This window comes from Arachis hypogaea, chromosome 17 (genome assembly GCF_003086295.3).
Source record: "Arachis hypogaea cultivar Tifrunner chromosome 17, arahy.Tifrunner.gnm2.J5K5, whole genome shotgun sequence".
NCBI lineage: Eukaryota > Viridiplantae > Streptophyta > Magnoliopsida > Fabales > Fabaceae > Arachis > Arachis hypogaea.
This window is the reverse complement of record NC_092052.1, coordinates 14,685,851-14,757,939: the sequence shown is the minus strand read 5'-3', so window position 1 is coordinate 14,757,939 and position 72,089 is coordinate 14,685,851. Positions and strand designations below refer to the sequence as shown.

The 72,089-nt window shown below is 32.1% G+C and overlaps 3 protein-coding genes across 6 annotated transcripts; 2 read left to right on the top strand and 1 right to left on the bottom strand.

Annotated features, from left to right (window-relative positions):
* The first annotated feature begins 43,012 nt into the window (after positions 1–43,012).
* Positions 43,013–46,283, top strand: LOC112766923 (methylecgonone reductase). 2 transcript variants are annotated; one of them, XR_003184626.2, is made up of 5 exons: positions 43,013–43,179; positions 43,648–43,969; positions 44,442–44,688; positions 44,903–45,158; positions 45,494–46,283. XR_003184626.2 is itself a non-coding variant. In XM_025812817.2 (5 exons), the coding sequence occupies exons 2-5, from the start codon at positions 43,653–43,655 to the stop codon at positions 45,514–45,516; spliced, it is 765 nt and encodes a 254-aa protein (XP_025668602.1). In that variant the 5' UTR covers positions 43,013–43,179; positions 43,648–43,652; the 3' UTR covers positions 45,517–46,283. The 2 variants fall into 2 exon arrangements, 1 of the variants encoding a protein (XP_025668602.1); XM_025812817.2 differs by having other exon boundaries at positions 44,981–45,158.
* Positions 46,284–47,193: 910 nt separating this feature from the next.
* LOC112766236 (protein DCL homolog, chloroplastic) lies at positions 47,194–51,247 on the top strand. Of its 3 annotated transcripts, none has more exons than XM_025812135.3 (4): positions 47,194–47,772; positions 47,842–47,956; positions 49,123–49,339; positions 50,797–51,247. In XM_025812135.3, the coding sequence occupies exons 1-3, from the start codon at positions 47,384–47,386 to the stop codon at positions 49,291–49,293; spliced, it is 675 nt and encodes a 224-aa protein (XP_025667920.1). In that variant the 5' UTR covers positions 47,194–47,383; the 3' UTR covers positions 49,294–49,339; positions 50,797–51,247. The 3 variants fall into 3 exon arrangements, with proteins under 3 accessions (XP_025667920.1, XP_072078577.1, XP_025667919.1); XM_072222476.1 differs by lacking the exon at positions 50,797–51,247 and adding an exon at positions 48,752–48,800 and having other exon boundaries at positions 49,123–49,409; XM_025812134.3 differs by lacking the exon at positions 50,797–51,247 and having other exon boundaries at positions 49,123–49,409.
* A 6,955-nt stretch (positions 51,248–58,202) lies between these two features.
* Positions 58,203–59,360, bottom strand: LOC112767066 (F-box protein At2g26160-like). Its single transcript, XM_025812948.3, has one exon. It carries the CDS (start codon positions 59,358–59,360, stop codon positions 58,203–58,205), a length of 1,158 nt encoding a protein of 385 aa, XP_025668733.1.
* Between the last annotated feature and the right edge of the window lie 12,729 nt (positions 59,361–72,089).

Sequence of the window (72,089 nt, the reverse complement as noted above, 5' to 3'; positions counted from 1 at the left end):
CTAAATTGTAATGATAGGTTTTCATGAATAAAATAATAGTGCATTTTCTTAGCCTGAAGTCAAAATGAAATTTAGAGCCTGCTGAAACTGATATTTCAAACATTACTATATATTAAACAATAAAACACTTCTTTCTTTTTGACACAGATATAATGAGGACTGCAAAATGATATTCAACGATTTTCGTTTCGGATTAAAAATAATAAATTGGTTTTAAACAATTTAATATATATATTAAATTGACAACCATTTTGTTTATATAAAAATTATTAAAAATTTAAATGTTCATAATTTTAATTTTTATAGATGAATTTAAATTTATTTTTAATTAAGAGAGTGATATTACCCTCCCAAATTTAATATTGTAATATTGTTACTCATGTTATCCTCATTATTTTATTTACGTAGATAAAGAAAAATTTATTGTAAAAATAATTTAAAAATAACATATAATATAAAAGTGTGATATTATCAATTAGAGAAATTAAAAGAGACAACGTCTATGGTAATAAATTGTAATTTTATAAATAATAAAAACCTGTATACTTTTTTAGTAATTAATTTTAGAACATTAATGCTTATTTTTAATAGTATCGCAAAATTCTTATATACAATGTAAATAAATAATTTTAATATACATTAATCAATATTTTTAAATTAAGAGATAAGAAAATATGCGTGTGAATAGTGATATTTAATTTTCTTTTTCTTGTTGAATGGTAAAGATGTGATGTAATCGCTCTATCCGAAATAACTATTATAATATTGATTAACTTTTGATAAGATCTTTGTTTTTCTTTTTAAAATTCTACAATTGGATTAAAATTTTATATATTATAAATTATTTTTATAAAATTTTATGTCAATTAAAATTACTGAAAACACTTTTAATATATATATATATATATGTAAATCTTGGATAAGATTTTAAGGTTTTTTTTTTATTGGACAATTTTCTAAAAGTTCTGATGAGGTGTTACCCTGACTAAATTTTTATAGTGGTGAGATTGACGTCGTGCACTAAAATTGTTTTTGAGATTTCAATTGCATTAATTATGTCTTTGAGATTAGAAAAATTGCATCATATTAGTTCCTAATCCATTTTTGGTTAACGACGCGCTAACGTGGCTTGATGACGTAAATTTTTGGTGACACGTGTCACTTCATGATTTGGTCACGTATAACGGTATAATGACATGTCGGTCAATGACACGTAGACATGCTGGCATGGATGATTATGCCATGTGTCACAATGCTATTTTGCTACATGTCAGATTATGTCATGTGTTACAATGCTATTTATCCATGTGTCATCCTCTACGTCATCGTTACATGTGCATCAAATTGGTCCCTTACTTTGCATTAAACGACGTGTACCAAATTAGTCCCTTCATAAGTTTTGTTCATTTTTTTTATAAATTTAAAATTCTCATTGTATATTTGAATACACTAATTTTAATTTTATTTTTTCACAAGTTATTTAAATACAAGTGTTTTTATAAAATATTTTTTAAATTTTAGTTTTAATTATACAATTTTTTTACAATATTTTATTAAAAGAATTATGTGAGATATTGATTTAGTAAAGAGTGTAAATTAAGAGTATAATAATATTCTTTAATACAATTTTTTTAATATTTAACACTTTAATAAATATTTTAAGAATGAGTCAAGCTGATTTGGGGTTCATCAAGGATCGAACTCTTAACTTTTCGGATCTAGAGCTCTGATACCATGTCATGATATCACTCATCCCATAAGCTTACGCTAATGTGAAAGATAACACTAATGATTATATTTCTAATACTCCCTAAACCTCTATTGTACAAATATTTCATTGGCTCCCCATACTTTCCTTTAAGAATACTTGATAAGGCACTTGTTAACTCATATAAGTTCGTTATTCCCATTCATTTTAAGAATGTCCGATTTCTCATATAGTTGACTTCTTACTAAATTAATAAGATAGATTTATACTGTCAATTATAATAATTCATTTTATCTATAATTTAGTTAGGCGACTTTTTCATATATTACACTATTAATCAATATAAGTACTTATTATAACCATGACTTGAACAGTATTAAAATAGATACAAGTAAACCCAAGAGGCAATAATAAAATTTTAGTTTTAGTTAACATGTGCTCTAATGATACAAATTAAAATTATTAATTAAAAAATCTATTATAAAAATTTGTATAATAAAAAATATAATTAAAATTAGTGTATAAAAAAATATTGAGAATTTTAAATTTATAAAAAAATGAGAAAAAAACTGATGAAGGGATTAATTTAGTGCACGACATTCAATTTCAGGGACTAAAATGAGTTATTTGATGCAAAGTAAGGGATCAATTTGGTGCACATGTAACGATGACATAGTAGATAACACGTGGACAAATAGCATTGTGACACGTGGCATAACCATCCATGTTAGCATGCCATGTGTCGTTGACCGACATGTCATCATACTGTTATACGTGGCTAAACCATAAGGTGACACGTGTCACCAAATATCCACGTTATCAAGTTACGTTAGCGCATCGTTAACGAAAAACGAATCAAGAACTAATCTGATATAATTTTTTCAATCTTTGGAACGTAATTAGTACAATTAAAATCTCAAAAACAATTTTGGTGTATGACGTCAATCTGAATGACCACTATAAAAATTTAGTCGTGTTATTAACTAATATGACATCAACGATAATAAAAACTGATAGTAGTAAAAAAAGTCAAAGATGAGAGAGAACTCACAAAACATCTACCCACGGCGGCACATGAGGGGACAGTGGCGGTGAACAATGACCGTGGCCACGATAGATATTATTGGTAACAACAATAGAGGCTGATGAAAATTACAGAGAAAAATGCAAAAAAAAAAGTGAGAATTTTAATTTTAATTTTTTTTATTTGACTTGAAAATGTATTTAAAATTTTGAAAATTGAACTTTAGTTTATGGGATTGATGATTTTGGCTCTCAGTTAAAAAATCTAATTAATAAATGAATTTTATAAATCTCACATATTAAAATTAATATTAGTTTTTTATATTTTGTATTTTAGTGTATATATATATAATCAAAATATTAAAAACTTAAATTTTATATATTTTCTATTAATCCGTAAATGCATATTAGCTAAACCACTGATAAATTAATCTAATTTTGAAAAACTAAATTGCAATGGTAGGTTTTCATGAATAAAATAGTGCATTTCTTTAGCCTGAAACAAAAAAAAAAAAAAATTGGGAGCCTTGTTGAAAATGATATTCCAAACATTACTGTATATTAAATAACAAAACACTTATCAATAAATTATAATTCAAATGTTATAATTTTTTTTTATATTTATTTAAAAATTGTGCATTCGAATTTCGCTCCTAATGTTATAAAAAAAACTACTTCTTTTTGACACACATGATGAGTGCTGCAAAATGATCTTCAATAATTTTTGTTTCGGACTAAAAATATTAAATTGATTTTTAACAATTTAATATATATATCTATATAAAAATATAAATTGACGCCCATTTTGTTTATATAAAAATTATTACAAATTTAAATGTTCATCTAATTTTAATTTTTATAGATGAATTTATATTTATTTTTAAGAGAGTGATATTGCCCTCCCAAATTTAATATCGTAATAATCTTGTTACTCATGTTATCCTCATTAATTTATTTACGTTGATAATGAAAAATTTATTGTAAAAATAATTTAGAATATATATATAACTTTTCAACTTTGTTGCGTATATATAAACATTAGCCATCAAACAATTTTTCATATAAAATATATAATTGAAACATAAAATATACGTTAAAAATAAATTAAATAATATATATTTATAATTTTATATATAAATATATAATGTTTAATTTAATAATTTATTTTTTATATGTACATACTATTTTATAATTCTTTAGACAACTATTAATTATGAGTACAAGTCATATTTATAAAATGTAAAGTGTCCATATTATGGTAATAAATTGTAATTTTATAAATAATAAAATCATATATAAATTAAATAATTATAAGAATAATTTGTCATTTTTTTTATTAATGGACTAATTAGTCATTGAAATTTGTCATTTGAAGATATCCTCTTAACAAGAGATTAGAGTATCTAAATTCATATTCCAATGCAATGTTGAGTTGGAATGATCCATATTATTATTCAACTTTGTTTAGTCCATAAACTATGAATTAGACATACTTATAGAGGAATTATGGGTGGCCAGTACCTTTTTTTCCATGCTTATAATTGGGTGATGTTAATTATTTAACCATTTAAAAAGAAATATATAATAAAAAAAGTTTAAATTCTTCTCGCTGGAAAAGAAAAAAGAGAAAAATGTGTTGTGACGAGGATGAATAAAAATGGATGTCTATTTTTGAGCAACTCAACTTTTTTATGTTGAGAAGAATAAGTTTTTATGATAAAACAAAACTAATGACGTTTGAAAAGTAAATTTTGTACGCCTATAAAAGCATGAATTGAGGCAAAGGATTACATAAACAATAAAACAAAAATATTCTTCTTTCTTATACATATATAAACTCTCTTTTTTCTCTTTTTTTGAGTATGTGTTACTACATATATAATATTAGTAAATATATAAATTACTTCTATTATAGTGAGATAATAGTATTGTTAAACATTAATACTAGAGTCTTATATTTATATTTCTCTATTTTATATTTATTTCTCTTCCTTTATTTATTTTACAATACGTTATCAGTACGAGACTCTAATAAAATTTTAAGAAGACTCAGGTAACAAATTTTTATTATGTTGAAACTCTCTCATCTTGAATTTAATGCTCTTGATATATCTGGAAACAACTATTTATCATGGATACTAGATACTGAAATCTATCTTGATTCAATGGATCTTGGAGATATATACCATTAAGGTTGAAAATAATACATCCCAGAAGGATAAAATCAAAGCCATGATTTTCCTTCGTCATCATCTTGACGAAAGATTGAAAAATGAATATCTCACATTAAAAGATCCTGCAAATCTGTGAAAAGACCTTGAAGAAAGGTATAATCATCAAAAGACAGTGATACTTCCTCAAACCCGATATGAATGGACGCACTTGCGTCTACAGGATTTTAAATCCATAAGTGAATATAATTCAATAATATTTCGAATCACCTCACGAATGAAATTATGTGGGAAAAAGATAACTGATAATGACATGTTAGAGGAAACTTTCTCAACCTTCCATACCTCGAATGTGCTCCTACAGCAATAGTATTGAGAAACAAGATTTAAAAAATATTCTGAGCTAATTTCTTGCCTTCTTATTGTTGAACGTAACAATGAGTTGCTCTTAAAAAACCATGAAACGGGTCCAGCTGGTGCTACCCCATTTCCTGAAGCAAATGCGGCAAATCGTTACCCTAGAAGAGGTAAATGGTAAGGTTTTAGTAAAAAAAAATTATGGAAGGAAGAAGAATTATGTTCACAAGAAAGGATCTCACCAAAAGTGGGATAAAGAAAGAAACAATGGGAAAAATAAATCAACAGAGGATAAATGTTTCCGTTGTGGAGGAAAGGGCCATTGGTCGCGTACCTTTCGTACACCAAGGCACCTAGTCGATCTTTATCAAGCATCTTTTGTAACACCCTACCACACAGAGTCTTATGCTTAAGTCATAAAACAGAGGTGGCGAGGTATTACGACCTCTAAAAATAAAATTCAGTACATATAGTAGTGTGAAAAATGCTTATAGCTAGGAGCCTTTGAAGAAAAAGGAGTAAATCAAAACCGTCAAATTGAAAAGCGCAACACTCTGATCGATAACGTAAACAAAACAGATAAAGGATAAGCTAACACGAGAAGATATATAAGAGAGTGCCAAAAATACAGATATCAAGACTCAGAACTCGGTTTGCGAAGATAACCGGTCTGAGCATAGAAGTATACATACATATATAAGGGAACTACCCAAAAGACAATATAGAGGACCTGTTTCTCCAAAATAACCTCCAAGAGGAGTCAATACAGTATATATATAAACAGTGGAGAATATAAGTATCTAAGCAAATACATAAAATCAAAATAAAGCCCCGAGAGCTAAGGATCTTTGCCAAAACAGAAGCCTCCAGCACGCCTCAGCGAGGAGCCTCACGTCCTGCATCTGAAAACCACAAAATCCGCATGGGTGAGAACCGGAGGTTTTTAGCATGGTAACAGTACCCAAATATCTAACATGTAATGTCCTGGGAAAGCCAAAGGCAATCCTAGAACTCCAAGTTATAATCAAAGTGTATAAATATAACTAAACCATGAGAAAGTGGAAATAGGCAACTAACTAAGGATCTTTAGTCTAACTAAATATCCTCTTTCTAAATCCTTCGAACCTCCCAACCGCCAACAGTAATGATATGCAAACACAAGTATATCACACAAGAAAATGCACAAGTAGAAAAAAGATATGGCAGTTAGACAATTAGCAAGTAATGATGCAACCAACTAGGCATTCCAAACAATTCACATAAGATGCATATGATGTATGTCTGTCCTAGTGGTTGATGAGTCTCATCTGTCGGTTATAAAGCCAACCCGACAAGTCCTGGTAGCTAACCATTGGACTGTCCCTCTGTCACGCATCCCCAACTCGGGTTATCCACAAACATAATCATAATTCATATCCAACACCCTCACTGGTGTATATTCACGGGGGCGAGCTCATCCAGAACTTTCACAGTGTCCGGTGACACTTGCGACATAGGGTCAGCAGAGTATCGAGTCTCCACCTGGAGCACGTGGTGGCTAGCCACTGCTTTCACCCAGAAAAACTCGTATCTCAAATAGGTGGAGTGCAACAATTACAATATCAATAATTCAACATATATGCATTCATTCTCAGTCATACATTAACATTTATCTCAGCCATCCGCCTAAAAATCATAATTCATAACCAGCCACAAACCATCATTTCACACTGCCATTTGGCTCATCTCATACGCAGCCATTCGGCTCATATCATACACCACACTCCACCGTCCTCCTCAACAACTCCTAACATCATCATCAGTCGTAACTCCTCATTATATCCCCTTTCTTCATCCACAAGTTATCCCCTTCCCTAGCTATCTCTCATTCACTAGGTATTTTACATTGATTTAAGATTTAAAGGATAAAAATGGGGGTTTATAATCTTGAAGTTGCGCACGCACAACTTGCAAAAACCTTATTGATCGTGTGCACGCACAGGGCGTGCTAGCGCTTCCAACAGCAGCCACTTCCCTGTGTGTGCGTACGCACAAGTGTGTGCATGCGCACAGGGCTGTGCGTGCACACACAAACCAGAAATCACAAATTCTGTAGAATTTGCAGAATTCAGATTTCAGGCCCAAACTTTCAACAATTATATCTCCTTCCCCAAAATTCAGATTTCTACCAAATTTAAACCATTTTAAAGCTTATGAAATTATCTTTCATTTGATATAAAAATCATCAAATTCCAAAAACAATAGCTCAAGATGTGATCTGTTGAAGTTCATCAAAATTTTATTTTTACCAAAGCTCATAAATTTCCAATTTCTAAAACATACACTTCCAAATTCATTCAAAACCAACCAAAACTCAACCCACCAATTCTTCTATATTTAACCAAATCTCAATTCAATAAATTCAAGTCATAATCAACATTTCATATCTCAATTTCCAAACAAATACTCAATTTTACCAACCACTACACATACACATATACATGTCCATACCACATGCCAAATCATGCTCACCAACAAGAGCCTCAATTTTACCAACAATTAAGCATATCAAGCTACCTCACTTACAACATTACATACTTTACCAACAATTAACACCACTCACAATCATTCAACCATTATTCATATATTCAACCCAATCCAAATCATCCAACAACTACATCAACATTTCAAAATCCTATCCTACGGTCACTAACCTACGTTTTCACAACCACATTATATTTTAGATTAAGAAAACCAAAACCATACGTTGGGCGATTCCCGTTCAACCCGGAACACTTCCAAATTCAACCTTCAAGGTCCCAAAACTTCACCAACAGATTTTTAAGCTTATTGCTCCACTCCAAAGCTTTCCAAAATCATCAATCAAGCCCCAATACACACATATATATACTACCTAAACCACAATTATCACATCCAAACACAATAACTCAATACCCAATTACCTTAACTCAGAATTTTCACTAGGGTTTGAGATCTCTTACCTTACCCAAGGACTAAGGAGGCAAGAACAAGTCTTCTCTTCAAATTAATTGGATCCTATAATATCAAAACTCAAAATCTCAACACTTTACCCACCAAACTTTCAAAATTAAGGGCTGAGGAAACCGAATTGAAATCATGGCTTACCTCAAGAATAAATGTGTGGGTTTTGTAGAGCTTAACTCCGCGGTCGCGTGACTGCAAACGATGCGTCAATCGGAGCTCCAGATCAAAAGTTATGATCAATGGAAGTTTGAAATGATTTGGAACAAGGGTTTCATGTTTCCCCCTCCCTTTTAGCGTGTGTGTGTTGTTTGAGAGGAGAGAGAGTGCTGAGCTCTCTAATTAAAAGAGGGTTTGGCTGGGCCTTGGCCCAATATGGGTCCGGTTGGCCCGGTTTGGCCCGTTCGGCTCAATCTTGGGCCGATTTCTTTAAAATTTGTGTCAAAATTCTCATTTTAATTTTTTCTATTACATTAAACCATAAAGATCTCATTTCTTACTTTCTGGAATATATTCTAATTTATGGGTTAATTAGTCATTAATTAACCGGGTTTTACATATTTGAAAAAGGACGACAAAGGAAAGGAAATAAATTTTGTTTTAAATGATGTTGCTGAAAATTCCACCACTCATTATGATGTATCTGATTTTTTTGAGGATCTTAAAGGAAATATTGGTCATTTGATCAATGATGAAACAGTTTAATATGGGGAATGGATCCTTTCAATTGTTAAAAAAAATTGAGTGTAAAGTGTGATCTCTAACCCTTCATTGCTCTCTCTCTCTCATATTTATTCTTGATCCTACTTATAAAATTAATGGTAAAAAATCACATTTTGCTCTCTCAATTATTAAAAAAAATTGAGAGGATGCATTCCTTTTAATATGTGAGTTTGTTAAATACTCATGTAAATAAATAATGTAAGAAACTTTTTATTAAATTTTATTTTCTATGCATTTGAATTTCAAATACAATGAATATAAATAATGTTTATGAATTTTAAAATTACTGAATGTACCAAGATAATAATAATAAAATTTTTAATATATACTATACTTCTTAGAAAAATATTTTCAATCAAGAAAAATAATTTTATGCGCATATACTTCTACTCATTTTATTATTATTATTATTTGTCTTTGAAAATGTTTGCCTTGCGGATAGTGCAAGTTCGCATACTATTCTCAAAAGTAATATATATTGTACCCATCTTGTGCCAAAAGAAGAATATGTTAATACTATTATTGACTTAAGCAATGTGATAGAAGGCTCCAGAAGAGCTATAATTTTATTTTCCAGAGGAATAAAATTCATAATAAATAATGCACTATTGTCTACTAAGTCTCTAAGGAACTTACTAAGTTTTAAAGATATTCGCCGAAATGGATATCATATTGAAATAATGAATAAGGAAAATCATGAGTACTTATGTATCACAACTTACTTATGTATCACAACTCATGATTTAAATAAAAATGTTATATTAGAAAAGTTACCCTCACTTTCATATGGGTTATATTATAGCAAAATTAGTGCAATTGAATCACATGCCATTGTAAACCAAAAGTTTACTAACCCAAATGAATTCATAACTTGGCATGATCGACTGGGTCATCCGAGAATAACCATGATGCAGAAAATTATTGAAAACTCCCATGGACATTTACTAAAGAACCAGAAGATTCTTAAATCTAGTAAATTTTGTTGTGCTGCATGTTCTCAAGGAAAGCTAATTTTAAGGCCATCACCAATAAATATTGGATTTGAGTTCTCTGAATTCTTAGAAAGGATTCAAGGCGATATATGTGGACCTATTCATCCACCATGTGGATCTTTTAGATATTTTATGCTCCTAATAGATGCATCTTCAAGATGGTCACATGTGTGCTTATTGTCTTCTCGCAACCTGACGTTTGCGAGATTACTTGCTCAAATTATTCGATTAAAAGCACATTTGCCAGAAAATCCAATCAAAGCAATTCGTCTCGATAATGCTGGTGAATTTACTTTCCAAGCTTTTGATGCTTATTGTATGGATAACGGAATAAGTGTTGAATATCCAGTAGCTCATGTCACACACAAAATGGGTTAGCAGAATCACTTATTAAATGCCTCCAATTAATTACTAGACCCTTACTTATGAGAACAAATATCCCAACCTCGACTTGGGGGCATGCTATTTTACATGCCGCAACACTTATTCGTTTGAGGCTAATAAGTTATCATCAGTTCTCTCCTATGTAATTAGCTTTTGGCCAGCAGCCAAATATTTTTCATTAAGAATATTTGGGTGTGCAATATATATTCCCATTACACGACCTTCTCGCACCAAAATGGGACCCTAAAGAAAATTGGGATATATATTGGATATGATTCTCCCTCTATAGTGAGGTATCTTGAAATACAAACTGAGATGTATTTAAAGCCTGATTTGCGGATTGTCATTTTGATAAATCAAAATTTCCAACATTAGAGGGAGAGAATAAGCTTCCTGAAAAGGAACTTAACTGGAATGCACCATCCTTGATACATTTAGATCCTCGATCAGGGCAATGTGATAGCAAATGAATTTCCTAATGTATTTTTCGATACAAAGAGGATAACTAAATCTTGTATACCAGCGAAAAATACCCTAATTCGAATTGATGTCCCAGTTGGACAAGTGGCCACTGAAACAAATTCACGCCAGAAGCGTGCTAGACTTGTTAGTTCCAAAGACAAAAATCCTCAGAAAAAAAGAGGTAAATACTATTCCTGTTGAAAAAGATAAAGTAAAGACACCTGCAGTTGTCTAAAATTCTGATATAATTTTGACGTCAGAAGACGTTCAGGTACCTGAAAATTGTAAAAATGACAAGATCTCGATAAATTATGTCTTTACAGGAGAAAAATGGGACCAAGATAAGACAATTGTCAATAAAATATTTGCCTATAATGTGGCATTAAATATCATGCATGAAAGTAAGGATCTTGAGCCAAGAACAGTCGACAAAGAAATGATTGGCCAAAATGGAAAGAAGCTATGAAGGCTGAACTAGACTCACTTGTAAAACATGAAGTCTTTGGACCTATAGTCCGTACACCAGAAGATGTAAAACCTGTTGGATACAGATGGGTATTTTTGAGAAAACAAAATGAGAAAAATAAAGTTGTGTGCTACAAAGCTCGACTTATGGCACAAGGTTTTTCACAAAGGCCCTGTATAGATTATGAAAAAACATTGATGACATGTCACCATGTCATATTTTTCTATGCTTATTCATACAAGAAATTGATGATTTGTGCTTGAATAATGAATACTTTTGTACTTAAATGGTATATTTCCTTGATCTTTTGATTTTATAAATTTTATAGGAAATAAGAAGAAAAAGAAGCAAAAGAGTACAAAATAAACTAAAAAGAAGAAAAGAAGAATTTTGGGACATGCTTTAAAGTTTGAGCACGCTTTGGAACCTTAGGCCACACTTTTAAAAGCGTGGCCCATTACCATAAAGTCATGGCATAATATATATGCCTTATGCATGCATTCAAACCAATGAATCATGGCATTACATGAATGAACGCTCAAGTTCATTAATTAGCATTGCTAATAAAAATTAATGCATGTATAAAGCATTTGACCATTAAAGAATGAATGCTACGTTAATGCATTGGAATTAATTGATAAAGCCAATAAAAGCATGCATTGGCTAAAGAACATATCAGGCCCTTTCAACGTTAATGCAATTGGCTTTATTAATTAAAACATTATACATGCATGCATGATTGATAAATAAAAGAGTGCTTTACGGTAAAGCATGCATGTATTAGGCAAGCTTTACTAGAGAGCACTAAGGGGAATTGGGATTGAGAGTTGAGTTCTCTCGGCCTTGTTCTTGCTTTTGTATTTTTTACTTTTTGTTTTGAATCTTGGATTAAGAATTGAAGAAATTCTGTTTCAATCTTGATCTAAGATCTCTCTTGTTACTTTCTGCATTATTTCAAGGAATTGTGATTTGGATCTAAATTGTCTTTACCACTTTCTTCTCTATTTTCTTCTGCAATTTGTTCTTCTGCTTCTTTTGCAATTGTTCTTTGTTGGATCAAGGAAGGACTTGAGATCTACACTTATTTTCTAGTCTCCTCCACCCCTGAGATCTTCAACTTTTCCTTTAGCTATTGCAATTAAACTGCATTTTACTTTCTGTTTCATTCCTCTTCAATTTCCTTTCTGTTTTGATCTTGAGAGCAAGTGAGCTCTTGGCTTCCTTTCTGTTTTTACTATTTCATTGAAATTGTTAGTTTCTCTTTGAGAATTAAAAATTGATCTAAGTCTTCTTGCTGATTTTTTCTTCTGCTACGTTTACTTTTCTGTAATTTCCTTTCCTGCATTCTGCACTTTCACATTTCTGTTCACATTGAGCTTGATTTAATTTCCTGCACATTTACATTTTCTGCAATTTAAATTTCCAGTTGCTTGATCTATTGCTTTCTTTAATTTTCAGCACCCAACCCCCTTTACTTTTGATGCAATTTACATTTCTTACAATTTAAGTTTCAACTATTTTACTTTCTTGTTCTTTAAGTTACTTGCAATTTTACTTTCTGCATCTTTTAAATTCCTTGCAATTTACTTTCTGTTGATCAACTTCACACAATTCACTCAATGTTAGCTTGACTAAACTAATCACCCACTAAAGTTGCTTGATCCATCAATCCCTGTGGGATCGACCTCACTCTAAGTGAGTTTTACTACTTGATGCGACCCGGTATACTTGCCGGTGAGTTTTAGGTGATTGGAATTCGTTTTCCAAAATATCCATCAAGTTTAGGTGTTGGAATTTTGGTTCCAACCCATCAAGTTTTTGGCGCCGTTGTCGGGGATTGATTTAGATCAACAATGATTAAGTGGGTGAGAAGTCTAGATTTAACATTTTTTTTGGTTTTGTTCTTGAAACCAAGGTGTTTGAGCTATTGCCTCACTAAGAAATTCTTTCTCTGTGACATGAATTTCAATTTTCATTGATATTTACAAAATAAAAATAGAGTATAACTCATCTTATGGTCAAACAAAATTTTATGGGATATTACCCACCATCATCAATCTCTAATGGTGGCTGGGAATATCACCAAGAAAATATAAATTCTGAGAACTCCAATCCATGGAGATTTGCTTCAAAGACACAAGATGAGCAAAAAAATCATATGGGATATTTTCCTCCACCACAAAATGATGCAAGTCATGATTCTAATGGTGGCTTGGAAGGGAATTCTAATGCTCCATATGATATTCATCCAAAGATATCATCACTTGACCATGCTTCAACAGAAAGCCCCTTTCAAAATTCACCACCCACACAAACTTCCATGAACCACTCAAGGTTCTCAAAACTTGAGTCCATGCTCAAAAGATATGAGGAAAAGACAACGAAAGTTTGGAAAGAAAACTCCCTCAAAAACATGGAAGTGCAGCTAGCTCAATTGGTGAGTGCAACGAAGAAGGAGGAAAAACAAGAGGAAGAGGCTACTAAGTCAAGTGAATTTTTAGTGAAGAAAAAAGAAGTGGTGGAAACATTTGAACCTGAACTTGTATATTCACAGAAGCCACTTGAGATGACAAGGGAACATGAAAACTCACAACTCTCTCAAACTTCCCTGAAACAAAACGGCTCAACAATTGAATCCATGATTGAAAGATATGAAGAGGAGATGAAGAAATGTTGGGAAGATCAACAAACCTCCTCAATGAAAAAGCTATTAAGTCAAATGTTGAGTGCAAGGGAGGAAGTGGAAGAGCAAGAAAGTGAGAAAGACAACCAAAGAATTCCAAACTCAAGTGAAGCAGAGAAGTACATAGAGGAAAAGCTCATGGAACCACCAATTTAAAAGGATCTGGATGAATACAAAACTCCAATAATCACACAGCAACCATGTCTTGAAATCAAAGAAGTGAAGGCAACTAGTAAGAGCACAAATCCTGTCCCTGATCCAGCAAGTAAGATCAATCAAGCCATTTGCAAAAGAAAGCTTGCTGAGGAAAGGCCAAGACAAGGGACAGTAGCTGAATATTCTCCCCCCTTAAGGTCATTCCTCTTAACAAACTGGAAGAAGAGGAAGAAAGTGAAGAACAACATACCAACAGTAGGTATAATTTCTCTTCTCTGCTTTGTTTTCTTTCTTTGCTTTATTTAAATTCAATAAATTGGCCTATGGTTACATTCTAAGTTTGGTGTTGCCATGCAACACTTTGTTTTCAATTCCTCTGGATGATTGCATCAATTTTAAAGTGTCACACTAAGATTATAAGTTTAGTGTGCCACTTAATTTTCTATGCAAGTCATCTAGCAGCACCACTTGTTTGCATAATCATAATGCCTCTGTAGTTTTATTTTTCTCTTTTGATTTAACACTTTTTCATTCTACTTGCTTTAGTCATTTTTCTGTTTTTAAAATATTTTCCTCTAGTTGCTTATTAACTGTCTTTGTTAGTACATCACCAAGAGATCCTTATTCATGACAGATTCTTGGCTTGGTGATTATACTTAACAAATAACAGTTTCATTTGCTTAGTTTTAATTCAAATAAATTGACATATGATTGCATTCTAAGTTTGGTGTTGCTATGCAACAAAATTTGGTTCCCATATATACTAGATACTTGCATCAATTCCAAGTGAAAGTGTCACACTAAGTTTGGAGTGCCACTTGTCTTTTATGCAATGTATTGTGCACACCTTCTTATCTATGCAATCAAAATGTCTATGTCTCTTGTGCCTTGATTGTTATTTTTAATTTTGCTTGCTTGAAATACATGTGCTACTAATGTTTTATTGTGTAAGACATTCATGATCCTTGATAGCCCTATAGCCATTGTTCTAATTGTTGCTTGAGGATGAGCAAGCATTCTGAGTTTGGCAAGGGAAATGGAAGAATAGAGGAAAAAGGACAACAATAATGAAGATGAACAACAAGGTTGTAGAGTTCCTTTTCTTCTCATTTGTTTCCAGCACTTAAATTACATGATTGTCTTCATCTTTTCTGTTTACATGTGTGTATGAATAAAGCATAGCTTGAATTTTGATTTGCAACATGTTGCTGTGACATTATGACTATCAACTTGAGTTTTGTAAGTTCAAAAGCAATAAAGCATCATGATCATAAACAAACAAGGAATTAAAGAAGAGTTTAGCATGTGCATACAAGTATTGGAAAGCTAGTATGATTAATTGTTGCTCAATTGCATTGAATTTTATTTAATTGAAGTTTTCGTCTAGGACATTTTGTGAAATCTTTCATAATTATGAAAACCTTGAAGGAGCAAATACAAATTAAGGCAAAAAAAAAAGAAAAAGGGAAAGAATGAGAAAGCTGAAGGCTCTGAGTACCAATGGCAATTTATTTGCTAAGTACTTGTGGTGTTTATGTATCAAGCAAAAAGCTTGAAAACAAAACACTTAGAAGTCAAGGTTAGGCTCAAAGTGCAAAAAGCACTCCCTCAAAGCTCAAGGCTCTGAGCATTAATGATTAGAGAGTCAAGAAAAGAAACAAATGAGCTTAATGAAGTCCTCTAATTAAATGCTTGTGGTGCTTATGTATCAAGTGGTAATACTTGAAAACAAAGCATTTAGAAGTCGTAGCTTTGTTATCAACTCATGGGGCAAAGCACCCAAAAGGAGAAGTTAATAAGAAAATCAAAAGCTTGTTTCAAGGAAGAAATATAAGAGAAAGATTTCATAAATTGAGCTAGATAGAAGCATCAATCATTTACATCTCTTTTGTGATTGTAGCATGCTTAGAAAACTAGCTTACCATGAACATTGAGTTGCTATTCTTCTTACCTTTGATTGTCAATCTTTATTGCATGATTCTTTTCTTGCTTGGGGACAAGCAAGGTTTAAGTTTGGTGTTGTGATGACATGTCACCATATCATGTTTTTCTATGCTTATTCATACAAGAAATTGATGATTTGTGCTTGAATAATGAATGCTTTTGTACTTAAATGGTATATTTCCTTGATCTTTTGATTTTATAAATTTTGTAGGAAATAAAAAGAAAAAGAAGCAAAAGAGTACAAAATAAGCTAAAAAGAAGAAAAGAGAAATTTTGGGGTATGCTTTAAAGTTTGAGCACGCTTTGGAACCTTAGGCCACGCTTTTAAAAGCGTGGCCCATTACCATAAAGTCATAGCATGATATATATGCCTTATGCATGCATTCAAACCAATGAATCATGGCATTACATGAATGAACGCTCAAGTTCATTAATTAGCATTGCTAATAAAAATTAATGCATGTATAAAGCATTTGACCATTAAAGAATGAATGCTACGTTAATACATTGGAATTAATTGATAAAGCCAATAAAAGCATGCATTCGCTAAAGAACATATCAGGCCCTTTTAACGTTAATGCAATTGGCTTTACTAATTTAAACATTATACATGCATGCATGATTGATAAATAAAAGAGTGCTTTACGGTAAAGCATGCATGCATTAGGCAAGCTTTACTAGAGAGCACTAAGGGGAATTGAGATTGAGAGCTGAGTTCTCTCCGCCTTGTTCTTGTTTTTGTATTTTTTATTTTTTGTTTTGAATTTTGGCTTAAGAATTGAAGAAATTCTGTTTCAATCTTGATCTAAGATCTCTCTTGTTACTTTCTGCATTATTTCAAGGAATTGTGATTTGGATCTAAATTGTCTTTACCACTTTCTTCTCTATTTTCTTCTGCAATTTGTTCTTCTGCTTCTTTTGCAATTGTTCTTTGTTGGATCAAGGAAGGACTTGAGATCTACACTTATTTTCTAGTCTCCTCCACCCCTGAGATCTTCAACTTTTCCTTTAGCTATTGCAATTAAACTGCATTTTACTTTCTGTTTCATTCCTCTTCAATTTCCTTTCTGTTTTGATCTTGAGAGCAAGTGAGCTCTTGGCTTCCTTTCTGTTTTTACTATTTCATTGAAATTGTTAGTTTCTCTTTGAGAATTAAAAATTGATCTAAGTCTTCTTGCTGATTTTTTCTTCTGCTACGTTTACTTTTCTGTAATTTCCTTTCCTGCATTCTGCACTTTCACATTTCTGTTCACATTGAGCTTGATTTAATTTCCTGCACATTTACATTTTCTGCAATTTAAATTTCCAGTTGCTTGATCTATTGCTTTCTTTAATTTTCAGCACCCAACCCCCTTTACTTTTGATGCAATTTACATTTCTTGTCATTTAAGATTCTTGCAATTTACATTTCTTGCTCTTTAAGTTTCTGTCCAATTTACTTTCTGCACTTTAAATTTTCTTGTCATTTACTTTCTGCTGCATCAATTATCACTCACAAATGTTAGCTTGACTAAACTAATCACCCACTAAAGTTGCTTGATCCATCAATTCCTGTGGGATTGACCTCACTCTAATTGAGTTTTACTACTTGATGCGACCCGGTATACTTGCCGGTGAGATTTGTGTGTTTGGAAATTCGTTTTTCCAAAAAAACACCATCAAACATATTCCCCTGTAGTGGATGCAATAACATTGCGTTATTTGGTCAGTTTATCCGCATATCATAAACTACATATGTATTTAATGGATGTGGTAACAACCTATTTGTACATATCATTAGATCGTGATATTTATATGAAAGTCCCTGAAGGACTAAAGATGTCTAAACCATCCAATGAATATTCGCAGGGGTTATGCTCACTTAAATTGCAAAGATCTTTATATGGTCTAAAGCAATCTAGACGAATGTGGTATAATCGCCTTACTGAGTATCTGGCCAGAAACGGATTTAAGAATGATGATATCTGCCCATGTATTTTCATAAAGAAATCTGCATTTGGATTCGTTATAATTGCTTTGTACGTTGATGATTTAAATCATTGGAACCCCATAAGAGATTTGAACAACTATAAAGCTCTAAAAGAAGAGTTTGAGATGAAAAATCTTGGAAAGACTAAATTTTGTCTCGGCCTGTAGATCGAGCATACAAAAAATGGAATCTTTATTCATCAAACAACAGACACAGGAAAGATCTTGAAGATATTTTATATGGATAAGTCACATCCATTAAGTTCCCCAATGATCGAAAATGTCTTTGGATGCAAAAAAGGATCAATTCATTCCTAAAGAAAAATGAAGATATATTTGGTTCTAAAGTACCATATCTTAGTGTCATTGGAGTGCTAATGTATCTTGCTAATAATACACGACCTGACATATCATTTGCGGTAAATTTACTAGCAAGGTATAGTTCCTCTCCAACCAGAAGATATTGGAATGGAATCAAACAAACTTTTCGATATCTGCATGGAACGATTTGATTTGGGATTGTTTTATCCCTATGGATCCAAGTCACAACTAGTTGGCTCTGCAAATGCAGGATACTTGTCTGATCCACATAAAGGGAGATCTCAAACAGAATACTTGTTCACATATGGTGGTACAGCTATATCATGGAGGTTCACGAAACAGACTATTGCAACATCCTCTAATCATGTTGAAATACTAGTGATACATGAAGCAAGTCACGAGTGTTTTTTACTCAAGAGTTTGATCCAATATATTCTGTCATCATGTGGACTAATTGATCATAAGATAGCTCTAACTGTCCTGTTTGAAGATAATTCAGCATGCATTGCTCAACTTAAGGGTGGATACATCAAAGGTGATAGAACAAAATATATTTTTCCCAAATTTTTTTCACTCATGATCTTCAAAATCAATGGACAATTGATGTCCGACAGATCTGCTCAAGTATTAATCTGGTAGATTTATTTACAAAGTTACCCCAAAAATCCTCATTTAAAAGATTGGTATATCAGATTGGGATACGCCGATTTCAAGATATTAAATAATGTCGACAAGAGGAGGAGACTGTACTCTTTTTCCCTTTATCAGGTTTTTTTCCATTGAATTTTTTTGACAAGGTTTTTAATGAGACAGTCCCATCACAAAAGATATTGTACTCTTTTTTCTTCACTAAAATTTTTTTCCATTAAAGTTTTAACGAGGCATAATCCTAAATGGACATTTAAGGAGGATAAGAGTGTTGTGACAAGGATGAATAAGAATGAATACGTATTTATGAGCAACTCAATTTTTCTATGTTGAGAGGAACAAATTTTTATGGTAAAATAAAATTAATAAAATTTGAAAAGTAAACTTTGTATGTTTATAAAAACATGAATTGAGACAAAGAATTACATAAGTAATAAAATAAAAATACTCTTCTCTCTCATATATATATATATATATATATATATATATATATATATATATATATATATATATATATATATATATATATATATATATATATATAAACTCCCATTCTTTTCTCTTTCTAAATATACATTACTACATATTAGTAAATATATAAATTATTTCTATTATAGTAAGATAATAATATTGGTAAATATTAATATTAGAATTTTATATTTATATTTATTTATTTTATATTTATTTTTTTTTTTTTTATTTATTTTATAAAAGAAAATGTAATTTTTTTCTCATAATGATTGATTTTTTTTTTGTTTTATCAAATTAATGAACATTTCATGAGAAATTTGTAAGTGATTATTATTATTTCTTCTTTCGATGGACTTCTAAGTTGTAGTCAAAATTTGCTTCTCTGATTTAGTACTTACTTTACTACTTAAAGGGTAGTATTGCAGACAGAAGTACAGAACGGACTAGACGAATATGTTGAATGTTGAAAAATTGACACTCTAGAAAGACCGACGTGTAGTCCCCATTCGCAAGCCATACCATTATTAATTTATTGGTCCATTTTAGATAAACAATTTAATTAAATTTTTTTTTAATAAAATAATTTAAATAATAAATAATTATATTAGAAGTAATTTATAAATAAATTATTTTATATTTAGATTTTTAGTTCTAAAAATATTTATTTTATAAAAATATAAAAAAAAATAATAGTATTATAAGAGAAGTAATTTTTTAATTTCTCTATAAACTTTTAAATAGTTTTTTAGAAAGTTACAATTTAGTTTTAAAAATTGTACCAAACATTAATACTACTATTTTTTATAAATCAAAAACTCAAAAAAATTACTTTTAAAATTTCTCAAACGGATTCTTAATATGATTGGATGTTTGAATTATGATTTGTTTATAGAAATTGGAGTAAATTATTAAAATGATATTGAAAGTTTATTCCGTCAGATAAAAATAATTTTAAAAAATATTAATAATAAATAAGTTTTTAAAAAAATTAAAAATATAATAAAAAATACTAAATATAAAATATATATATTAAAAAAATTATTTTAGAAATAAACTTTTAATATAATTTTTATAAGTATTATTAAAAAATAAGATTTTTTTTTCATTTTTAAAATTTGTTAATTATATGTTAAGTAAGTTTTTAATTTTTTTAATGTAAATGACTCAATTTTTTTGAAAAACATAAAAAAATCTAAAAATTAAATTTGATTCTAAATTTTTTTGTATCTTTTAAATATTTATTCAAATATTATCACAAAAATTTGAATGAAATAAATAAATTATTTACTAAATATAAAATTTTAATTATTTATTAATTATTAATTATTTGATTATATTTTTAAATTATTTTAAGATTATTTTGTTGATAATATTTTTTAAAATTTATTATCAGTGCCTAAATTTTGGGAGTATCAAAATTGACAGTTAAATCTAAAAAGATATAAATGTTGGAATAAATTAATTTCAATAACTCAGATCATCCATATTGAATCACCAAATATAATATAATGTAAAAGCGTACTTTTACTCATAAGAGTCAGAAATTGATGAAAGGATTTGGATCTTGTGGTTCTTTCGATCTTTCTCAACCAAAGCCTTCTTTATTCTTAGGCGGCTAAATTGCAACTCTTTTGATGGGGAAAGAGCAACAAAGGTGGCTTTGGTATATTGGGGACCGAAACCCTGAAGGCTTATTTATATTTGAGCATGGCACCCATTAAATCCTAAAACCCAAATTAAATAAAATAGTATCTAAATCCCAAAAGATAATATATCTAAAATCTAAAAAAATAATTATCTAAGGAACAAAAATAATATCTGGTTTTATTCTCATTTAATTCCAAATCAAAAGTAATAATGACTTATTCAATTTAGCATTTATAACAATAAATGAGATCACCATTATATAAGTCATTTAATTTGAAATAGCATAATTTGTGATTATAATTAATATATGCATTGCCCACAAACAAATTAGGAAATTAAAATAATTTCCTAACAATCTCCCACTTGGACTATACATATATTCTTTCTTGACATAATCACATCTTATAAACTTTATGCGCGCATCTGAATGCTATTTCTCTCATTACTTTAACAATATGGTCAGTCTCATACATTAGATATGGAACTACCGCAGCTTTTATCACATTAATGTCGTGACTAAACCACGATAATCACCATCCTAATATACTTAACGACATAGATCAAATTTGGATGAGTAATATGAAAATTACATGCCAAGTGATCTCATGCATGTCTATTTCCAGCTGGTCTAACTTTAAAATTTTATTGAGATTAAATACAATACAAATATTGCAAAATGAACATTTCACATAACATGAAATAAACCATCAATTTAATTCTGCAGAAAAATAATTCAATATCTGTCATAGAACATATAGCATAAAATAAACTCCCACTAAACCAAGGTATCACAAATATTGACACCCATTCGAGCAGTGTGCTCATGAAAGACTTTAGGGATCAATCCCTTGATTAATGGGTCTGCTAGCATATATTCTGTTCCTATATGTCCTATGAAAATGTGTTTTTTTTTTCTTCTTAACAACTAAGAACTTGATATCTGTATGCTTCGATTTTGTCAAGCTCTTACTATTGCTGGAGTATAGTACTGCTGACTTATTGTCACAAAATATCTTTAATGACATTTCAATGTCATATACTATACGAAGCTCAGTGACAAAGTTTCGCAACCATATACCATGAAATCGGAATCAGAGTACTCAATGATCTCCAAATTTTCTGATCTCCGATAAGTAATCATGTAATCCTTTATTCTCTTTAGATAACGCATTATGCATTTAACAGCTATCTAATGATCTTTTTCTGGATTGCTCAAGTATCTACCTAACATTCTCACTATAAATGATATATCAGAATGTGTGCAGACTTGAGCATACATTAAATTCCCTAGTGCTGATGCATAAGGTTTATCATGCATTGCTGTCTTCTTAAGATCATTTTAGGGCATTGCTTGAGACTAAACTTGTCTCCTTTAGCTACGGGTGTGTCCATTGGTCTACAACTTTCTATGACATATCTACTTAAAATCTTTTTGATATAGTTCTTTTGTGACAATCCAAGAATACCTTGAGAGCAATCTCTTAGTATCTCGATTCCTAAAACAAAAGAGGCATCACCAAGATCTTTCATTTCGAATTTGTTCGATAGAAATTTTTTAGTTTCATGCAACAAACCTATATCGTTACTGGCAAGTAGAATGTCATCAACATATAAGACAAAAAAAAATGTATTTACTCCCACTGAACTTGCGGTATACACACTCATCTATGATATTTACCTCAAAACCATATGAGGTAATGACTTGATAAAACTTGTGATACCATTGACAGGAAACTTGTTTGAGACCATAGATGGATTTTTTTTTCTTTCTCTATTGGATCTCCTTAATGACACTTCTTGAGGTTGTTGAGCTTGCTGTATGGATTGGGATTGATGAGGATTCTCATTATTTTTCTGTGTTGTAACAGTATCTTGAGCAACAATGATATTCTCATTGTTCTCTTGTACTGTAACTGGATCTACAGTAGGATTCTCATTGTGCTCTTGTACTATAACTGTGTCTTGAACAATAATATGTACAAAGACCTGATCATTGTCAGTTACAGAATCCTCATTAAAAGCAACATTCCTAATATTTCCTTCCCCCAAACTCAACACCCTCAAGAAATATCGCATTTCTCGTTTCAAAAAATAGACCTTGATGCAGGATTGTAAAACTTGTACCCCCGTGAACGCTTAGCGTAACCAACAAAGTAGCAACTAATTGTCCTTGAATCCAATTTTCTTTCATGCGACCTATAAGGTCGCGCCTCAGCTGGACATCCCCAAATATGCAAATGCTTTATACTGGGCCTTTTTCCAGTCCAAATTTCATATGGGATTTTGTTAACTGCTTTGCTTGGCACCTTATTAAGGATGTATACTGCGGTCTTTAAGGCTTCTCCCCAGAGTGATTCAGGCAAAAGAAGAATGACTAATCATACTTCTCACCATGTCCTTAAGAGTTCGGTTCCTTCGCTCTGTAACACCATTCATGCTAGGTTTGCCTGGCATGGTGTATTGCGGAACAATACCACACTCCTCTAGAAAAAGAGCAAAAGGCCCGGGAAGTTACTCACCTGAACCGTCATATCTTCCGTAGTATTCACCACCACGATCATATTTGATAGCTTTAATTTTCTTTCCAAGTTGAAGTTCAACTTCAGCTTTGAAATACTTGAAAACATCCAAGACTTGGGACTTGTCATGAATTAAATATAGATACCCGTAACGAGAGTAATCATCTATGAACGTAATAAAGTACCGTTGTCCATTTCAAGAGACAGTAGAGAATGGGCCACATATATCGGTATGTATCAGTTCTAAGACATCTTTAACTCTTTCGGCACCTAATTTTCTTTCGTTTGTCCTTTTCCCCTTTATGCACTCAATGCAGATTTCAAAGTCCACCAAATTTAGGGGTCCAAGAATTTCATTCGACACGAGCCTCTGAATTCTCTGTTTAGAGATGTGACCTAGGCATTTGTGCCATAATGATGCCGAATTCTCATTTAGTGTTTTGTTTTGTGCCCATTTGCAGTATTTCATTATTATAGGAATTTAAGTCAAGCCTATATAGATTATCCACCAAATGACCAGAGCAAATATTATTCAAATTATTAAAGAGACTGACTTTATTATTTTCGAATGAACAAAAATAACCTAATTTGTCCAAACGAGAAATAGAAACCAAATTTCGTCTAAATGACGATACATAAAATGTCTCTAATAAATCCAAGTAAAATTCACTCATGGAACATAATCTAAAGGTTCCTATAACTTCGACTGCAACTATATTGCCGTCTGCCACATAGATGTATCTTTCGGCATCACTTAACAGTCGGCTCCACAGGCAACTCTGCATAGTAATACTTACAAGAGTAGTAGCAGCAGAATCTACCCACCAAGTATCAACATGTGCATAACTTAAACTAGCCTCAGAACAAACAAAAGTAAGAATTATACCCTTCTTTACATGCCAGGTGGCATATTTGGTACAATCCTTCATGTGTCCCACCTTCTTATAGAAGAAACAGGTTAAAACTTGATCCTGTTTCTTAGGTTTTTTCTGCTGAGAAGGCACATCCGCAGTAGTATCACGCTTCTTTTATACTGAGAAGATGAAGTCATGTGAGCACTTTCAGTTTTATCTTACTGTACCTCTCTTCTTCTTGCACACAATGAGATATAAGCTCATTTAAGGACCAAGTGTCCTTCAGAGTGTTATAACTCACTTTGAATTGTCCAAAGTGTGCAGGAAGGGAAATCAAAATGAAATGCATGAGTAAATCTTCAGACAACTCTAACTTTAGTGCTTTCAATTTTGAAGCAAGATGAGACATTTCCATAATGTACTCCCTTAGGTTCCCTTTACTTTATACCTCATGAAGACAAGTTTGCTCAAAAGACTACTTGCCTATGCCTTTTCATTCTTAGTAAAAAAATTTTCAACATCCTTTAGGAACTGTTTGACATTTTATCCTCAGTAATTGAGTCCCGAAACGCCTCAGGAATTGAGCGTTTCATGATCATAATGCTCATTCGATTGGATCTCTCCCACTTCTCTATTTTAACCTCATTGAGGTTTTCCGGAGTGGAAGTGGGTTTCTCCTCTCGAAGAGCTATATCTAGATCCATACAATCGAGGACAATCTCTACGGTATCCTTCCAAACTTTAAAGTTTGAACCATTCAGCATAGAAATACTGCTAATTTGTGCAGAAACATTAGTAGCTAAAGTCATAGTTTCTGAATTAGAACAAATAAACGTGCAGTAAACATTAGTTAAATAATGAGAAAAAAATCCATATTGAGATATCTAGAACAATATTAATTTTCAATCTTTGGATAGAAAAATTAACTGTAAGTGATACTCTCATTGCAGTAATCAAATATTGTCAAAATTCCTGTCACACATTAAGCCTTTTTTTGGACCGACTTAATGCGCACATGGAAACTTAAACTTCGCAACCTATTTATTACCGCATATATTTTCTATTAATTGGCTAAATAATAATCTTCCTTTGGGCCGATTATTGACCGCATAATTAATAGAAAATAAACAAAAGTGTGCAATGCTTATTATTTGGCCAAACAATAAATTTTTTTTGAGCGGATTATTGTTCGGATAAATAATAAGCATTACTTTATTCTTAATTAGTTACCCAAATATGTATTTACCATTAATATGTGTATGTAATTTAGCCAAATACAGACCTTTCTTTGGGCCGATCAATATTCGTATGAATTACATATCACCATATTCCTAATGTGTTAAATAAATCAATTTTCACAAAAGTGGCTACTTTGGCAGCATAATGTTCAATCAATTTATTCCAAAACCAAATCTTTATAAAATAGATAGGTATAATAATTCAAATTGTTATTAGTTTCTTTATGTAACAATTAATTATTTTTTTTATTATTAATATGTACATATAACTTGGCCAAATATAAATCTTCTTTTAGATAAACTAATATTTACATAAGTGACATATACATATTAATCCTTATATTCCAAAAAGATAACCAATTAATTTTATTTATCAAAATAATTTTATAAGCATCATCTCAAAAAGAAAAGAAATAACCAGACACAAGACGTATCCATCACCAACACACAGCAATGTGTATAGCCGAAAAACAACATAATTATGTCTCCAAATTTACATACATAATACTATAAAGAGAACTAACCCATAATGGCATATATATATATATGATGTTTGTTACGGTACGATCATAAATTCATACGTATTTATATAATTAAAATATGGACAAATTAAAACACGACACATGAATTATATTTTTCACATCAATAATTAATTTTTTTTTAAATATATATCATATCAATTATTTTACTAAATTATCTTTATACTTTAATAAAAATAAAAAATATTTTTTTATTTAATATTACAAAAGACTAAAATATCCTTTTTTATATTAAACAAAAATTATTTTAATTTTTTTAATTTGATCAAAATTTAATTAACTTTAATTTTATAATTTTAAATTAAAATTAATTTAAAAATCAAAATCAAAATACATTTCATTATTCATATACATTGAAAAATTAATTTATTGATCATGAACCCTAATCTAATCTTTCTCACCCCAGTTCATACCAAAAAGAACACATCTAAACAATTTTTCTTCATCATTGAATATCAATTTATCAATTTTTCTTTATCATTTTAGGGATGAAGTTGTATTTTATCGGTAGATTGATATTCAATGATAAAAAAAATTTTAGGCTCCATCCTCCGCCGCAAACGCATAGCCACAGGAGTTGATGAAGGAAAAAACGGCGTTGTAGCTGTCAGCACCACTACTATAAGATCCAATACCAATATCCGATAGGCCATTTGCCGGTATTGGGCTCTGGCAACAACCGAAGCCAGTGCAGATCCCGCTAGTTGTTTCATTAACACTGAGGCACACTGAAAAGCACCCAGTGGCATAATTTCTTCTCTCTATAACATTATACTCTACTACTTCTCCAATTGTGTTGCAACCAACCACTGTGAGCTTGTTTTTACTCGATGAGAAGCTGAAGTGTGTCAAGTTGAAGATCTTATCGTAACTGGTTTCGTTGATTCGCGTGCCGTTGACGTTGTATTTTATTGGTAGATTATTATTCAATGATGAAGGAAAATTGTTTAGATGTATTTTTTTTGTATGAATTGGGATGAGAGAGATTAGATTAGGGTTTATGATCAATGAATTAATTTTTCAATGTATATAAATAATGAGATGTATTTTGATTTTAATTTTTAAATTAATTTTAATTTAAAATTATAAAATTAAAGTTAATTAAATTTTGATTAAATTAAAAAAATTAAAATAATTTTTGTTTAATGTAAAAAAGGATATTTTAGTCTTTTTGTAATATTAAATAAAAAAATATTTTTTTTATTAAAGTATAAGGATAGTTTAGTAAAATAATTGATATGATATATATTTAAAAAAAAAAATTAATTATTAATGTGGAAAATATAATCCACGTGTCGTGTTTTAGTTTGTCCACATTTTAATTATATCGATACGTATGAATTTATAATCGTACCGTAGCAAACACACATATATATATATATAATGCAGGCACATAATAAATTATATATATGCAGTAGCAATAAAGCGAACCACGTAAGGATGTTTAAAAAATATATATGTATATAATTTTACAGTATAAAAAATTTTAAATGTATACGACGTACGCATATACATATATTAATTCAAAAGGAATAACAAACTGAATATTTTGATGATTAAATTATGGATGACTTTGATATTATTTGTTAGAATAAATTAATTTCAATAATTCAGATCATCCATATTAAATCACCAAATATAACATAATGCGAAAGCATACCTTTATTCATAAGAGTCAGAAATTGATGGAAGGATTTAGATTTTGTGGTTCTTTCGATCTTCCTCGACCAAAACTTTTATTTCTAGATGGCTGAATTGTAACTTTTTTGACGAGGAAAGAGCAACAAAGGTGGCTTTGGTATATTGGAGACCGAAACTCTGAAGGTCTATTTATATTTGAGCATGACACCCATTAAACTCTAAAACCCAAATAAAATAATATTTAAATCCCAAAAGATAATATATCTAAAATTCAAAAAGATAATTATCTAAAGAACAAAAGATAATATATGATTTTATTCTCATTTAATTCCAAATTAAAAATAATAATGACTTATTCAATTTAGCATTTATAATAATAAATAAAATCACCATTATATAAATTATTTAATTTAAAATAGTATAATTTATTATTATAATTAATATATATATTACCTACAAACAAATTAAAAAATTAAAATAATTTCCTAACAATAAAAACATGATTTGTGCGCAAACCATGGTTTAAGAGTTACCAATAGATCCAAACATGCAAATTTGGCCTACTTTCTGTTGGTTCAAGTATATATTAGTGCTCAACCGATGATTTTTAATAACTTATATGTTTTTGGTGGAATTATGGTATATGCATAAATATAAAAATTTTGTACACTGTATTAACTCATACTTTATCTTTAATGTGAATGATAAAAAATTAAAAATTCAATTTAGTGAGATTTATATAACCTTTTATACTATAGCAATATACATAGATATGGGATCTCATACATATATACATTAATTATTCAATTGAATATAAAATTGGCTTCTAAACCAGTTCAACCATATCGAACTTTTTCCATTCAAATTAATAAGACGAACCAGCTTTAAATTGGACTAGTTCCCTTGGTTAGCTGACCCTTTTTTTTACCAAATTTTTTTTTTAATTTTTCCAAAATTTTTTTTAGATATTTAATATCATATTGTTTTAAAAAGTATCTTAAGAAGATAAGTATGAGACTTGTATGGTATATTGATATTTATAATAATTTTAAGAGTAAATAAATGGCCAAATTGGTAGAAATGTACAAGCTTTTTTGAGTGATATCACAAAATAGGCTTTTTTGTGGTTTTTCAAAAATATGGGGATTAAAAAAATGTATCGGACAAATTGTCATTTTTTTATATTTAAAGTGAAATTGCTGTGGCAAATTATATTTTTTATTTTAAATTTTTTAAAAAGTAATTTGTTGGAATCGTAATTTTTTTTAATTTTTTAAAATCAAATTTATTGAGAGCGAATTTTAGCTTTTATTATAAAAAGAATTTTTTGATAAAGGAATTTGTCGAGACAAATTATACTTTTTCTAAAAAAATTATAATAGAATACAGTGGGGCTAATTGTGAAAAGTGAAAAGTGAATACCTTGAAGGTGAATTTCAAACATGACCATATCTACATGTATAATTCACATATTTATAGTAAAAATCAGATAATTCAAAATCATATCAAAATTAAAAAGCAATATATTTAACCTCCAATTTATTTGTCTCCTTATAACGCTAGCTTGAGGAAACAAGTGTTGAACATAAGAATTATTAAAAAATCAGCAAAATTTATTATTTTTATCAGCCAATAATATTTAAAAATATATGCTAAAAATACATTATTAAATTATTAGACTAATACCTATATATTAATGAATCAAACAACAGGTAGCATTAGGCTTTGGCCTCGCCACTAACAGTACAATGCAGAATAAAACGAAGCCTTCCAAAACTAAGTGATTTGTTTAACCTTTTCCAATCAAAAATTCCCTTATGATGTGTCTTTGATGGAGATTCATTTGGGGATGCCTGGTTTTTGCACAGCACAAAGTTTCTTGCTCCATAATACCCTATGGGTTTCAACGGCTCTAGATCTGTTAAAAGTGGCAAAGACAATCATCGGCTTTTGCTCCTAGCATATACTGTAAAATGTAAATCGTATCGAGATAATGTACATTTTGATTTTTAAAGTTTGTACGATAAATGAGTTTAGTTCTTGAATTTCTTTAAAATAATTAAGCTCTCCATATTAATGTAGTTTGCTGCGAGCAATTAAATGGTATGCATAATGGTTAATTTACGTGAACATTATTTAATTCTAATCAATATGGTATGCTATATTAGTTTTTTTTTTGGTGACTTATGCGATATTAGTTTATGTGATTTAATTGATGTCTATTAATTTTAATTTAATTAAATTTTATAAACTATTTTCTGACATCGTATTGATCTAAGTATAAAGAGGTTAACGTCAATAGAAAAGCTCTGCATACAAGTCATTAGGGCTTGTATGCTTTACAAATTAATTAACGAATAAATCTCAAAAACGCAATGTAAGGTATATGTTCTTCTTCTTCTTCCTCTTCCTCTTCTTCTTCTTCTTTTCTTTCGTTTCTTGCCTTCTCTTTCTCCTCCTTCTTCTTCTTGCTGCACGTTCTTCTTCCTCTTCCTCTTCTTCTTCTTCTTCTTCTTCTTTTCTTTTGTTTCTTGCTTTCTCTTTCTCGTTCTTCTTCTTCTTGCACGTTCTTCTTCCTCTTCCTCTTCTTCTTCTTTTCTTTCGTTTCTTACCTTCTCTTTCTCCTTCTTCTTCTTCTTCTTCTTCTTCTTCTTCTTCTTGCTGCACGTTCTTCTTCCTCTTTCTGTTCTTCTTCTTCATTTATGTGCTTTTCTCTCTGTTTTTTTCTTCATTATTCTCAATTTCCATTGTTTTTTGATATCAAGCTCTGAAATCGTTTTTGAAGAAGAAGAAGCAGCAGAAGATGAGGAGGAGAAAGAGAAAGAGTTCTGAAATATACATAAGATGTACTTCAACGAATTTTGGGTGTATTTCTGAAATCCTTTGGGTGTATTTTTGTAATCCTTTGGATATATTTCTGTAATCCTTTGGGTGTATTTCTATAATCGTTTGGGTGAATTCCTGTAACCGTTTGGGTGTATTTTTGTAATCCTTTGGGTGTATTTCTGTAATCGTTGGGGTGTATTTCTGTAATCGTTTGGGTGTATTTCTAAAGTTCCATTATCTTCAAATTTGGCAAGAAAATTGTTTTCATGGAGGAAGAAGAAGAAGAGTCGTTCATAATGTATGGTGAGTAGCGTGCTTTGGAAACAGGAAGTTGTTGAATAACGTGCGTTTTATTTACTCTTAAATGTGGAAGTGTGTAATACGTTAATTAAGTGTAATGCATGTATTTTATTAGACTTGTAAGACTTGGTAAGCAAAAAAAACTTGTATGTGTAGCAGGCCTCTATCGTCAAACTGGCAAAGAATCGTTACAGACTTACACTATGTGTGTGATATTCATTTGTCTAAATCAACATTGTACTATCCAATCTTTCCAATGTGATGATAAGTTTGGAAAGAGTGAAAGGCTGAAAGACAAATAAAAATCATATTTTCAGAAATTAGAGATTTAATTGGTTGCTTTAAAATGTCAAAGACGAAATTGACATATCAAACTAATTTCAGGTACTAAAATAAACAGTATCTCTGCATGCATGATAATTCATGCGCCGAATCCAAAGAGTAGTATACAGTAAAAGATAACAAAATATTCAATAGGAAATTAAAGCATCTTTTTGCTAACAAGTGTAAATGATAAATTTTCAACTTTTTTTTATATAGAAAATACAAAGTATAGGTGTAAAATTTGACTAATTTATGTGTGTAATTTTGTAAAAATATAGGTATAAAATATATTAATTTATGTATGTAAAATTCTAATAAATATAAGTATAAATTATATGTTTATTGACTGTGTGTAAAATATTTATAATATGAGTACAAATTATTACTGAATAAAAATAATAATGATTAATTTATACGTATCAATACGATAAATAAAATAAATAAAAAAACAATTATCACTTAGATTATATTTTTTTAGTCATTATTTATTTTTTTATTTTTTAAAAAAATATTATATATATATATATATATCACAATATCCTTATAAATAATTATAAATAAACATATGTGTTTTTATGATTAATTTTGTTAAAAAATTAAATATTTTTTTATTATTGTGACCAAACTACTCTCTTATAATAAAAAAATTAAAATTAAATCTTAATCTAATAATCTCAACAGAAAAATAAAACAAAACCAATTTTTCAAAAACCAAATTAAAAATTTGTTCATCTTTTCTTTCGGTGACCGATGACGGGCAGGAGCCCAGGGCTTATATGTGAGTTTGGACGGTGTCAATGGAAAACATTGCCATGTGTTTCACGCAGCCGACAATCATGAACTGCTAAAAGTGGGGGCCATCGTTTGCTGCAGCGACGGCTATTATACGACAGCTGAGATTCTCAGGTGGGTGGAAGTCCTTCCAGAAATTGGGGTTCTTTTGAAATTTGGTGGCTGCGTCTATGACTATGAATTTGGGAAACTTATTTTCTTTGACAATTTAGGGTTTAAGTTAGAGAGAGAAAATAAAATTAAAAATACAAAAAAAAAAAGCTATTCAATTAGGTTTTAATTTGAATCCAAATTGGTATATGAAAAATTGAATTTTTTAAGGGGGTTTATTTGGGGTGTTGTTATTGGGCGTGAGGTTTGAATTTGATTATTGCTTTGTTGTTGTGTTTCTATGAACGATTAAGATAGGGTTAATTTTATTACTATGGATGGTGATAATGGTGATGCTGAACTTGCAGAGTTTGTGACGTGTGAGCTTGATGCAGGTCTTGAAGAAGTGAAGAACGGAAGGTGAAATTGAAAATTGATAGATTGAGTAAACTACCATTTGTACCCAGAAAATTTGAAAACGCTGACATATCTATCCATAAAAGAAGGAAATTACCATTTGTACCAATGAAATATGGATTCCGCACAACAAAATTATCCAAATACTAACAAATCACCTAAAATTCTTAAATTACCCTTATCTTCACCACCACTTTTCTAATCTCAAATCCCACTACTACTTAAACTCTTCTTCACCACCATTACCACCGTCACTACCACCGCCATCACCACCTCTACTACTCCCGGACCGGTTCCCAACCTTCATCTATAAGCTCAAAACTTCACCCCATCATGAAACACCCAGTTCAGCCAATTTAAGCACATGCCAGAGTTTGAATACACAAAACCCAGGGACCAGAGTTAGAATTCACAACCTCAATTGGTGTAACAATGGTGGAGATATCCAATTTTCTATTAAACCCAAAGCCCGCAGAAGAAGAAACTCTGCAATCTCAGATGCAGAAATTTATTCCCAACCCTAAAACCGTACGAACAACTAAACTCAACTTCAAGTGCCTCATTCTCAACCTCACAGTTCTCTTTTCATTCATTCTAGGTTTTTCTGTTCCTATGAAAATCTATCGAAATCTACCGCGCTCCACTCCCCTTCGACCGAATTGAATTCTTCTCCTTGCAACTGGGGTCCAATCCCTTACTTCCCCTACTGATTTTGAGCCATATTCGTCGGCGTCAAGACTTGGTCGGATCCTGTGGCGGCGAACATGGGAGCAAACAGCAAAGTGGCAGAGAGAACCCCACGCGGCAGAGAGGGTAGCTTGTGTGGGAACGAAGCCAAGCATCGATGCAATCAACATGGAAGATTTGTGAGCAAAGAGGCAAGGTTTGAACATAATCATCTTCTTCGAATTCGAAGCAGCAAATGGCACCGTCGCAGCGTAAAGATGAACGGCGAGAAATGTCGTTGAGTTCGCTGGTGTATAGGACAACATAAAAGGAGAAAGGGATGGTTTTGATGGTGATAACGTTAGTGGTGGTGGTGGTTGGGGATGAGAGTGGCGGTGAGGGAGGATTTGGGTGAGAATGGTACTGTGGAGTAAAAAGAAAAGTTAGAGTAGTTAGGTTATATTAGAGGGGATTTAGGGGATTTCAAATAATTTTTTAGGATTCGGGTAGTTTTGTTAGCAAAAGTCCATCTTTCATGGGTAGAAATGGTAGTTTTGCTTATTCGTGGGTAGATTTATCAGCGTTCTGAACTTTCAGGGGTAGAAATGATAGCTTACTCTTAATAGATTAATGCATGCTTAGACTTTTTCTTTTTTTGATATTATTAGATTAATATTTAATTTTAATTTTTTTATTATAAGAGGGTATTTTGCAAGGTTCTAAAAATCGGTTTGGACCGACCGGTTGAACTGATTGAACTGTGAACCGCTGAGGAAAACAACTCGGGCAAATGCTAAAACCGCAGATTTCAAAAACCGGAATTGAACCGGTGAACTGGCCAGAAATCGGTCGGTCAAACCAAACTGTGACCCGACCGGTTTTTTGAATGGGGAATGAAATGTCACCGTTTCAGTTACTGCACTTAGCCCTAACTCCATCCTCGATGCCCAGATCCACATTCCACTTCAGAACGCCTCTGCCTCACTCACACTCGATCTCTATCCTGCACTTAGCCCTAGCTCCTAGTCGTCCCTCACCTCCGTCCAGCCACCGTTTTGTGCCGCCGCCGTCGTCGTTCCTTCGAATAGCCACCGCCTCGTGCTCGCTCACTTCCCCTCCATTGCCCAACAGCCAGCGCAACCTTCGAAGCCTCCGTCGCGCAACCTTCGATGCCTCCATCGCGCAGCAGCCATCGCGACCTTCGAAGCCACCGTCTGCTCCACCACTCTTGCATGCTCTGTCTCCATCGGTGTCTCTCAGTGTCTTTGTCTCCCTTGGTCGCTCGGTGTCTCTGTCTCTCGGTGTCTCTGTCCCCTTCCACAACCACTGTCTCTTGCGTGTTCTCTAGGTAATTTTTTTTATTAACTATGAATTTATGATTGAATAATTGCTTGATTTTATGAAGTTCTGTGAACTCTGATATAGACATATAGTGATATCTGATATGTGGTTTACTGATATAGTGAAATTTTGTGAACTCTGATTCAAGTCATTTAACTTGGAACTGATATGGTAATATAGTGATTGAATAATTGTTTTTCTGTGAACTGTGAAGTGTGAACTGATATAATGATTGAATAATTGATTGAATAATTGTTTGCCTATTTCAACTAATGTTTCAACTGAATAATTGAAATTGAAATTGAAATTCTGCAACTAATTGATAGGTAGGTTTTGTTTGTTTATTTCTCTTGAATTGAAATTGAAATTTTGCAACTAATTTTCTGATTTGAGTAAGAGTCAGCTTTTTCTGCTGTTTAACTTCATGTTGTTTTATGGGAGTACAGCTTGATGGAGCTGTTAAGGAAGCTTTTGATGTGGCATACAACAATATATATGCATTCCATGTTGCTCAGAAGACACCTGAGAGAATTGTTGAGAACATGAAAGTATGTATGTCATTCTAATTCTTATTCTTACTTTGGATCATCCATGTTTTATTAAGTCAATTTTTTTAAACAGTTGAAAATAAATTATTTAAAGATATGTTAAGTGGTGTCCTTTTATGATAATTGTTACTTGCAATATTATTTAGAAAAGGCTAAATATTTCTAGAAAGATTAAATACAAAATACAAAATACGTGGAAGATTTATTTTGGTTCTAGTCAGATGTGCATTACTGTCCCTGATTTGTGGATTTTCACCATTATGTTTGTGCCAAGTTCTTTGATTTTGTAATTATGCTTATGTGTTTGTTCATTCTTGGGGTATTACACCAATATTTTTGTTTTGAGTCTTCTGAAAATACCAGGAAATTCAATGCAAGCGAGTTGCAAGAAGTATCAATTCTGTGGGTCTTTATATTCCAGGAGGAACTGCTGTATTACCATCAACAACTTTGATGCTTTTTGTTGTAAGTGAAAATTTTTATCAAACTTGAATCAGTTGGATGTTGGTATGTTTATGTTTGATTGGTTGTTTTTGCTATTTGACTTTTGAGTTTGTATTTGAATGAGATCATAATATTATTGTTTATGTAGTACTTTTAATTTGGATTATATTTTAAAATTTATATTAGACTATAACTATGTTTTAATGTGTTTATTTATATTTTATTTATTATTTTATTATAAAACGATTTTTTCGGTTCAACCATAGTTGAACCTATGAACCAATGAATCAGTAACTAGAGCGGTTCGATGATCGGTTCGGTTTTCAGAACCTTAGTATTTTGGTCACAATAATAAAAAAATTATTTAATTTTTTAACAAAATTAATCAAAGGACATATATGTCTATTTATAATTATTTATAAGGGTATTTTAGTATATATATTGATATAGAATCTTTTAAAAAATAAATAAAAAATAAGGTGGAAACTCAGATACAGTCGACTTTACGTGAAGTTGCTGATACTTGAGAGCCGTTAAATGATTTGACTGATTTGACTAAATTTTCATCTAACGCTCTTAGGTATCGTGAAGTCGACTTCACGTGAAGTCGACTTCACCTTCACCTGAGTTTTTACCAAAAAATAAATAATGACCAAAAAAATATAATCCACATAGTAATTATTTATTTGTTTATTTTATTTATCGTATATAAATTAGTCATCCTATTAATGCAAATATCTTAAAAAATGACAAATTTAAAACTTTTCATATAAAAAAAATAATTGATATATCTATTTATTTTATGATGAGAGATAAAAATATCCTAATAAAAAAATAGTGAGAAGAGAATTTATCATTTTTGAACCTTAAAAGTTAAAACTAATATTTTTTTAAATAATTTTTGTTGCTACAAATTTATGAATTTAAAAATGAACTATTGACATTTTTTTTAAATCCATTAAAAAATCATTATTTAATTGATTGGTATCTAATAAGAAACTATCACTACTGTTACTCATTTACTCTTGATGTTAAAAAATGAATGTGTCGCACAACCTTCAAGGTGCCATAGAAGCTCAAATAAATTTTTTTCAGGATTTGAAATAACACAAGGTGATCGAGAACGTTTTTTTTTTTTTTTTTTGTGATCGAGAACGTTTGTTATAATACATTATTATTTAATTTATTTCACAATTTAAATAATAATTTAATTAATATAATATTTTAATTTTTTTTAATCACATATTGTATAAATTTAGTTCGTTTTTTTATTAGATTTATCTGTATTTCAAATTCAAATTTTTTTCTTATGTCACCTTAAAAGATTATAAGTTATATTGACGTTTTCAATTTTAATATAATATTTTCTTAGATGTTAATAAATAAAAAGATTAATTTTTTAATAAATTTTAAAGAATTGCCAATCTCTCTTTTTTTAATTCATAAATTTATAAAAATATATTTTTTCATAATTTAAATTAAAGCACAAGTATTTTATTTTAATTTTTTATTAATATTTTTTACTTTTAAATTAAATGCCAATTAATTTTGAAGAGTAAAATTTGTACAATATAATTAATTTGTTCATATTTTGCCGGTACTATAAAGATGCTTGTTACTTATGCTTTCTTTTTTCCTCTAAATTTTTCGGTAAAGAAAAATTTGAACTCCAGCAGAATTGATTGCTTTTAGTCAGCCGTTAAATATCAATATTTAAAAATATGAGTTAAAAATATATTGTTAAATTATTTAAATTAAAAAAAATTAAGTTAATGATTAAAAATAATGGTTAAAAACAATAAACTCTACTAATCCTTAAACATTTTTCTTCTTGGTATGTGCCCGCGAAATACTTCTATAAAATTAACATATAATAAAAACGTAAATATATTTTTATTTAAATAAAAATTGGCTGGACAGGCTTACCATGGAAGGCGGCATCTGGACAATAGAGAAAGAAGTTGGTAGCATCAAATCCCAACAGAGGAAGGCGCTCTTCGTTAGCATAGGATTTCAGTGTTGTCTCAATAACACGTGAAACAAGATCTGTTTCATTAACTACCAACCTTATTGGCCCCGAACTCCCTAAGATATTGATTGTTACCAAGATCTTGTTACTCTTGTGATCCTCCTCCTTGCCCCAGCTCTTGGTCTTCTGCATCAACACCTTCTTCTCAAACCCACCATTCTTCATCACCATGATGATTATCTCTTGTTTTTCGCTTCCAATAATGAAGGGAAAAACTGAAGATTTTTTAGGGGTTGGGGTTTGTAGCAGGAAGATAATGGTGCCAAATGCAGCACAACTTAGACAAGAGGCATTGGGCAGTGAGACATGAAAATTGAAGGGAAAAGATGATGTATATTTATAGGAATATGCAGCATGCACCTCATGAACGTTACAATTTTGGTTTTTTCTATATTCATGCAGGTATATAATATGTTTTAAAAATGTCATTTGCACGCTAAAATCTGTCACAATATATTTGTATATAAATATAAATGTAGTTTAACTAATTTTTAGTATATATTTTATTTATGTATATTTTATACTCATAATTGATTTTAATGATTGATTTTGGTATAAATCTAACATAGTTAAATCTGTTTTATATGGCTATTCTATTAATTAATTTTTCTTTTTGATAAATGGAAATTTATTTATGTGTAGATTTTGAAGGGGAGAAACAAATCTGTACTTTTGATATGTGTAATAATGTTTTGGAGGTTAATTAATTAGTTTTGGGAATATACTTAATTAAAAGCCTAAATAAGTTTTTGACTTTTGTTCCATTTAAATATTTGTTTTTTTAGTTCCGATGGAAGATATAATTTTCTTTGTTTAGGTCCTATAAAATTTAAAAATTATTTATTTTAGTTACTTTTATGATTTATTCATTTTAGTTTTTATTTGTGACTACAATTTTGACAATGCTTAAAAGATGAATGTTAGAAAACTATTAAAATTTATTATTTTTAACCATCAATTAGTCATCAATGTTTAAAAATATAAAATAAAATATATTGTTAGATTACTAGACTAATAAATAAATTAAATTATGACTAAATAATGGTTAAAAATAATAAATTAAATTGTAATGACTCTCTAGCATTTCTATACTTAAAAAGTATTATCAAAATTAGGTCATATATTTGTATATTTTTGCAACTGTTTTTTATTTTTAAATTAAAAAATATTTTTGAATATTTAAAAAATGTTAATATTTTTTAAATACTATTAAAGTTTTATAGTTATAGTAATCACCAAAATGATAACCTTGTGCTCCATAACATATTGGTGATTTAGCCATAGTTAAAAATGTGGCTAAATTTTGATGAAACCATGAGTAACATACATTAGCCACAAAAGAAGAACCATGGGCATTAAGGATGACGCATTCTTATTTTAACACAGTTTTAAGGCTATTAGCCACATTTTTCTAACATAGATCTTTAAATAGTCATGATTTAGACATCATGGTCCACACTTGTGACTGTGGCTAAATGATATTAAGCAAAGTGAAAAGAGTTATTTTACCATACTTCATCCGTTAATATATACTTCAACCATATTGTTCTAGATTTTGATAGATTGTGATCGCTCTTTTCTTACTGTGTATGTGGATTATTACTTCTTGTATCTTGATCACTGTCCCTAACTATGTCGACAGCCTCCTCATCCGTATTATCTTCTTGTATTGCATTTTCAACTCGATATGGTTCTCCGTAACCTGCACCATCAGACATTATGCTAGAAAAATCAGTCATCGCAACTGCTAGCTTGCAAAAGGAATGATTGTCTCTTACAATATAGACATCTTCATCCTCGTGGTTCAAATCAACCGAAGAAGGAGGAGGATGCAATCAATGGAAAGGCCGGTGTAACTATAAGCATCGAACTAGAAGTTCCCCTAATGCAGTCGAATGAGATTCGAAATTGATGCTCCAGAACTGTCGATAACATCTTCCAATTTTGCATACAACTTATGTGTTCTCAACTCTAAAAAACTTAAGTGATAATGAAACAGAACCAGCATATATTCATTGGATCCTATCACAAACATATCATACTTTACACCGGTTGACACAATAGTAATTGAGATCTTGTAAAATAACTTCTCCATCATTTATCCACACATTCCAACCTTTTGCAATATACTAATTTGTAGGTCCGAAAACTATTCGATAAACGAATAAAAACATTCAAAGGCTCTTTGTCAGTAAATTTTAGTCCTTCTCTTTTGCTTTTATAAATTTTCCGTGTGTATAGTGCATAAGCGTTATTGTCACTCTACTTTATAAGGTGAATTTTATGGTGTAGAAAGAAAAAAATTTCTACATCTATAAAATACTTGTGGCATAATATAGGAAGGATATGTGGACATTTGTAACTGATTGATGGTTCAGCAATAACAGGAATGATAGACAGATTATAATTTGTTGCAGTAATTTGTAGTGTATTACTAAAAAATTAACAATTTGATAAAATGTAATTACAGTTTTTAATTTATTTTTTATGGGCCAGGTGAGTTAGTTGAGAGAGTTTTGTTTGACCAATAATCATGAAGCACAAGACGAATAAAAAATATTTGGGTGGGATGCAGTGTTTTTTCATAAATCTAGTGAAAAAAAAAGGATCAAAATTTTAAACTGCTGCCCCCCAAAAAAAGAGCTGAACCACATTTTTAATATTTATCTATTTAGTAGATTTTGATAAATATGCTAATTTTAAAATTGGGAGACCATAATTTGGTGTTTGGATAAGTTATATAAATTAAAATATTTTTTTCATAAGATATTATATTATAAAGTAATTTTACTATAAAAGTTAACATCCAATATTTTAAAAAAAGTTGTCGAAAAATAATTTATTGACTTAATATCATAAATTTAAAATGAAATGAATGATAGTAAACAATAAAAAAGCAACGTAATTATGCTATAAGACAATAACATCACCTTTGAAAAATAAATATAAATGAATATGCAGAGTAGCAAAAAATTGGGTGAATAACTTTTTTTGTATTTTAATATTTAGCGTAAAATTATTAAAGACTGCAATTTACAAAAAGTTGTATATTTTTTGCTTTTTAAATATAATGTTGGTTTAGTAAAATTTTTAACTTTTAAAAGTAACTTATTAAAATTAGTTTTTAAAAGATAACTTTTTAAAATTTGTAGCATATAAGTTTGATAAATCAAATTAAAAATAAATTTTCAATAAATATAAACAACAATAATTATATTTAGTAAAATAATTTTAAAATTTAAAATATCATAATAGATATAAATATAAAAATAAATATTTATATTTTTTAATATACAAAGTTATTTTAGATTTTTTTAATTTTAATAAATAGAAGTTAACTTTTAAAAATTACAAGTATAAATATATTATCTTTTTGGTTTAGTTTACTAAATATAAAACTAGGTTTTTAAATTTTTGAAAAACATAAACACTGCTATTAAACCATACTATAATTCCTGAAAAACAAATTATACTAGTTATATTTTAGAAAACAAAATAGAAATAATTTGTGATAACCATAAGTTACAAAAATTCTTTGGTGAAATTAATTTGTGATAACCATAATATACATTCATCACAAATTCTTTTTTATTTTCGTGCCTGCTTTTTTATTCTTTTATATATATATATATACTCTAATATACTGCTAGGATAATGATATTGCATGGTTCAGGAGGTTTTGGCTAAACAAGATACTCTTTCAACAAATAAATTTGGCCCATCAAATGATAAAAAAAAAAATCTGTGATTACATTTTAAATCAAACTGTTAATTTTTATAGGAATATGCTACTAATCACTGCGACAAGCTATAATGTCAGCTTTTTCTGTTATTGCTGAACCATCAATCAGTTACAAATGTTCATATGTCCTTTTTATGCTATGCCACAAATATTCTATAGATGTAAAAAATTTTTTCTTTCTACACCATAGAATTCACCACTTTATAATATATTCAACTAGTATTTATAGAGGGAAAATCATGTCTTCATAGTCTACTATAATGCATAGAGGATTACCACAACACTTTTCTTCTTAATCCGCTACGCTTGAACGCGTTTTATGTTACCTAGTTCAACCATAATCCGATGTGGCCATGTGGGTCATAGCGTTTTTCTCAGCTGCAGTTGTGCATAATCATTCTTCCCTTATCGCGGTTTATACTTAACTCAAATGCATTCATAATCCGCGACTCAACAAAGGATTTTTATGTGAGAATTCGTAAAACTCTTTAACCTATAGCAATTTACATAAATTAAATTTAGGACCAAAATCTAAACTGTTTGAAAACATTGCACTTGTGCAAATTTAACCTCCAAATGTTTTATCCACGTGAACTGTCCTTTAATATATTTATGCATGTAAATCTTGGATAAGTTTCTACGGGTTTTTTTTTGTGGGAGGGGAGAGAGAGTAGGAATGGCAAAATTTTTCGAAACGCAGGATCCGATTGTGGGGAATTTTTTTTACGGGGATGGAGATGGGGATAAAATCCCCCTGAAGCAGGCGCGGGAACCCGAGCGGGGATTCCCGCCCCGTCCCCGCTATTTCCCGAAATTTATGAATTTTCTGAATTATTCTTAATAGTTTATTTCTCATATATGTTTTTTAGTCATTACTCACACACACATATATAGAAACCAAAAACTCTTAATATTTATTTGCATAACCCTTCTTCAATTCAGAGATCCATAATACTATACATACTCCATCCAACCTCTCTACAGCCACCCCCTCGCCACCCTTCTCACCGCTTCGTCACATCTCACCGTGCCATCACCCCTACCGCGTTGTAATTCCTATTTACGACGTTCCTTTTCGTAACTCTGCCGTCGTGTTCATTATTCTCTGTGTTGCCGCGTCTCCCACCTCGTCCACTGCTTTGTCCTTTGACTCGTCGTTGCGTCCCTCCATTGCGTCATTTCGAAAGAAGTCACCATCGTGTCATTTAGACTTTTTGTATAAAATCTTGCAGTTTTCATATAAGATATAGATACTTGCAACTCTATTCATATGGAAATTAATAATTAGTTAGAACTATTATGTAGATGGAAAATGGGGTCCCGCGAAAAATAGGACCCATAGAAAATGGGGATGGGGAGTAATATTCCCCCACGGCAGAGAATAGGGACGGAGATGGAGAACAAATCTAAAAGTAGAGATGGAAAATAGAGAGGCATCCCCTAGCCCGCCCTACCCCATTGACATCCCTAGGGAAGAGGGGAGAGGTTCTATGCCACATGAATTGTCATTGAATCAGTGTGGCTCGTACCTCTCTCTTTCTTTTGGTCCGGCCTCTCCCTTTCTAATTAATAGAGTAAACTTTATTTTTTATTTTTGGGCTGGGCGACCTTAATATAATGGGACTGTTTAGCCCATTTAACAGTCGAATAGGGTCGGGTCTTCTGGCATATTATCTTTCTTTCTGTTTAACAAAGAGACTGCACTCTACATTCTACAATAACCAACAAACAAACATATCCAAGTTTCATCTTTAAATTTTCAGGTAATTTCACCAGCTATTTGTTCTAATTAGATGTCCCTTTATCTTTGTTCAATATTTGTCATGAGTTTTAGTTTAGATCCAAATTTGGTTGCCAGTTATATCCCCAAAGAACTTTCCCAAAGATAACATTTAATAATGATATCACTGTCAATTATAGTTTCTGGCTTCAATTTAGAGTGTTCAACTTCCATATCATGCAAGGATTTCTTTAAGGAGTTTTTTTGAAATTACTTTTCATTTTCTATTATAACAACCATAATTTCTTTCTTAATCATCATCCTAAGTTTATTAATATCCAAAGTTCTTTAGACCAAGAAAAATGCTTTTTTATTTTTCCAAAGCAAAGAGAAAATAAAGATTCATTACATATATACCTTTCATGAGACTAATTCTTTTTGCTCCAAAAGCATATAAGAATCTCTCCATTAATGTATAGTTTATACTAATCACATTAACAAACTCATCCAGAGGATATGGAAGCAAAGAAAATCCCAGAAACGATTCTAAACTCAGGGCAAAAGATGCCATTGATTGGCATGGGAACTGCAGCGATTCCTCTTCCTCCCTTTGAAACTCTCATAACAATCTTCATTGATGCCATTGAGGCTGGCTATAGGCACTTTGACACCGCCGCATTGTATGGCTCCGAGGAGCCTCTAGGCCAAGCTGTGGCGAAAGCGCTACAACTTGGCCTTATAAAGAGCCGCGAAGAATTATTTATCACATCAAAACTATGGTGTACAAAAGCTCACCATGACCTTGTTCTTCCAGCTCTCAAGACTACACTGCAGTAAGTATAGTAATACTAGTGCTATTCCCCTGTTTATGTCTGAAAGTGAATGTGTGATTGTTTTAAATTTTTCAATACACTCAAATTCGTTGTATCTCATTATCTATGGTGAATAAATACCTTTTTTTTAGTAACTCGCCATCTATGCAGACAAACAATTTGATGTGAGAATTGATTTGTTTATGAAATAAAAACTTATAGAGACTAAGTGTTCGACAAAAAATTCTTAGGGATTGATTTGGACTACTACTCCTTATTTGTTTACTAACATAATGATGTATTACACATGTATCTGCATGAAAAACTGCTACTTTAAATTTCTTAAATCCGTGAATCTTTTCTAAACTTTTTATGAAATTGCCATATTTATGTATAGTGCAAGTAGGTAATAGAGAAAACAAAGTAACTAAACTCTCAATTTCTCATAATGCTTGTATATTTTTCTTTAATTTCCTTGTAACTAACTGTTTAGGAAGCTTGGGCTGGAGTATGTAGATCTGTATTTGGTTCATTGGCCAGTAAGGTTGAAACCAGAAGCTGAAGCTGCTGCTGAGTTTAGAAAGGATTATGTGATTCCCTTTGATATAAAAGGAACATGGGAAGCCATGGAAGAGTGTCAAAGGATGGGCTTAGCCAAGTCTATTGGTGTCAGCAACTTTGGCATCAAAAAGATCACCAACCTCTTGGAAAATTCCACTATACCTCCTGCCGTCAATCAGGTAAAACAAATTTAGAAAAATTTTCAAGTATTCTAAGAATGCTGGTATTCGAGTGATTTTAGTCCTTGATCTCAACCATGCATATATTTTATGATTGTGATCAATGGCTAAAACCACTGGAGTAATTTTCATGGAATACTTGAAACTCTTCCAAAAGTTTATTATTACTCGTTCTTTGTGTACTTATTTGCAACTCATCATTTCATCTTTGTAGGATTTTGTCATTATTGTCACACATTATCCTACAGTGATGATGTCATGCACAAAAGTCTTTCTATTAAATTGTGTTTAGGTGGAAATGAACCTGGCGTGGCAGCAGGGGAAACTGAGAGAGTTTTGCAAGCAAAAAGGGATCCATGTTAGTGCATGGTCGCCATTAGGAGCTTACAAAACTACGTGGGGTTCAAATGCAGTCATGGAGAGCCCAATCCTTAAGGAAATAGCCAGCGCAAGACACAACCGTGTCTCAGGTATTATTAATAATAGTTAATACCTTAGTCTTAAAGTAACCTTAATGTAACTATTGCGATCATGATTAAATCTAAAACATGAAAATAAAAGGGTAAACCAAAAGTAAATGTTTGTAGTGCACCATTTCATTATTTTGACCCTGCAATAAAACATAAAACATTACAACTATATGTCATGCCTAAGATAAAGGAAAAAGTTTTGAGAATTGAATTTTTTCAACGAACCTCAATTTGTCCTCTTTTCTTCTTTGTAACTTTTGTTAACTGAAAATAAATAAATACATTAAACTTTATTTTTTTATATTGATTGATTGTTATTTGTTAACTGAATGCAGGTAGCACTGAGATGGATATATGAGAAAGGGGCAAGTGCCATTGTAAAGAGCTTCAACAAGGAGAGGATGAAACAAAACCTTGACATATTTGACTGGGAGCTAAGCCAGGAGGAAACAATGAAATTCACCCAAATTCCACAGCGCAGAGTATGTACTGCGGAAGATTATGTGTCAGAAGATGGGCCTTACAAGTCCTTGGAAGAGCTCTGGGATGGTGACCCTTGAAATAGTTCTCGAGTTGTGTTGAATGTTGGGTGATGTGTGAGACTCAAATCAACTGAGTTTAAGTTTAATAGTAGAAATTAAAAAATAATGTTTGTACTTCTTGGGTTCTTGAGGTCCCCTTTTATGTGGAAAAAAAGTTGTCTATGGATAGCTAAAGTTGCTGAAGATGTGCTAGAGTTGCAAAGAGAGGTCTTATTTGGTAAAAAATACAAGCATTGAGAGAGAAAGAGAAGAGAGAACACTATCTACGTTTTTCACCAGAGCAGCAGACTTTGAGTATTTATTTCTCACTTGTTCACCGTTAGATCGACGTGAAATTTGGACTGCATATTCATCTCATATTGTTCTTCATTTTGAACGATAGAGATTTTGATTGGAAGTCTGTAGTCAGAAAAATCGAGCTCGGACAGAGGCTTTTTTTTGGTAGTGTTTCATCTTCTTATTCTTTGTCTTGTAAACTTTGATGCTTTGAGATGTTTGGCTGGTGGTATGCATGTTTTGTACAATAATTTATGATTCTCTTGTATTCTATTTTTTATTATAGTGAAGCTATTTTCTAGTCTTAGTGACTGCCTGACTGGTGTGTTAGCTTGTCTCTATTTTCTGATTTATGTGATTTTTTTTATTATTGATTATTATGTTGCTGGCATTTATTGTTGTTAATGAATATTGTTATTCCTCTAATTTTTGTTGGTAAAAAATGATGTGTTTTAATAATTACTTTTAGTATATATATCATTTTTCTAACTTCTTAATAATTACTTTTAATATCAAAATTTACAAAGGAATATTCATAAAGTGGTACATATTACATTAAACAAAACAAAAAGTGAATAAGTCTTATTATTCGGTTAAAATACTTGTGATGAAGATTGATCCAATAATTTATCAATGAAGTAATTTGGTATCCTAAATTTTAACGAATTCTATATTTTAATTACTAAATAAATTTTCATATATGTTTATTTTACATATATTATTTTATATATTTTTAATATATATTTATATTTCAACAATATTTTACAAAAAAACTAATTGATTATTTTTTATGTGTAGATAACATAATTGATGTGAATTAGTTAAAGAGCAAGATTTATTTGTTTATTGATTTATTTCTACAATTGGAATTGCGATTGTGCTGAGAAAGGTAAAATATGACCATGTTTTCAGAAAGAAGGAAAGATGAAATATATTTTCTTATTGGCTCCAATGTTTTTCAAGCGGAAAAAATTAGCTTCATATACCAAAGTTCATTTCACGTGCATGGGACAAAATGTTAAAAAAAAGGTTAGGTGATTAATTTTTTTATATTCATTTTGTATTTGAATTAATATTTTAATCTTTTGTTAAAAATATTGGATCCTAATATTTTTTTAAATATTATCTTTTTTGTATGTCTACTGGGCCTAGGCCCAATAGAAACAAAGAAACAATTCAAAATGTTATTATTTGTTATTATTTGCTTGTAAATGCATGACCCAACTGGGAGCGGACTTGCTGAGGGCTACAAAGTCAAGAAGGCAGAAAATGAATATGGGTGATCACTGATCAGACCTGACCGGATAAGAGACATAATGGGTTGAGACTTGAGACTAACTCGACTAACCAATAGAATATGAGTATGATAATGATAGTGATTGATCATATGATTCTGGATTATCGAGTATGAAGCTGAAAGCAGAGGAGACACTGTTGAGTGAAGTAATCCACAATTCCCATTTCACAATGACCGGCCCTCTTCTCCTCAGGCAATTCCTGCTTCATCACCGCCTTCTCTTCCGAAACTTCAACGGTCTCGCCGTCGGAGCGATTCCTCCTCCGCCTCCTCGCCGCCTCTGCTGCTGCTCCACCGTCCCCTCCGATCAGGCCGACGACAACGTTACCAGCACCAGCAGCAACCCTAGTTATGTTTGGAAAGCTAAGGAAGCATCATCATCGATTAGTAGCTTCCAGGATGACCCGGAGTTTCGGAAATGGAAGGACAAAGAAGAAGAGATTCTCAAGGACATTCAGCCAATTGTGTTGCTCACTAAGGACATTCTCCATTCTCGAAGGTAACCTTCTCTTTGCTTTGTCTTGAATGATTCTTGAAATAATCATAATCCCATTGTTTATGGCGTCAGGTACATGGATGGAGAGCAACTGAGTGCGGAGGACGAGAGAGCCGTTGTAGACAATCTCCTTGCTTACCATCCCCGCTCTGAAGATAAGATTGGTTGTGGCCTTGAATCCATCATGGTAATGGAACCCTCCTACTGCTTTGTTTGCTTCTGTTTCCAGATTTCAACTGCGTTGCTTGACGGTTCATAGTGTCCTGGTGTGGGTGAGATTTAACTGTGTGGTAATAAGATATGAGTGGATGATAGTAAAATGATTTCAAAGCCAAATTCTTATTATTACTATTCTTGTTTTACGGGGTTTTCAAGTTATTCTAGACCAAGGATGTTCCAACTATGTGATAGTTCGAGCTGTGGAGTATTCCAATGGTTATTCATTAGGATAGTGTATCTAGGATTAGTTACCTTAAGTTGTTTCTTTAATTTGAGTAGTGCTTATAGACTTATAGTACTTCAGTCATGTATATGCGGAGAAGAATACAGCTTATATAAGTAAAATTCTGCTTCTAAATATGGCTTAGTTTGCACATAATATTCCTAATTTTGTTAGGCAAACTATGTGATACGACTATGGGACAAACTAAGAACTGTCATGTGCTAATTCGTCAAATTATAAGAATAACTAAGAGAAAAAGAAGGTTTTGTAAACATGGTTAAATCATTTGTTCAGGAGATGCATTAAAAATTGGACATGACAATGGTTAATGATAATGGAAAGCCAAACATTTTACTATTTACAAGTTGTCGTTAGTCAACCCAATTATGATTTAGCCCATTTTATTTTAATAAACTTATGCATTAGGGTTTTGGAACTAAGAGGTATAAAAACCTCTAAATTTTGTATCCCCTTTTTTTCTTTTAATTTTCATGAATGAAAATTTTTTTGAGTTTCTTTGAGAAATTTGGGTGTAAACAGGAGAGGCAGAGTGATTCTCTCAACTGTTGCATCAGGAAATCAAATTGAGGTAGAAGAGTCCCTTTCTTTGATTTTCCATTTTATCCTGGGTTCTCCGTTCCGTATCACTATGGTTCTACTGTTGTCTTATTCATTGTTTGATTAAGATTATCAGCCATTAAATAAAAAGTTTCTTGTGTTTGTTGTACCTTCTCTGAAAATGTACCTTACCCCATTGATTTTCATATAAATTTCCTAATTTTATTGAAATATACTTAACCTGACCTGAAAATGTTGAACCCATATATTCTTGTCAATGGCCTGTTGGTTTATTTCCAGAGTAGGCAATGACTGTTGATATGGTTGTTTGATTCACATTATTTTTCTTGTAGGTTGATCGTCATCCTCAATTTCGACAATCAAGGTGTCTTTTTGTTGTAAGAACTGATGGTGGCTGGATTGATTTTTCCTATCAAAAGTGCCTTCGGGAGTATATTAGAGATAAGTACCCAATGCATGCAGAAAGGTTTATTCGAGAACATTTTAGGCGTGGGAGGGAGTGATTGAATCGGTATATAGTGGAGTCTGTGTTTTAATTTTGGTGTCACGGTATGTGATAATATGACTACTTTTTAGTGTCTTTATTATTATTATTCAGTTTTTTCTGCTTATTATTCAACTGCTTGTGCTGGGTGATAAATATGACTGAATGGTATATCAACCTTATTGTTAAAGGAACATCTAAAATGACTGAGTGAACTTTAGTTTGTCCGTGATGCAGAAGCTTGTGGAAGGACTTAGGTCACTGGTTGGCAATTAGGAATGAAATTTTGTTGGTTGACCTCCAATATTGTGTGAAATTTACTTCTGTCATAAGTACTCCCACCTGTGAACCTGTCATTTGTTGTTTTAAAATACATTAAGAATGATTAAAATTAAAATTAAGCCATTATAGATAAAATAATAGTGTGTTGGCAGACTTGTTTGGCTTACCATACTCAAAACAACTCAATTGCTCAAATGATTTGGGCAAGAAGAATGACATTAAAAAACCTTACTCATAAAGACAAGAATGCAAGACTGCAAACACAGCCAAATAAAAAACTCAAACATTCCTACCTTGTCCCACTTTTTTAGGTTTCATTTTTTCTTATTCTTCCTTGTTTATATGTTTAGTGTAAGAGAGTTTAGGGTCCTTCAACATGAATGTCCCCAGTCTGAAAGCACAAACCCTGCAAATTCTCATACGAAACCCAGTATTTCTATTCCTTGACAATGGAGTTATGAAGTAATACATCCATTGAGCTTATCATTTTTGTCATTTTGATTTTTGCTCTTTCATTCATTATTTAATTTCGTTCATCTTTGTTCAATCCTTTGATCCCATTCCACTCCACCAAACCCTTCACCTTCCCGGTATTGAACTGATCTGGCTTCTGGCTTCTCCAGAATGGGAGTCAGCCAAACTTGCTCCAACTTTTAAGAGAAGATGTTGCAGGTTCTTGTCCAGTGCATAAAGCTGCCCCAACCCTCATCTCGAATGTCCCTGGTTGACCATAATCCCCGAAGAAGATTTAACCAATCCAATCCCACTCTCTTGTGAGGATTAGTGGTGACCATCTCGGTTGAATTGGATCAGATCAGTCAATGAATGATTTCATGAGCGAGTGATCGTTCAGTTAAAATAACTCGTATGCAGACTATAAGTTTTTACACCTGAAACATTCCAAATTTAAATTAACTAAGTTTAGTAGTTTTAATGGTTAGTTAGGATTACTTTTTTTTAAATAAGATTAATTAGAAAAAAAAAGCTGCGTTTGAATAGGAAATATAAAAACTACTTTTTCTAATAGAAAATATAGAGTACATATTGCTTGCAATATGTTTTTAATAATGTCAGGGAACTGACTTCTTTTTAAGCTAACATTAGTCCATTTTTTAAAAATTATTTTGGGGAACTGACTTTTTTAAGCTAACAATAGTCAATTTTTTAAAATTGTTTTGCTTATTTTAAATTTTAGATCCTAAATCATAAATTCTCATTATTATAATATCAATAATGACAGGAACTTACATAATAGGCAGTTACAGTGCCAGCAGAGTTTTAACAAGCGTAAGCTACATGTCTTGGATTGGAAACCAGAATCTGAGATTTTGTCAAGTGACAAAGTGAGTAGCTCCCCATTGTTGAGCATCTTGGGGTGCCCATGGCCCCATGTGACGTCAAATTCTTGGTCTAACTTGGCAGCATATGCAACAACCATTATGGAGCCAACAAGAAGAGGAATTAGAAGCAAGTAACAGAGACTAGAAGAAACCATTTCTGCAACTAAAGAAAGCAATAATAGTAATAATTACAAGTGAGTAGCTGTGTTGATATTAGAAAAGGGTGATTAGTGCTTGTGTGTCAACCAGAGAAGGTAATGTTGGTATTTATACGAACCGAATTAGAGATTATGCTAAATGAGGAAAGACGTGCGAAATTGCATAAGCTAAGCCAGACTATAAGTTGGTGAATTTTATGGTGTTTTTGTTGTGTGTCTGAATTATCTAACTTATCTTTTAAAGTAAAAAATAAAATATTTAAAGTAAAAAAAATAAATTATTTAAAATTTATTAAATATTATTTATTTATCTTTTTTAGTAACTTAGGCACAATATTTTTTTTTTTTTTATCAAAGATAGAAGACTCGAACCCGCAACTTCTTAATTGAGTATGGGGAGATTATACCATTTGAGCTATTACTGGTTAGCAACTTAGGCACAATATTAAAGACATTATAGCATTCACTTAAATTGTTATACCTGAAAGCGTTCCATATTTAATAAACTAAGTATTAATTAGGAAAAAAAAAGGCTGCGTTTGAATAGGAAATCTAAAAACTACTTTTTCTAATAGAAAATATTGAGTACATATTGCTTGTATTTTTTTTTAATTACATTTTTTCTCTTAAAGTTGATGAGTTAAGATTTTTTTTTTTTAAATAGAAAAAATTCACCAATAAATATTTATCATCATTCTAAGTTTAGTAAAAAATTTCATTTCTATCTAATTTTACTTTTCACCAAAAAAAGTTGTTCCATTTGTTGTTGATCTTACTCCACTATGGTAACTATCATAATGGAAACAAAAATGCTATGCTATTTTAAGCAATTTTAATGTATCTTGCATTTTAGTATATATTTTATTACATATATATATATATATATATATGCTGTCTCGGCTGTACTACCAGAGGCTCTGGGAAAGTCGGAATAGAAGAGCACTCATCTTGGGTGGGCTTACTACTTAGATGCTTTCAGCAGTTATCCACTCCGCACTTGGCTACCCAGCGTTTACCGTGGGCACGATAACTGGCACACCAGAGGTGCGTCTTTCTCGGTCCTCTCGTACTAGGGAAAGGTCCTCTCAATGCTCTAACGCCCACACCGGATATGGACCGAACTGTCTCACGACGTTCTGAACCCAGCTCACATACCGCTTTAATGGGCGAACAGCCCAACCCTTGGAACATACTACAGCCCCAGGTGGCGAAGAGCCGACATCGAGGTGCCAAATCTTCCTGTCGATGTGAGCTCTTGGGGAAGATCAGCCTGTTATCCCTAGAGTAATTTTTATCCGTTGAGCGACGGCCCTTCCACTCGGCACCGTCGGATCACTAAGGCCGACTTTCGTCCCTGCTCGACGGGTGGGTCTTGCAGTCAAGCTCCCTTCTGCCTTTGCACTTTTGTACATCAATGCTACAAATCAAAATGATACACAGAAAGATATTTAGGTATACCCTCTCCATGAGAGTATTTAAAAAATAATACTTCGAATTGTCTTCTAATAGAGGATTTTGTGACTTATAAGCTAATAGAGAATTTATTTTTTGTAATATCTGCCAAATATTTTTTTTAATGCTAATTCTTTAGCATAAAGAAAAATAAATCCCCCTCAACTATTCGTGTATGTCAAATAAAAAAATAAGACGCTAATTTTGTTAAGTCTTAAGTTGCAGGGAAATATCCAAATACATATCTTATTTTTTTTAATAATCCATATTTGTAGCAATGAAATACTTTTGTTCCTCCCAAAATAAAAAATGATTGATTAGAAATATCTAGGATCCATATTCTCTATAAAGGACCGGAGATGCCTTGCTTACATATCATTGGAAAGTGCATTAACATAAATACAGCAGTAAGAAGAGGTAATACAAAAGTATATAAACTATAAAAACGAGTCAAGGTAGATTGTCCTACACTAGCACTTCCCCTTAATAATTCCACGACAGAAGATCCTATTCTGGGAATAGCTTCGGGTACTCCTGTTACAATTTTGACTGTCCAATAACCAATTTGGTCCCAAGGTAAGGAATAACCAGTTACACCAAAAGATGCGGTCAATACAGCCAAAACAACGCCCGCATACTTAAATACTGTTACTTTATAGCTAGATTTCGTTGTGAAAGACCTATTTTACTGGATATTTCATTGGTAGAGCCAAAGAGTGTGAACTGTACAAGTTAATAATATGAATGAAATCTGGGAAGGGGCTCCGGGTTCGAATCCTACTGAGAGGTCTACTAGAGATCAGAAATTGCTGAAGAAAGAACAAGATGTTTCTTTTGTTCTTTCCGGATCGAAAAGTAAAGAAATGGTTAATATATTCAAGATAATTATGTATTTACAAAATACTGTCTCAATTCATCCTATTGATAAGGTGTCCCAATAACTAATACTAGGATAGGAAGATAAATCAGAAATTGAATTCATTTTAGGACTTACTCTTTTAGAGTAAAAGATGCCATGCCGCCACTCGGACTCGAACCGAGATGCTCTAGCACTGCTTCCTAAGAGCAGTGCTAGAGCATCTCGGTTCGAGTCCGAGTGGCGGCATGGCATCTTTTACTCTAAAAGAGTAAGTCCTAAAATGAATTTAATTTCTGATTTATCCGGGGGTTCCTTAATATTCTTATTTCCTCATCGAGGAAATAAGTTAATTAAGTGGTATATAATTTGCATATGTTTAATCGATCTGCTGATAACAGCCTATGCATTTTGTTATCATTTCCAATTGGATGATCCATTAATCCAACTGACAGAAAATTAATCGGAAAGTAAAGAAATGGTTAATATATTCAAGATAATTATGTATTTACAAAATACTGTCTCAATTTATCATATTTCATCAGATCCGGGATGGGATATGGTTCCGAAGGATGAACTGGACAGTTCCAATAAGATTTCATTCTTGAACAAAAATCCATTTTTTAGTTTATTTCATCTATTCCATGAACAGAACGGGGGGGGGGGGGAACTAGTATTTTCTGAATTATATGAAGCCAGTAAACAAACGTCGAATCCGTGGATATTTGAACCCGAGTATCCAGGAAAAAGCAGAATATTTGATGGAAGAACAGGAAATCCTTTTGAACAGCCTGTTATAATAGGAAAGCGCGTAGGTGAGATGGAGGTTTGGGCTCTCGAGGGATTTGGTGTTGCTCATATTTTGCAAGAGATGCTTACTTATAAATCTGATCATATTAAAGCTCGTCAAATAGTACTCGCGACTACGATCATTGGACGAACAATACCAAAACCCGCAAACGCTCCAGAATCCTTTCGATTACTCGTTCAAGAACTACGATCTTTAGCTATGGAATTGAATCATTTCCTTGTATCTGAGAAGAACTTCAGGATTCATAGGAAGGTAACAAATATTCCTTTTTGGGTGGTTTACGAGCAGCTGCTCAATCGATTAGTTATGAAATACCATTAACTCTATGTGTGTTATCAATATCTCTACGTGCGATTCGTTGATACAAAAACTTCTCGATGCTATTGCTATGGTCCTTTCCTTGTAGGACAACTTTATAGGAAAATAGGAAAGGGGCAAAATATAAAAGATTCATTATTATTCTCACTTCAAGTCTGATTGAAGAACAAAATCTGATAGTTATATGAGTGAAATCAGACAGCTTCTATAGAAATAGAAATTAGGCACGTCCCGCTCGTTCAGCTCGAAACAATCCAATTAGCTCGCTGGGTGAAAAAACATTAGACATTCCATCTTCTGAAACCAATACTTTTGATGTTATTTGGCATACGATGATCTCAATATGTCTATTATGTATATGCACTCTTTGGGATCGATAAACCCTTTGGATTTTATTAACCAAAGAAATTCGACTTTGGACAATAGTTAGCTCAGTACAAAGAAAGAATCCCCAAAGAATGCCGAAAATTTTGGTTATATGTTCGTTCCAAGCGTCAACCCTCTTCCCTAGGTTAATGGATATTGAATCAATCGAACGAACTTCTAATACCTATATATATATATATATATATATATATATATAGAGGACGTATAGCATGGTTGCAATTAAAATTTTAATTGATTATCATGTCTATTATTGTATGGACAGTGCTACGGTGCGGATACTTATTTTTTTTCGTATGTGCTAAAGAGACGTGGTTGTTGACAGACAACAACGCGTGTGAAATTTATTTTATGAATAAATTATCATTTGTATTCATAAAAGATACAAACGCTGATAAATATATCCATATAAGAATAAAATGACAGTTGTATCCACAGAAGATAGTTTTCATGTGCCAAGAATACCCTAACGGACTAATTGTGTAACCAACGTCTGGGTACTCTTGGCATACGGAAGCCATCTTCTGTAGTTATAATTGTCGTTTTATTCTTATATGGATACATTTATCAGCATCTGTATTTTTTATGGGTACAAAATTGTAATTTATTCTTTATTTTATTAAACAAGGCTGCATTAGGTTCAGATACTTCAGGTCTTGCCGGCTGTTTAATTCTTAATTATGTAAAATTAGTGGTTATGATTAAGCTCTTGGACTTTTTTGGTGTTGACTGGCAAGTTTGGGTAAAAGAATGGGTTTAAGTTGTTAATGAACCTTATGAGTCCATAGAATAATATAAAAAAAAGAAGTTGAGTTTAGGAAGTGTTATTTGGCTTAGGAAATAATAATAATAATTTAGCAGCAAATTACAAGTTAAAACCACTTGAAAAAAATTTAAATAAAACGAAACAAGTCAAAATCCAAACTTTCAATTTTTTTTCTAAAGTTAGGAGTAAAATTTGAACTCACGATCTTTAAATGAGTATGGAAAGATTATACTATTTAAGCTATAGTTCAATGGTAAAAACATAAAATTTAAACTTTCATTAAACATAGTCAAATATGTTTATCGGATAATTAATTAGATTAATGATTATGATAAATAATACTTTTTAATTTATATTTTTTTTTGGAACTTTTAATTTATATTAAATAGACATAACTGATTTATGTAAGGTTAAAATTTTATTTTTATTAGGTGATTGGAAATTAATCCATTCAATTATTTATGTGTATCAAACTTGTGGTTTTCACTTGTTTAGTTTTATTTTTATTTTTTTAAGTGGTTTTAACTTGTAATTTATTGCTAAGTTATTATTATTATTATTATTATTATTATTATTATTATTATTATTATTATTATTATTATTATTATTATTTACGATATTTTTCAATTTGACCTGCTAAAATTAATCTGTTACGGATCTGAGCTTTATTTAAAAGTTTACTGTTGGATAATGAATTGCTGTATGCACAAGGTGAAGTTCGAACTCTTGATTATTTCTTAAACGGACTAGTTATTATTGTTTTTTTGGTATATCCCATCATCATCATCATCATTATAGACTATGCTACATGTATATTAAAATTAGCCACCAAAATTTTAGTATAAAATAAATATTAGAATATAAATATATATTGAAAATAAATTAAACCATATATATATATATTTATACATAAATTCTTTAATAGCTTATTTTGGTGTATCAAACTACCAATATTTTTGTATTATTATTATTATTTCTGAGGCCAAATAACACTTTTACTAAATCCAACTCTTTTCTTTAGGATTTGGATCCTCTAAATTTTGAATTTTACTTTAGAAAGTAAAGTGTGATATCTCACTGTTTATTTTATAGGTAGGACCAAGAGAAAATATGAGAAAGAAACTATGAGAAAATGAAAGATCACACTTTATTCTTTAAAGTGAAAATTCAAAATTTAGAAGATTCAAATTCTTTCTTTATGTTATTCCATAGACTCATAAGGTCCATTAACAACCCAAACCCATTCCTTTACCAAAACTTGCAAATCAACACCAAAAAAACCCAAAAACTTAATCATGACCACTAATTTTATATAATTAAGAACCAAACAACCGACAAGATCTGCAGCATCTGAACCTAATGCAGCAGCTACTTCGTTCAATGGAATAATTTTTACACGCGTTGTTATCTGTCAAATACCACGTCTCTTCAACATCAAATACCACGTCTCTTCAACACATGCTGAAAAAAATAAGCATCCGCACCATAGTACTGTCTATTATTGTATATGTACCATATTGTGGTTTGATCAAAATGTTTGAGATATATAGTCTCTGAAAATAATACTTGCATCAATTTCATTCTAATAAAGATTAGATTCAAATTGGTTCGATAAGATATGATAGTAAGTATAGTACTAAAATCGCCAATAAATTAGAGTTCAAATGATATAATTTCTCTGTACTAATTTAGAAGTTGTGAATTTGAGTCTCTTTATCTTTAGAAAAAAGAAGGATATAACACTAAAATTTTATATTAGTGTGGTACCCTATTATAACTACTTATTTAGCCAAACAAAAATATTTTATATATACTAAAAATAATTATTAAATTAATCAATATATTAATTTATGTATTTTTTAATTAAACAATTAGTTACTAAAATAATTGAATATGTTATACAGAATAATCAAATCTATAATTATAAATACTCAAACTCTTTTAGTAGTATAACAAAAAAATTATAAAATATCAAATATGTAATTTTATATAACAAATTTTATATAACAAATTATAGATGTTTCAGATAAAAGAGAACATAACTAACGAAGTGATTAGGCCACGACCGATTTTATGGGATAACGACAAAATACCACAACAGTTAAGTCACCAAAAAAACTGATTTATTGGCTGTACGGTAACATGAATTTAAATTAAGTTGATGCTAAGGTAATTTTTCACAGGAATGCATGTTAACCTATTAACCTCTCTGCTTAAATGAAACTTGATAGTTTGTTGGGTTTCGTACACCTTATATGAAAACGTAAACCTCAATAGTTGATTGCTAATTTTCCAGTTTTTACTGAGATATACTTTGCCTGACATGTTTGTTGTGTTTCCAAATAATGTTGAACTCATCTATTATTACCTGTTTGTCAAAGACTTGATCTGCTTCCTTTCAGAAAACTCAAGTACTTAAATCATTGGGTCTAACAACATAATTCTCTCATCCTAATCCTCAATCATAGAAACAAAGAGCACAAAACTCTACAAACACAGCCAAATAAAATCAGAAACAATCCAACTTCATCGTTTTTCTTCCTTTTCTCTTTCCCATACCTTCACAAATTGAACCTGGATTCAAACAAAGATGGGCAAGGCCAAAAGAGCTTAGGACGCTTGAACTTACATGTTTCCAAGCTGAAAGCACGAACCCTGTGACGAGAGTACAAGTAGATGCAATTTGCTTCGCAGCCATGGTAGTCTTCAACACTGAGAGAAAAACTGCAGCTTGCACCCAACACAAAAACCACGTTACCCAAGTTCTCCGCATTGAGCCACCCATGATCCATATCAAGCTTGTAAACCTTGATAGCCTTATTATTCTCATCATAATATTCTTTCTTTTCAATGTCAGTATCAATATCAACCAAATAGAGGCTCCCATTACAATCCACCAACCGCTTCTTCTTCTTTGCCTGAAAATCGCAAAGGATTGGACTGAACTGAACCAGCTTCAGGGTCGAACAATCGACCCAGAAGATGGTTCCACACTTGTCCACAGCATAGAGCTGCCCATTGCGGAGGATGACATCATCAAAACTAGAATTCCCTGCGTCTAGGGAAGTCCAACCCTCATCTTCATCAATTCTTGAAACCGACAGCCTCCCACTGCTGTAGAGTGCAAAAACCATGCGTGATGACTCATCAAAAGTTTGGGAAGTTGAATTCGGAAACAATATTGCTTTAACAAGATCAAAAGGCGTGAAAGAAGTGGACCCGGAATCGCCTTCTTGACGAGTAACGAACTGTGTGAGCGCATAGGCTTCAAATAACTCAACCAAGCGGAAGTTGCAGAGGTTGAGGAGCTTTGGTGGAGTTTTACAGTCATATGGGTGTGTAACCGTTTCTGAGAGTGGTTGGTCGGTGAATGGATCCAAGAGCTGAACTGGATTGGATGTGGAATTTCCGACCATGATGATCCAACCCTTCTCAGAAGAAGATGAAATTGAAGATGGTTGGTAGTGGAGACGGTAGAAGATTGAGGTTTGTGTGACCGTGAAATTGGACCAACGGATGGAGATCCGTTGACCAAAGATGGTGTGAGAGAGAGGAGGAGGAAGGGGAGGAGGAATGGCGGAGCGCCATGAGGTGCAGGTGGCGCGGATGCGGAGGATGTGGATGGTGACGGAGTGGAGGTGGTGGTTGGCTATGAGTGACAACAATTCCTTTGGAAGATTGGACCACTGCCCTGCCACTGTCTTTTCTATTGTGGCCATGAAAGAGTGATAAAGAAGGAGAATCTCCAATTATGTTGAGATTATCTGCAATTATGTTAGATGAACCGCAATTTGGGGTCAACGTATATAAGTCAACAGAGACATGACTTTTTGAGTTCTGAGTTTTGCGCCAGAAACACGCAAAGGTAGATAGATGAGCGAGCTAACTGACAAAATCATAATTCGTATTCATCGTTACCATTTTCCAAAGCAAATTACTTAGTTTTGTTTTCTTTTTGAAAATTTATGAGTTTATTAATCATGACATTTTAATTTTTTGAAGATTTATCTGATACTTTCTTTTAAGATTTATAAATTTATTAAAAAATTTACCAATGATAAGATTTCAATAGCTATATTCTATTGTTGGTCAAAAAATGATTAAATTAAATTTCATTTGCCTCGACTGACGACTGAATGATAGTTTTATGCTATATATATATATATATAATATATATATATATATATATATATATATATATATATATATAGCTAAACATGACTACGAGCTAGTGAGCTACAGTTTTATTGAGTTGTAAAGTATGGACTAGTCCAATGTTAGAGGGACTCATCTCTCACTTGAACTTAATTCTAAGTACGATTTAAATAACAAGGATGAAAAGTTTAAATGAATATTACAAGAGCCATTCTAGAATATCCGCCAGCAAAATTCAATTAATTAGAAAAACATCTGGTCAATAAATATAATCATAAAAGTATTTATTCACTAAATTTTTTTAGATGGATCCGACAATTTACAATTTTAAGTATCACAACACATTCATACTATACACTCACTCACACAACACTAAAGAATTCCTTTTCAATATTTAATATATTCACAAAGGTTCGAACCTAAATACAGTGTATTAAAAGACACATGGATTACTATTTGAACTATGCTTTAGCTGCATTTACTAAAGCATTAAAAAAGAGCACACCAAGAGACCCAATTCCAAGACGACTAGTAAATCCTGTAACCAGCCAACCACCCTGTCGACCTCACCAAAGAACACAAAACCCTCAATGGCAACAGAATAAAAACAGAAATAGGAAAAATTATCCAACCATCAACAAAATGAGACAATGAAAATCAACCTAAAAAGAAGTTTTTCATAGTTCACTCGCACGCAATGCAATATTAATCCCCTGCTTTATTTAGAACTTCAAGAATTGGAATCATAGGAATTGGGAAAATTTATCAAGAATGATCAATGATAAGTGTTCCTCAACCCAACCATGAATAAACTAAAAACAGAAAAGTTTAAGAAATCAAAGGAAAGGACTAACAACAACAATTGAAAGAAAATAACACTTGATCAATTTCGTGAAAGATGTTGATAGATTCTGCGTAAATTAAAATCCACAACCAATGCAAAATCCATAGAGAAGTCCTTCATTTCATTTCCACGCATGAGACAAAAAGAAAAAAGGGTTGCTAAGGTTATTATTTATCTTACGTAGCAAAATCTGGTCAAAGTTATGAACTAGAGTCATCACAATTTTCTCAAGATGCTACTAATTTTTGTTTGTTTTAGGATTAACATATTAGTCGTGAGACAAATCACGGATCAATCCAAGTTTTCCCATGTGCATTGTAGATAATCTTGCCGGAAATATCAATTGGACGACACCGTTCTCCGATCCCATCAAGATGTTCTTCTTTCAAATGGCTTCATCAACTTGGTGGTGCTGATCATGATCATCACTACTACTTCTTCTTCTTCCACCGCTTCGCACTTTATTTCTTCCATGAAATAAAGCACTTTCTTCGCATCACCTTTTTCATCAACATAACTATACAAAGATTATGAATAAATACATATGATATTGTTCGTGCTCTAAACGAGTTCATGATCTATAAAGGTAGAGACCGGAGATTCTAACTTCATCAAGTACAGAACTAAATTGGGAAATAATTTGTAAGACACTTCGATGCTAAAGTTAGTAAAGTATTAGGTAGTGAAAATCTTTTTTTTTTTTTTCTTTTAACTTTATCCTATAGGAGTGCCGTTTTCTCGACATTTAGTGTTTATTGTAGTATATTATTGTCGAGATTCGGCGGTTACAGACTTTAATGGCATAGCTGTTGTGATATTTTGTCGTTATCCCGTACAATCGGTCATAGCCTAAGATTGAACTACCAACTCGGTCCCTGTCCATTTTCAAGAATGACAACGTGACCCCTCAAAATAAAATCGATCCACTTCGGTTCCTGTCTCCACGGAAAATGCTGATGTGTCATGTTCAGAAATTGACAGAATTCTAATTGTCTCTAAATTTAAATTGATTAAGGGTTTATTTGTCCTTATAATTTTTTAAACAATATTTTTTTTAGATTATTTTTTTTATTTATTATATTAATATTCTTTTTCCAATAAATTATTAAATATATGGTATAATAAGTACAAACTAATTAATAAATTATTCAAATTTAAAAATATCATTTATTATGAAACTAAATAAATCATTCTCAAATATAATTTTTAAATACATAAATAATAAACATTAAAATTCAGTTAATACATTAATAATAATAACCCTATGATATACTATTCGTATTATGATCTAGATAATTTTTTACAATAATATAAAAACTAATGAACACATTACTTGATATATAGTAAAATATTATTTTTGAGTAATAACAAATTTAATTTTTTATCTCTTTAAACTAAATTAATAATTCTATTTAATATCTTTATATTAAAATACACTATGAGCAAGCTACTAATACTAAATGAAATAATTAAAATATATAACCTTTAATGAAATAATTAAATACTAATTGAAATAATTCTATTTTTTATCTCTTTAATTGAATTTTAATATACTTAAAATTTTAATTAATCTATATTATTCTTATATTGATAAATCTGTATCAATCTATAACCTTATGATCATATGTATTATTAATAGATTAATAATATTATTGATACTTTAAATTTGTTGAGTTTATAAATGGTCCATCATATATATATATATATATATATATATATATATATATATATATATATATATATATATATATATATATTTATTTATTTATTTATTTATTTATTTTATTTAGTATTAGTAGTTTACTCATAGTGTATTTTAGTATAAAAATATCAAATAGAATTATTAATTTAGTTTAAAGAGATAAAAAATTAAATTTGTTATTACTCAAAAATATTTTACTATATATCAAGTAATGTGTTCATTAGTTTTCACTTTATTGTGAAAAATTATTTAGATCATAATACTAATAGTATATTATAGGGTTATTATTATTAATGTATTAACTGAATTTTAATGTTTATTATTTATGTATTTAAAAATTATATTTGAGAATGATTTATTTAGTTTCATAATAAATGATATTTTTAAATTTGAATAATTTATTAATTAGTTTGTACTTATTATATCATATATTTAATAATTTATTGGAAAAAGAATATTAATATAATAAATAAAAAAATAATCTAAAAAAATATTATTTAAAAAATTATAAGAACAAATAAATCCCAACCAATTTAAATTTAGAGACAATTAGACCCATGTCCATTTGTGAACGTGGCACATCAGCATTTTTCGTTCAGAGTTGACAGAAAAATACCCACAGGGACCGCGTTGTGTGACAGAATCAGGGGATAGGAACCGCCGAACCGATGTGGATCAATTTTATTTTGAGGGATCGCGTTGTCATTCTTAAAAATGGATAGGGTCGGATTGGTACTTCACTCATAGCCTAATCACTTTGTTAATTATGTTCTCTTTTATTTAAAACAGATATAATTAGAATAATAAAATAAAGACAATTTCTTCGTCAAAAAAATTCATATTTTAAAAAGAATTTAGATAGCTGCTTAATCAATGATATTTATAAATTTTTTGTTATAAATTATTAATAAGCAATTTCAAATATATATATATATATATATATATATGAGAGATATTGACGTGCAATAATTTTTAACATGACTTAATTGATCTGCACATTTATACTGACTTAGGGCCCGTTTGGGAACTCTAGAAGTAGCTTTTTTTAACTTTTGACTTATGAAAAGTAGTAGTATTAATGTCGGGTGCAATTTTCAAAACCAAATTGCAACTTTCTAAGAAGCTATTTTGGAGCTTATAGAGAAGTTAAAAAAGATGACTTCTCTCATAATACTTCTACTTTTCATTACATTTCTTTAAAATAAGCACTTTTAGAGTTAAAAATCCAAACACAAAATAACTTATTTATAAGTTACTTTTAACAGAGTCATTTATTGTTTAAGTTATTTTATCAAAATGAACTTAATTAAGTTAGTTACCCAAACTGGACCTTAGTTATTAGATTCTGTCCATTAAGCTAAAAATTTAACCATTTTTAAAAACAAAAAAGGAAAGAGAATCAGGGGTTTTGGCTGATTCAATTGAAAAAGTGCATTTTTTCTTCCTTTGAATATTCTGCATATATATAATTTTTATTTTTAATATTGTTTATATTGTTATTTAGATGTGTTAACGTTCTATATGCATATTGAGTTATCAATGGTTGGTGATTCAATTCGCTGAAACATACCATTCACGAAGAAGATAAAGGTGCTCAAGAAGATAATAGGCAACCTTTGGGACTTAAACACGTTCATGGCACTGGTGTTCGTGGGACTCGCCTTCACTGTGTTGGGCTAGCACAGTCTTGAGAACCACTTGTCCAGTGAGGCGAATACTGAAATAGTGAAGATGATGATATTTTACGAGGTATTATTATTTAGTAGCTTCGCATTCTTGTCCATGTTGGTGAAGGGCTCAAGATTTTCTTCATCCTTCTCAAATCTGAGGAGGTTGATTCTCAAGCTCAAGGTGCTCCGCAGTGGTATGCTTGTGTCCACCACGATCTTTGTTGCGGGTGAAATCTTTTTTATGCTTTCTATATTCAATTTCATCTAGATTTGTGTCGCAAAAACTTTCTCTCTGGCCTTTGCGGTCATGGTCGTATTTTTTTTTTATTTACTCAACCCAATTTCAATCCAATTTCAAGGTCCATCTAATTATTTTGTTATGTGGCCCATGTAAAGAAAAACAGTTCTTTCAGTAAGATTTGATTATTTTGTTAGGCACAATTTGGATAAACAATTTAATAAACTCTTTTTGAAAAAATTAGTTTAAACAATAAATAATTATATTAAAAATAACTTATAAATAAATTATTTTGTATTTGTATTTTTAGTTCTAAAAGTACTTATTTTATAAAAATGTGATAACAAGTAGTAGTATTATGAGAGAAGTCATTTTTTTTTAATTTTTCTATAAGTTTTTAAATAGTTTCTTAGAAAGCTGTAATTTAATTTTAAAAATTACACCAGACATTAATACTACTACTTTTCATAAGTCAAAAACTCAAAAAAATTACTTTTAAAACTTACCAAACAGACCCTTAATCTTTATGATTTTGTCAGCCATGTACAATTAAAGTTATGAAAATCGATCTAGTTATTAAATTTTTTTCCTAATCCAACTTATTAAATTCCAAAATTCACACTAAAATATGATAGGTTATCAAATTTTCTTCCCAAGGAAATTAAAATAAAACAAAAGTTCAATACTAGTAGAGAGAGCACTATTGATTTTTTTTTCTGCTATTTTGTATATATATAGCAATGTTAAAAATGCTATTTGTATATTAAAATAAGCCATCAATATATTTGTATATAAATACATGTTTGATTTAATGTATTTTCAATATGTATTTATATTTTAACGTATTATATTAATGGCTGAATTTGATGACTAATTTTAGTGTACACGCAACATAATTGATAGTAATGCACGTGTACTTCACGTATAGTAATTCAAGATTTCTTATTTGAATTTTTTTTTAACATGGTCTAATTGATATGCACATTTGCACTAACCTCGTTATTAGATTCAGTCCACTGAACTGAAAATTTACCCATTTTTAAGAATAGAAAGGGGAAGAAAATTAGAAAATTTGGCTGATTCAGCTGAAACAAATGCATTTGTTTTTCTCTTTGAATATTCTACATGTATATAATTTTTACTTTCAACATTGTTTTTATTGTTATTTAGATGTGCTAATGTTGTGTGTTTATTGAGTTATCAATTTCTTGGTGATTCCATTTGCAAAAACATATCATCTGTGAAGAAGATAAGGGTATTCAAAAAGATAGTAGACTACCCTTGCAATCTAAACATGTTATTCATGGCACCGGTGTTCATGGAACTCGCCTTTGCTGTGCTGGGCTAAAACATTCTTGAGAACCACTTGTCCAGTAATGTGGATATTAAATCAGTGAAGATAGTGATATTTTACAAGGTATTATTGTTAAGTTGCTTCGCATTCTCGTCCCAGTTGGTGAGGGGCTCAAGAATTTCTTCATTCTTCTCACGTAAGAGGAGGTTGATGATATCTTCCATCGATTAGTCAAGCTCAGGGTGATGCACGATGTTCTGCTCGTGTCTGCCATGATCTTTGTTACGGACAAAATCTTTTTTATACTTTTTATATTCAATATCATCCAGATCTGTCTTAGGAAAACTTCCTTTTTGGTCTTTGCGGTCATGGTTGCTATGTTCTCGACTTCCCTTTACATGTATATATGCAAGTTCATATTTACTCTTAATCCAGCACCAGTCTAATTTCAAGGTCCATCTTTTTTTTTGGTGACTTAAAAAAAAATAAACAAAAACTAAGAAAGAAAAAAAAAAAAAAAAACAAGAAACTGCTTAAGAAAGGCAGTCCCGCTGAATACTACTCTCAAACTCCTTCCAAGGCAATGGAAGCTCCACTTGGGGAGAAATAGTCCTCATTGCAGTCTTTGCCATGATGTCTGCTACTGTATTTGCATCTCTCAAGATCAACCGAAGATCAGCACGCCATTTCCAAGACATGATATCTCGGATTTTTAACACCAAAGGATCAGTAAACCCAGAGCAATCTTGTAAATTATTGACAATAGTAAAAGCCTCCACACAGTCTGTCTCACATATAATGTCTCTTTGTCCCGAGTCCCATGCTAAAAGAAAGCCTCTCCAAATAGCAAACAACTCTCCTTGCAAAATGCTACGACTCTCAATTGTTCCCAGACAGCCTCGTTGCCACCTTCCCTTCCAGTCTCTGCTAACACAAGCAAAACCAACTCGAGCACCACTGCCAGGATAGCTAGCATCACAATTAATCTTAAAGGTACCCACTGAGGGGGGAATCCAAGAGCCACTAATGGTTGAGGGGATAGATAGTCGTTGCAACTCAAAAATATTTCGGAGCTCCTTTTCTAAGGACAAAGCCATACCAATCACCTTGTCTGTGGTCCAATGCTCGTGAGGATGAAAGATCTCGTTGTTTCTCGAACACCAAATCCACCAGAGACCAGAAAAGAATCTAAAGGGGCGCTGTTTGCTATTATGTAAGAACCAACTCATCAAATCCACTGGTTGATCGGAGATCCCTAAAGCTTGCCAAACAAGTTGGGCTTTTGGACAATCCCGAATACAATGTAAAACCGACTCCTGACTTGAGAAACATCGTGGACAGCTATCCGTGTGCGAAATGCCCCTTCTAAAACGAAATGCAGCAGTAGGAAGAGACTCCCGAAGACATAGCCAGGCCAAAAATTTGTGCTTTTCCGGAACATGTTGACGCCAAAGCCAAAGCCAATTACCCCATATCCTCCCAACTAAACATCTTCTTACTGAGCCATAAATAACCACTATGAGCATCATAAACCTTTGAGGCCGCACCAGTCCAACACCAACCGACCTCTGAACCAGCTTGAACATCTGGGTTGTAAGAATTAATGTTGCTCTGCAGAGACTGATTCAGAGGAGAATAGATATTCTCAAGGTTCCACTGTCCAGATGACCAAAGGTCCAAGATCCTGAGATCCGAATCAGAAATGTGAACATAATCCATCTCCTGACACAGTCGCCCCTCTCTTCTCCATTTAGAAAACCAAAAGTTCTGTTCCAAATCCCCAATGCACCAACTAAAACCTTCCTTTAGGATATCCCAAGCTCGACATATACTCTTCCAAACATAAGATCCACTTCCTCGAGACCGACTAAAACAATCATCCTTAGAAGAATGGTATTTCTCCGTCAACAGTTGAACCCATAGCTTGTTGGGATGGTGAAAAAGTTGCCAAACTAGTTTTCCAAGAAGAGCAATATTGGCACAAAAGGGATCTCTAATTCCTAGACCTCCAAACTTCTTAGGAGTGACCAACACTTTCCAGTTAACTAGATTCAGGCCTCTACCATCAGCTTGACCCTTCCATAGAAAGTTTCGCATCATGGATTCTATCTTATTAGTTACCCCTTTAGGGAAGAGAGATACTTGCATGCGATAAGTAGGAATCGCAGTCACTACCGAGTTGAGCAAACAGAGTCTGCCTGCCTTATTAAGCAATCTTCCTTTCCAGCTGGCTAGCCTTCCCCGAATCTTGTCCAAAACATCGTTGAAAGTTGCGCGTGTCACCCGAGAGTGATTAAGGTTCACCCCTAAATACTTGCCCAAATTCTGAACGAATCTGATGGAGGAGACTCCAGTGAAAATCTCTTTTCTTGTCGCTGAAACATTCTTGGAGCATAGCGCTTTAGATTTTTCCACATTAACCTTCATCCCAGAGGCTCTGCAGAAATTTTCCAAAGCTACCATTACAGTTTGAACTTGCTGTTTTTCAGCTTTACAGAAAAGAAGCAAATCATCGGCAAATATCAAATGAGAAATTCTTGGACCCCCTCTAGAAACCGCAACTGGCTTCCACACGCCCTTATCAACTTGCTGATTAATAGAACAGGACAATCTCTCCATACACAACACAAACAGATACGGTGATATAGGATCTCCTTGCCTAAGACCCCTGCTCGGAGTAAAGCTATTTAATCTATCCCCATTCCAGAGGATAGACAGTGAGGAAGCAGTGACACAACGCATAATCAGATTGACTGTCGGAGGAGGAAAGCCAAAACTCACCAGGGTTTGTTTCAGAAATCCCCAATCCACTCTATCGTACGCTTTCTCCAAATCAATCTTAAAGGCCAGGGTGCCTTTCTTTGACTTTGTCTTCTTCATGAAATGGAGAACCTCTTGTGCTACAATGATGTTGTCAGGGGTTCCTCTCCCCGGGATAAACCCTCCTTGAAGGGGCCCAATAATCTCTTTGAGATGGGGACGAAGTCTATTGACCAGGACCTTCGTTATAACTTTGTAAACCACATTACAGAGACTAATTGGTCGGAAATCCTTCATGGAAACCGGGTTTTCTACCTTCGGAATAAGAACCACAAGAGTTTCCATCATCCTTGGATCCATATCCAAACCAGAGAACGCATGACGAACCATAGTCCAAACATCAAAACCAACAATCTTCCAGTATTCTTTAAAGAAGAAAGCCTGAAACCCATCAGGGCCCGGCGCCTTAAAAGAATGCATACTGAAAACAGCCGACTTAACTTCTTCCAGAGTAACTGGCGCTGTGAGGCTACAACAGGCTTCATCATTCAGGGAAGGCAGTGGCACATCACCAAGACAACCTAAGTCTACATCCTCCGACTGGTAGAATAGGCGTTTATAGAAGGATTCAGCTTCCCTTCTAAGGACATCCGGGTCCGTTTCCCACACCCCATCTTGAAGAAAGAGACCATGAATTTTATTATGCTTTCTCCGCACAAGAGTCTGGACATGAAAGAACTTGGTATTTCTATCCCCAAATTTTACCCACTGCTCTCTGGATTTTTAAAACCATAGAAGTTCCTCCTGCACAAGCGTGTTATTAAATTCCTCAATCAGCTGTTTTTCTTTTTGTCGCATAGACAAATCTTCCATTACTTCAAGTCGCTTCTGAAGGAAATTAATCTGTCTCTCCAATTTGCATTTCCTAACAAAAATATTGCCGAACACTTTAGAATTAAACTCCAAAGAGTTCTTCTGCACTTCTGAAAGCTTGCCGTGCATCTCTCTGTAGCCAGCCTGCCATGACTGGTTCACAATATTTCTGTACCCCGGATGAGTTGCCCAAGCTGCAATAAACCGAAAAGGTCTATTCTTTTTCGGTTGGGGACGACCTGTACAGCGTACTAGGATAGGACAATGATCAGATTGAAGCCTATTTAAGATTTCTGCGTAAGCCTCTGGAAATAGAGATAGCCAGCCACTATTGATACAAACCCGGTCAAGTTTTTTCGCCACCTCAACACCATTTTTAACCCTTCTGTACCAAGAAAATTGTCTTCCAATAGTCTTCAAGTCAAACAGATTACTATCCCCTAGAGAGGCAGCAAGCCGATCTGCATGATGACTCGAGAAGAGGCAACCCTTAGATTCATGAGAGAATAGTACTTCATTAAAATCACCAAGAACAATCCATGGCCCGCAGAAAGACGAAGACTGAGTAACAAGATAATCCCATAGCAAAACTCTGGTATTAAATTGAGGACTACCATAGATACCACTGCACCTCCAAATCACATTATTTACCTGAACCTCAACTGTAACACACTGATCGAAAGCATCAACCCATTTGCAGTGAACACCCTGTATTGCAGAAAGGAACCAAATACCCCCCTTGTGTCCTGACGCCTCCACTATACCAATAGGGTGATAACCAAGTCTTTCCCAGAACATTTTCAAGTGTTGAAAAGGACAGTGAGTTTCAACCACAATAAAAATTACAGGTTTAAATTTCCTAACCAGCTCTTTACAATTCACCCGGGCTAACTTATTAGAAGCACGCCTAATATTCCAAGCTATTATATTTAAACTATCCATAATATAAAATATAAAAATATAAAACAAGGAAATCAAAGTGCTTCACCAACCTCAAACCGAGGCTTGCCCAGCGGAAGTGACTCCCGTGACCTTCAGGTTTACCGGATCTCCCTGGAATATCTCCTTAATCCCGCCTACCGACGCAGTAACAGCCGGCAATGCGCCTTCCTTCTCCAATGGAACCGCCACGGTAACACCCTCCTTCACGGTTGCAGGAAGACATGACGATGCTTCCACCACCGTGCCTCCATTCTTCTCAACTGGCGAGCTCTGTAGGGACCCCGGCCTTGGTCGTTTCCGGAGAGAGGACCCGCAAGGCACTGGGGTGTGTCGGGTTGAGGAGATCGACGTCTCACCAACACGGGAAGCGCTGTGTCCGACCTTGACTCGTGACCCGACCCTAGCACGATAGGAGCTTGATCCATTCGTGTGAGAGAAGTGAATGGTGGGCCTGATTACTCTACTCGAATCGATTCTGGATTGAATGCCTCTTTGGACCTTGTTAGCTTGCTTCTGACCCAGCTTGGTTTTACCTTTCCTCACAACTTGCTCCCAGCCTGGTTCATCATGCATGCAAGCTTCCTCAACATTATTTCCTTCCAAATTATTAGCCTCCAAATCTTCTTGCAAATTCGATGCAGGATTCTCGCCAGTAACGCCACCTACCACATTAGGTTCTACTTCATTTGAATTGTGACTTTTGGTCTCAGGATGTGGCACTGCCTTTGTACCGTCCCGTGGCTTGGTGGCATCGGAATCAACACTCTTTCCTTCCCTAGAGTCTCTACCCAAGCACTGTGCCATATCGTGACCATAACGTGCACAAGAGTTACAAATTAAATTTAAACTTTCATACTCCACTACATGAGTTACGCCTTCCACAATGATATGCTTGATCACTGGCAGTCCTAAATTTATTTGAACACATACTCGGGCATATCGTCCTCTCTCAGCCAATTTAGTGGCTAAGTCCACTTTGATGGGAACTCCTATTGCAGAAGCAATACGCATCCTGGCCTGTTCCTGATAGCACCAGATTGGGAGCCCCGAAATCCGAACCCATACAAGCGTAGACCCGAAGGATTGCTCACATGGCCGAAAATCTATATCCCACGGTTTTACAGCAACATAGTGCCCCTCAATCAACCACGGACCACCAAGCATGACCTTCTCACGATCTTCACATGCATCGAATTTTACCATGAAGTACCCAAACCCCACATCAAGCAGATCAAAGCCACCTTTGATGCGCCAAACCATCCGAAGCTTGTGTGAAAGAGCTGTGTAACTATAATTTTTATCAAGAACCTTAATCACTAAAGCTTCTCGATAAGGCTCTGCCAAACAAAGCTTGGCTTCTTCAGTGAAGTTTACACATGGAGGTTGGGAATCGCCCTGCTTGCCCACCACCGTGGCTATACTATCCCCAGATAGAGATCCTGCAAGTGCAAACGCCTTCGATTTCTCTGGACCAATGACTTTATCTCTAAAGGAGATCTTTGTAGGATTTGAAAAACCCCCTCGTGAAAAACCCTCCTTGACACCGGATGCACCCCCACCCACACTCTCCCCCTTATCTCTTCCGACGGCATGGCCGCCATGCTCACTGTGTTTCGCCCTCAAACACTCGTTCCCGCTATCTCCTTCTCTCATTCTCTCTGAGTACGGAGTACGTACTCTTTCTCTGCTAGGGTAAATCGAATTAATATTTCAAGGTCCATCTAATTATTTTTGTATGTAGCCCAAGTAAAAAAAAATATCTCTTTAATTAAGATTTATTAATTTGTTTGTGACATTGTTAGCCAGGTATAATCAAGCTTCTGAAAATCGAACTTGTTATAAAATTTTCTTCTTAATCTAACATATTAAATTACAGAATTCACAGCAAAACAAAGTAGGTTATCAAATCTTCTTCCCAAAAAAGTTAAAATGAAACAAAAGGTTAATACAAGTAAAGAACTATTGATCTT

Excerpts from the sequence above, each read along its gene's own strand:
- LOC112766923 (XM_025812817.2), top strand. The coding sequence starts at position 43,653 with ATGGAAGCAAAGAAAATCCCAGAAACGATTCTAAACTCAGGGCAAAAG. Across the intron at positions 44,689-44,980 it reads TACCTCCTGCCGTCAATCAG|GTGGAAATGAACCTGGCGTG; the intron begins GTAAAACAAATT and ends AATTGTGTTTAG. Across the intron at positions 45,159-45,493 it reads AAGACACAACCGTGTCTCAG|GTAGCACTGAGATGGATATA; the intron begins GTATTATTAATA and ends AACTGAATGCAG.
- LOC112766236 (XM_025812135.3), top strand. The coding sequence starts at position 47,384 with ATGAAGCTGAAAGCAGAGGAGACACTGTTGAGTGAAGTAATCCACAAT. Across the intron at positions 47,773-47,841 it reads GACATTCTCCATTCTCGAAG|GTACATGGATGGAGAGCAAC; the intron begins GTAACCTTCTCT and ends TTATGGCGTCAG. Across the intron at positions 47,957-49,122 it reads GTGGCCTTGAATCCATCATG|GTTGATCGTCATCCTCAATT; the intron begins GTAATGGAACCC and ends TTTTTCTTGTAG.
- LOC112767066 (XM_025812948.3), bottom strand. The coding sequence starts at position 59,360 with ATGGCCACAATAGAAAAGACAGTGGCAGGGCAGTGGTCCAATCTTCCA.